At 37.2% G+C, this 57351-nt stretch overlaps 4 protein-coding genes and 1 pseudogene across 4 annotated transcripts; 3 read left to right on the top strand and 2 right to left on the bottom strand.

The window, feature by feature from the left end:
- Positions 1-9402: 9402 nt before the first annotated feature.
- Positions 9403-10470, top strand: LOC138312719 (uncharacterized). Its single transcript, XM_069253496.1, has one exon. The coding sequence runs from the start codon at positions 9403-9405 to the stop codon at positions 10468-10470; it is 1068 nt and encodes a 355-aa protein (XP_069109597.1).
- Positions 10471-10591: 121 nt separating this feature from the next.
- Positions 10592-13800, top strand: LOC138312718 (uncharacterized). Its single transcript, XM_069253495.1, has 2 exons — positions 10592-11167; positions 11230-13800. The coding sequence occupies exons 1-2, from the start codon at positions 10592-10594 to the stop codon at positions 13798-13800; spliced, it is 3147 nt and encodes a 1048-aa protein (XP_069109596.1).
- Positions 13801-16871: 3071 nt separating this feature from the next.
- On the bottom strand, positions 16872-29150 carry LOC138312717 (uncharacterized; annotated as a pseudogene).
- A 3394-nt stretch (positions 29151-32544) lies between these two features.
- Positions 32545-41623, top strand: LOC138312716 (mite allergen Eur m 3-like). The gene is made up of 5 exons (XM_069253494.1): positions 32545-32604; positions 33611-33759; positions 36167-36245; positions 37645-37816; positions 41505-41623. Exons 1-5 carry the CDS (start codon positions 32545-32547, stop codon positions 41621-41623), a joined length of 579 nt encoding a protein of 192 aa, XP_069109595.1.
- Positions 41624-50989: 9366 nt separating this feature from the next.
- Positions 50990-54966, bottom strand: LOC138312720 (cytochrome P450 3A16-like). Its single transcript, XM_069253497.1, has 5 exons — positions 54819-54966; positions 54356-54444; positions 53976-54113; positions 52251-52413; positions 50990-52029 (listed from the first exon to the last, which is right to left on the bottom strand). The coding sequence occupies exons 1-5, from the start codon at positions 54894-54896 to the stop codon at positions 51955-51957; spliced, it is 543 nt and encodes a 180-aa protein (XP_069109598.1). The 5' UTR covers positions 54897-54966; the 3' UTR covers positions 50990-51954.
- Positions 54967-57351: the final 2385 nt, after the last annotated feature.

The raw sequence follows: 57351 nt of genomic DNA, 5'->3' as shown, positions 1-57351 counted from the left end.
GAATCATGCCGCCAAAGACACCAAGCAACACACCCCACCTGGTCACATTATACTGACAACGAGCAAACCAGTCGTCCCACTCCATGTATGCTGAGCGCTAAGCAGGAGCAGAAACTACCACTTTTATAGACTTTGGTCTGTCTCGGTCAGGGGACAGAACCCAGAACCTTCCTCACAGGGGCGAACGCTCAACTCAAGGCCAAAAAAGAGGCGGTTCCAAGGGAGGCACTTGGAAAGAGATAAGATCCTTTTTACGATCATGCAATAGGGGCAGCATGTACAATTCTAACGCCCTACCTGCAAGGCAGCATTCTTATAGAAACAACACAATATTCTGCTACTGTAAAGTAGAGTAACTGCAAATGTATAGGCTTAGGTAGTCAAAAATTTGACAGTATTTCGTTGTTTGATAGCTGTGTGTGCCCCTCAAGTTTTTCTACCGCCTGTAGTTAGCCTAAACGTGAACGTGTATTTTTTCTATATGGACATATCATTCATATTAGGTTAATCAAAAAAATATCACCTGAAGCTCTTGTTCCTCGAGATCTTTTTGCATGTGAGTAAAGTCTGAAGTCGTGAGACACTGTGAAGTACCTTCGAGCGCCATATTTGATTTTTCTGTGTCACGAGAATGTTTGAATAGCTATTCTAATTTACAACAAGGAAATATAGTAGTCCGGAATAGCATTGAGTCAAAGACTCTTTGCACATGTGGTCAAACATAATTAATACAGTATTTACAGCATAGTTAATATACATAGAGTATTTATTTTTAAAAAAATGAAACAAAATATATTTTTGTAGTAAGTTATATACAAGAATAAGTTATCAAACCACAAAGTAAAATCATAATATCACAGGCTTTAAATTACTCTCAAGTTACAATAAGTGATAATGAAATAATAAAAACAAATGTGTCTTATATACATGTATATGCTAATAGGTATGAATTAAAAAAAATAAAAAATAATGATAATAAAATGACAAATTATATTGATATGTTCATCATGTAACATACATTAAACCAATTAAGAAATTATATTTTATTGTGATAATATGAAATGCTAAAACAAAGCAAGGACGATGATATCACAAATCCTTGAATAAAAAGGATTAAAAACACACATGTAAGATACAAATATTGAAATCAGTTGTAGTCCGGCCATACATAAAATCGTGGATTTATAAGTCTATGTATTTGATAAATTCAATGATTGCAGTTTTTTTTTAATTTTATTAGATTTAAAACAAAGTTCATTACAACTTGAACGTGTTCAGGGATTTTTCCTGTACAGGAAGGCTATTCCAATGTGATGAACCATTGAATCTAAAATATTTTTGAACGTGGCTGTTTAAATGTGTCGTAGTGGAGCAGTGCCTCCGAAAATCTTTCGGGCACAGTTTTCTATACTTTTTTGTAGGTTTCCAATTATTTTATACGTGTACATGCATTTACATATATTTTCTGTCCAAAACAAACATAACTAACATTCTTAATATCAACCGTAGCTCAAAAGACTTTTAGACAGAAAATGATGTCGTCTTTAGAGCTACAATTGGTGCCTATTACTGCTAATGGAGCAAAGTAATGATTATGCAAACCATTATAAAACGTCTGTTTGCATTATATCGTACTTGTTTGATATCGCTTACCTACTGGGCAATAAAACTGAACTACATAAAATATAAAATCCTCATCGAGGCATTTTTTTTTTTTTTACATAATACATATGAAGTTCTTTCTGAAGGGAATTTATACGGTAAGTCCACAAATTGTGAATTTGACGTCTTGTGAGCGGTACGGTAGATATTAAGAATGTTAGTTATGTTTGTTTTGGACAAAAAAAGTATAGAAAACTGTGCCCGAGTGATTTTCGGAGGCACTGCTCCACTACGACACATGGGGACCAATTCGTACCCGGCCGAAAGGTATAGTTGGCCGGGTACGTATATTCGTTCTAACCACTAACATGGTCTTAGTTTTTTTCAGTGTTTATTACCATTTTATTATCATTGCACCAGCTTTTAACATCATGTAAGTAATTTGTAGACATGCTTCAATGGTATTTAGATGTGTTTGCCTTTTGCATAGAATTATCGTCTTCATACATAAAAAAGCTGATATTGTTTAGAGCAGAGAGGGAGATCAAAACATTAATGGCCCTAGAATGGATCCCTCAGGAACTCCAGATTTGATTTCTATGATTAGTAAGATCATTATGTGGCACCCTGTCAGATGCGAGATATAACGGCACCCTCCTATGTGTAGCTCTAGTGTCCTCATATTTTAAGTCGTCTACGCTACCGCAGTTGTCCAAGTCCATGGTTCCGGTAGCGGAAAGACAGATTGAATCAACAATAGGTTGTTCAGATAGACAACAAATTGTTGCCACGGGCACCTTTTCCATTAGAATCTTAGTTGGTAACCGGGGGAGTACATCGGCTAGCACGTTAGCCTTCACGGGCAAATACTGGGCCGTTTTCGATTATGCGGTTTGACTGGTTGGACCTAGTTGTTCGTTTATAAATTAAAGACGGACCTGGTGATTTTATAGTGTGTTTTCAGACGAGCCTTGACGAAGCCCTCACAGGCCAGTATAAAAAATTGCAGGTCCGTAAGGTTTTATACTTGAAATAATGACTTTAACCAATGGTCGAACCGGTTGTTCCGAATAAACGAAAACGGCCCTGGTGTTGGAGTTAAAAGCTAGCCAACGGTGTCCGATGGTATCTAGCTTTTCACTGTTAGGACATACGTCAGAGCAGCGCCTCATGAGATTCATGGCTGTACAGTTAGTCCCGCTTCAGTGTCAGCAACTCCAATTTAAGGGCGGTGTAGTTCCTCTCTGATTTTGTTATCCCCCCTTCTGGCATACGTAATGATTCACTATTTATCATCCCGTTCTTGTGAAAACATCGCACAAATCCTCTATGGCTTGCATCAGTATGCAATTCAAATGGCCTGGTGTAGTCGGAATAAAGCGAGAACGGGTGGTGTCGACCAGTCAACCTAAGACAATCGAAGGCCTCTTGCTGCTCCGCTCCCCACTTCCATTGACCAAGTTATTGTTGCTTCTTGTTACCCATCTTCTTTTCTGGCAATACGAGATAAATTTTGTATAAACTTCCGGTAATAACCGGCGAAGCCTAAGAAACGGCGAACGTCATCAAGGCAGGTCGATGTTCCCCAATGCTTGATCTTCTCAATCTTCTCGTGATCAACTTCTATCCCTTCGGCAGACACCATAAATCCAAGGTAATTAACCTACTGCTGGACAAATGCGCATTTCATCGGATACAACTTTATCCCGCATTGTCGTATCCGGGTAAGCACTCTATCAAGCTTCTCAAGATGTTCACCGAAGGTATTGCTGAATATAATTTGAGGTCATCTAGGTGTATAGAACAATCCACCATGCGAAATTCTTCTAAGTACTGCTCAATCAAGCACTGATAGGTAGTAGGTGCATTGGCTAGTCCAAATGACATTCTGTTGAACTCGAAGAAACCAAGGGATCCGACGGTTATTAAAGCAGTCCGCTCCTTATGCTCCCCCGCTCTCTCCACTCTCCATATCCTGCACCAAAAGTACCGTGAGCCTGAAAGGGAGTCTAAGATATTCCTCGGTAATCCTCGGTAAGGCATATATATCCTTAACTGTCCTGCTGTTTATCTGGTGATAGTCGATGCACATGCGCAACTTGGCCATCTCGTTTCCTAACAAGGACTACCCCAGACGCCCATGGAGAGAGGGATATCTTGATGACTCCACATGACAACAGGTGTCGATTTCCCGAAACATAAATACAGACTTAAGTCAAAAATCAAGTTTTTCTCCGTCTTTAACTTATATGAAAAGTTATGACTAAGGATGTACACCTCTGAGAAGTCAAAATTTTCTTGTATTAAACTTTTTTCTCGTATAGATTTTTGAAAATAGGAGTTCATACCATAAAAGAAAATGGAACAAAAAAACATATGTCGGTGCGCTTGTTTTTGAGCTTTTGTCACTCAAAGATACCAAGTTGACAAAATCTTAGATTTTTTTGGATTTTTGCCGTTTTGACCATATACACAAGAGTTTAAAGCCATGGTATCCTAATGATGTGTTTGATATGTATGGAAGTTTGAAGAATTTATTTTCCTGTAGTCTTCTTTAAAAATATACAAGTTTTGATTAATAAGACTCATATTTTTTCTCAGAATAACAACATATGCTACCCCTACCCCTTAATTTTGAGCTACACAATACACCATTTTCAGCCATTTTTGCAAAATTTAACCCTTTATAGAAACAGTTGTGGTATTAAAATTTTGTTAATATTTTGCATATCAATAGGGAATGGGTTGTTATTTCTAAATTAGGCAGAAAAATGGGGGGTCAGTGTGCTTACTTTTTTGCCTAATTTGAATATGTGTTATTTTTCAGTATTTTAGAGTAAAAAATAAAAGTGCTCAAATTACCATTAAATGTAAAAATAAAGTGACAAAAGCGTATCACTTCAAGCAATAATGTTCAATATTTTGATAACCACGAACCTAGTAAAGATTAACAGCAAAAATTAGCTCGATACAGCTAATAATGCTGGTGCAGTGATGATTTAAGTAAAAACAATTTCAGTAAAAAATGGTTAAAACTATGGCTCTACTGAAAGAGGAAAAAGACACAATTTCAAAATGGCCGCCAAATGGGCCATTTCTTAAAATGCATGTATAAAAAATCTACTGAAAATAGAAATGTAATTTTTTGACAAAATTTGCATCTGGCAACTTGCTACAGATATTGATAAAATATATTTGAAAATCTCATAACTTCTTTGATCTTTGTCGAAACGAGACTTCAACGGGACTGAAACCTCAGAAGAATACATCCTTAAGTCAGTTGTTGACTAAGTTTTTTTCGAGAAATCGGAGCCAGGTGTTATAGGTGATAACGGACCTCTTGTATCATACCAGGTGGTATTCATCTACATCTCTTCTTGAACGGTCTCTCATCACCCAGCTCAATTCGATGTTTAAAGACTGTCTTATGACAAAGGATCTCTGGTTGAAAATATATCCTAAAACCGAGTTATGCATTTTTCCCTCTTATCAGAAGAATGATGGTGATTCTAGCCGACATTTGTGGATATTTGTTTCATTTCGCGAAGCTGATACAATCTTCTTTTTTTTTTCAAAACCTCTAGCGCTTTCATAGTCCAAGATAATCACATCGGAGTTTTTTTTAAACATTTTGTAGCTGACGATTTCAATCTGATATACTTAGTTCCTCAGCAAGTTCGTGTTTCCTCTGCTTACTACAAACTAACATGGTTTTAGGTTTTTTCAGTAATTAATTACTTTTTTATTATTATTACAACTGCTTTTGACATTGTGATTTTATAAACATTTTTCAATGATATTTTACTTGTCTACCTTTTGCATAAAAGTATCGTATACATCTATAACAAGTTGACATTATAGAGCAGAGGGGAGATCATTAATATACTATACTAAAACATTAACGGCCCTAGAATGGATCCTTGGGGAACTCCAGATTTATTTCTTCGGGATTACTAAGAACATTTCTAAAATATACCTTCTGAAAATGATGTGTTAAATGGGAAAAGAAGAAGTTGATTACATTTTCTCCCACACTTGACAGGGTTATCCCGCGGTTGCTAGGGAAAAGATAACTCTGTCTTTTACCGGGGTAGAGAAAAGACAACACCACACGCGCTAGACAGTGACGTAATCAATACATGCGGCGACCATTTTTCGCAGAGCGACATTCTTCACAATTTCTCGTTAAAGTATGGGAGAAAAAGAATCAAACATGGGCCTGTCAGGTGAACAGGGATATCTCAGCCCTCGTGAAAGATTTTGGTCATCAATCCTCGGTAAGCCTCGGGTTGACCAGCCAAAATCTTTCACTCGGGTTGAGATATCCCTATCCATCTGACAGGCTCATGTAAGCTTCTATTAGTTAGAACAGCCATAAAGTTTCATTTTCTGCAGTAACAGGTTGTGATCGACTACGCCAGAAGCCTTACGGCAATCAATATATAATACCTTTCACACTCCACTTATCCAGCTCTTCATACCATCGGTTTGTGAGAGCATTGAGGGCTGACACGAGTGCATTTTACAAAATCCTGAATAATTCTCAAGGAGAAAGTTATACTAGTTTAAAAACTCATAAAACGCAGGCAGGAAGATTAGATATTGGTAGATAATTTGCTGACTGCATATTTCTCACCCTTTTAAAACTGATTTACCTTTACAAGCTTAAATTGGTCAGGAAAAACGTTCATTGAAATACACATAGAAACATTTAAAATAATGTAGATTTGTTAAAGTTTAGAATATGAAATGAAAAATTATTCTAACCACCCATTTTAAATAGTATTTTCAAACTTATTAGCGGTAATAAAATCAATGTACTAGTATATCAGGACAGTACGTAGTATTTGGGTAGAGCCATAAACAGTCTATATTTCATCGTGTGGAGTGGAAACTTTGATATTTGTCCCGAATGCGAAGTACTCATCATAACATAATTAGAAAATTTTGTTAAAAACGTGATTGGTATAATAATTTCATATATGTTTAGCCTCATTAGATTAAGTAATTATTCGTTTATATTTTCTCACTCAGGTACAGTTTACGACAGGTTTTCAGAAGTTTATCCAATTTTATTTGACTATTTCGAAATTCGGTCTCAAAATTGGTCCGATATTCGGAATTGAGTGGGATCGGTATAGAGAAATTTTGATTAACAATAAAGATAAATAGAGGATATTCATTGTTTCTTGATGAGTACGTTTTAACAGTAATGTTTTGTCGAGTGGGGTTGAAAGGACGATTGAACAATATAAAAGTTCCCACCTCACAAGATGAAACAATATAACAGATATTCACCAAGAAACAATGAATACCTATTCTATTTATTGTACTTTTACGTCTTTGTCCTAGGTCTTTTATTCATAAATGAACAACTAGGTCCAACCACCCAAACCGTACAATTTGAATAGAAAGATGGAATCATGGAAAAGGGAGATTCTGTCCATCTATAGGTTTGAGCAATGTTTAAGTAAAATTCTTCCCTCAAAAATCCAAATACAACTTCTTTTAACACAGCCAATATACCAAGGTATCATTCAGGCGATCAAATTGAAATTCAGGAAACGCCAGGAAGCAATTGATATTATTTTCTATTAATGTTTTTGAAGAATGTAAACATTTAGTAGTGCATTTGTCCTGATGAAGCAATAGGTACCATTATAAAACCCTACAGGTAGGGCCTTCTGCCCCTATTGCATGATCGTAAAAGGCGATTAAATTTAGGATCTTATCTTTTCTCTCCTTCTTAACTTACTTCTTCCTAATGTCTCCATTGACACCGCCCCACTTTTGGCCTTCTGTTTAGCGCTCGAACTTGTGAGGTAGGCTCTGATTTCTGTCCCCTGGCTGAGACATACCAAAGTCTATAAAAGTGGTAGTTTCTGCTCCTGCTTAACGCTCAGCACAACGGAGTGGGACGACTGGTTCGCCCGTTGTCAGTATTATGTGACATCATCCGGATGGGATATATTGCTTGTTGTCCTCGGCGGCATGCTTCAGTGATATAGTACTATAAAAAGGGCAACAGTTCCACTATACAAGAAGATGCAACACGAATATACCACAGTCTCCCAAAACACGCACCTCGCACACGTACACGCAACACATCGCATACATGGTAGGCCGTCCTAACATGACCCTGGCTGTTTATAGGACGTTAATTAATCAAACAAACTAACAAGCAAACAAACCATTATAAATCTAAATGAATGTATTAAAAAGAACGTGTTTTTCAATATTTAATATTTATGAATCATATAAATAGTAATAGCTTTATAATTTTCATATTTTACAGATGGTTTATATGGTGAAGGAAGTTGATAAGTGTTCGACTATTTGTGGGTCAAACATCCGAAAAAAAAACCACTGTAAATGCCGATTTTGGTGAATAATATTTTTTCCGGATATATTGTCCGGCAGACGTCTCCTATTTTTTACACGCCTTTAGAGTTGCGCCCCTTGGGTTGTCTGCACCGGAAATGGAAAATCTGTCGGTATTATTTTGGATATCAGCAAACACATTTTGGTTAATCTATCACCACTACTGTTAGCAGCTACTGTGTAACTCAGCAAATCAAGATAGGAGACATTGGTATTCGGTAAGAAATGCATATTTTTGATGATACTGATGAATAAACGTGAATTTGAACTGTTTACAAAGTGTTGGGTGGTCGAATTGACTGATTTGAATTAACGCTGATAAAACGGATCCGACAACATTAACCAAAATTGTGAGTCAACATTACCGAAATGAACAATATGAGTCAAAATGTAGACGGTAATGTTGAAGACCTCTCCAAGGTCGAAGCAGACAAAAGGCAAACCGACGGTCAAGAACAAAAAAATATGATGGCCGAAACGTCAGATGCCCAAATAAATGATGAAAGTTCGTCTCTCGAACGTCATGATCAACGTGTCAGAACTTTTACACAAACAGGAAGAGACTATAGTCTTGATCAATTAAACAAACATTATCAAGTTTTAAAGAGACTTTCTGATTTATATTAGTGAAATGGTTTCGGACAATGTTTCAGTAAAAGTAATAAGCAAAAAGTAAACGTCATGGATGCAAAACTATGAACTCTTTCTCCAAATACATGAACATTATTTACAAAGAGAGACAGATAATGATCAAAGGGACCTCTATACCGGATCGTTTATTGCCCGCGATGAGTTTCTCCGAGACTTCAAAGCTAAGATAGAGGAGTATTTCGTTAAAGTATCTGTCAGCAAAAGTCAGCATGAACAAGAAGATGAAGATGATGAAGGTTCTCGTACTGGTAGTAGCAGGTCAACATCATCGAGCAAAATATCAGCAAAAAGACTGAAAGAAGAGCAATTAAAAATTGAATTATCAGCCAGAAAGCTGGCACTGCAGAAAAAAGCGTGAGATTGAAATAGCCAAGGTGTCCTTAAAACTTCAGGAGGAAGAACTTCAATTAAACACAGATTTAGCTGTAGCCAATGCAAAGAGTAAAATGCTCAGTGACTTAGAACAAACTGACGCTAGTGAATGTAAGACACAGGCATTTGTTCCCCAAACTTACTACGCCAAACCCAGCATTCCTACCCCCGAACGTTATGTCGCGAGTGATAATAGCCCATTATTGTTGAACTCTATAATAACCAGTGCGCCTTTGCTCGGACAGAACACAACAAATCCTAGCGTACCATTCTTGTCGAGCCCTATTAGAACCAGTGCGCCTTTGTTCGGACAGAAGACAACAAATCCTGACGTACAGTTCTTGTCAAGCTCAATTGGAACCAGTGCGCCTTTGTTCGGACAGAACACGACTAATTATGACGTACCGTTCTTGTCAAGCTCAGTTTAGAACCAGTGCGCCTTCGTTCGGACAAAACACAACAAATCCAAACCGCGCTCTCTTTTCGAACTCTGTCGGACCGGTCGCGCCTACTACCGAACGGAATGATGCTATTCACAACGAAACGCCTATTACAGATAACGCAACGCTTGTTAATTCAACAAAAGATGCTATAAACTCTGTTGTTCAACATCTGAGGAAACCGATGCCAGAGATTAAAAAGTTCACCGGTGATCCGCTCGAATATAGGAGGTTCCTTCGACAGTTTCAGGCAAAGATTGTCGCGAACACTGATAATGATGACGAGCGGATGAATTATTTAGAACAATTAACTTCTGGGGAAGCATACAAAGTGGTTTCAGGATTCGGACATCTGAGTGGAGATCGCGCTTATAACGCAGCTATGAGACAGTTAGAGGAGAGATATGGCGACAATGAGGTCACAGCGACTGCGTTCATTAAACGAGCTCTCGATTGGCCTACAATACGTGCTGGTGACTCCAAATCGCTGGACGAGTTCGCATTGTTTCTTGTTGAATGCGACAATGCGGCGGAAAGCATGAATTCTGGGAATGTTCTGGAATACGCCGAGAACATTAAGCGACTTATGTGCAAATTACCTTTCCACATGCATGATAAGTGGCGCAATATTGTTTTCCGTAACAAAGAGATGAAAGGTCGTGTGAGATTTAAAGACTTTGTTACATTCGTAAAAACAGAAGCAAAGAAGGCGAACGATCCCACGTACGGAACCGCAGCTGTTAACGGCTCACAAAGTAGCAAAGTTCAAGCGAAACGCACTTCTAATTCCCAACCATCGAGAAGTACAGCAGTCTCTAACGCAGCTAACGTTGAAGCAACGCCCAAACCTACTGGACCTAGTCAAGAACTCAAGTGCACATACTGTGATTCTAGCTCACATTCAGTCGGTGACTGTTCTGGTATCAAGGCACTTGGCCTTGAAGACAAATATAAACACTTACGTGAGAAAGGCCTATGTTTTGGATGTTTGAAGAAAGAAAGGACACTTATCGCGAACATGTAGAAATCGACTTAAGTGCGCGACATGCAACAGACAACATCCTACGATTTTGCATGACAAATCGAAAGTGAACTTAAAACCGAAATCTCAAAGCGACGAAACTAATGTGAAAGGCGTCGTAAATATGAATTATTCTGCCGAAGAAGGTCGAGTAGGGGCCGGAGACGTTTCATGTGCTATGGCGATCATCCCCGTTAAAGTTAAACTTAAGAATCGACCTCATACCGTAGAAACCTACGCGTTCTTTGACTCCGGAAGCAGCGTATCGTTCTGTACGGAGCACGTAATGAAACAACTGGGTGGAAGTGGTAAAAAAACTCAGGTTACTCTGAACACTATGGGTAATCCCTACAAAATGAACACTTACGCCTTGAATGGACTTCAAGTTTGTGACTTAGACATGGAAAACGTAGTCAGTCTGCCAAAGGTGTACACTAAAGAGGAGATGCCAGTCTCGCAGCACCATATACCGAAACATGAAGAAATATCGAAGTGGTCTCATCTGTCTGACATATCGATACCGAACATTGATGCGAACATTGGAATCATGTTGGGAAATAACGTCCCAGACGCTTACACCCCATTTGAGGTGCTTATCGGTCCGAGTGGCTCGCCTCACGCCACAAGAACGCGCTTGGGTTGGATCGTGTGGAATATCATACGAGATGATGCATCACAACTGGATGTGAATCGGGCAGAAGTAAAAGCGATATCACGTTAAATGAACTTGTTAGAAAATCATTCAACCATGATTTCCCGGAGCGTGTTATCGACGACAAACGTGAAAACTCTGTAGAAGACGAACATTTCCTCAGACAGGTAGAGGAATCTGTACATTTTGAGAACGGTCACTACTGTATAGCTCTTCCGTTTCGTGATCGCAACGTCAAACTTCCAAACAACAATGTGCAAGGCACGCAGAGACTCAAAGGCCTGAAAAATAAGTTGGTCAAAAACCATAAATTCAGATCGGACTACGTGAATTTTATGGACAATCTTTTGAGCAAAGGTTACGCAGAGCCAGTTCCTGATGATCAGCTTGAGAGAAACGACGGTCGCGTTTGGTATTTGCCTCATCACGGTGTATACCACCCCAAAAAGCCTGATAAAATCCGTGTCGTATTTGACTGCTCTGCATCGTACATGGGCGTATCTCTGAACAGTCAGCTCCTCCAAGGTCCGGATCTCGCGAATAAACTGCTAGGTGTTCTAATCCGGTTTCGCGAAGAAAAGGTGGCCGTCGTAGGTGACGTGGAGGCTATGTTTCATCAGGTGATCGTTCCACCAAGTGATAGAGACTGTTTGAGGTTCTTCTGGTGGCCTGATGGAAATCTCGACAAAGAACCCAAAATGTACAGAATGGTTAGTCATCTCTTTGGAGCAACCTCGTCTCCGAGCTGTTGTAACTTCGCGCTAAAATGTACAGCAGAAGAAAAAGGTCATCAGTTTGAACCGATTATCACGGAAACCATCAAGCGTAACATGTATGTCGATGACTGCTTGACTTCGACCGTATCCGACGAAAAGGCAAAGGCTTTGATCAACGATCTATCGGCTCTGTGTCAGGAAGGCGGCTTCCGTCTCACAAAATGGACAAGTAATAGTGCGGCTGTGCTAGAGGCAATCCCAGAGGAAAACCGCGCGACATCAAAACAGCGAAACCTTGAATCTGATTCACCAGTCGAACGTGCTTTGGGTGTACATTGGTTCACAGAAAAAGATACGCTGGGGTTTCAGATAAACGTGAAAGACCAACCCCCTACACGACGAGGAATCCTTTCGATGGTCAGCTCGGTCTATGACCCTCTTGGTATCGCGTCGCCATTCATCTTGACCGCCAAGTCGATCCTACAGAATTTGTGTAAACAAGGAATACGTTGGGATGACGACATTACTGACACCGATCTTCGCAAGTGGAACACATGGATCTCGCAACTACACGAACTAGAAAACGTTGAAGTTGAGAGGTGTTACAAACCCAGTGACTTCGGAAATGTGACGTCAGTTCAGCTTCATAGCTTCTCGGACGCGAGTGATACAGGCCTAGGAATGGTGTTTTACCTTCGGTTTATCGACGAAACCGGTCGCATTCATTGTTCTTTCCTACTAGGGAAATCACGAGTTGCGCCATTGAAAACTGTAACGGTACCAAGAATGGAGCTTACAGCGGCTTCATCGTCCGTCAAGCTGTGTAAAATGATAAAGGAAGAACTCGGATTCCCAATCAATGAAACGTTCTACTGGACAGACAGTACATCAGTGTTGCGATACATAGCCAATAAGAACGCTCGTTTCCACACTTTCGTCGCCAATCGTGTATCGGTCATTCACGAAGCCACAGAGGAAAATCAGTGGAGGTACGTCAATACGAAAGAGAACCCTGCTGATTGTGCTTCTCGTGGTCTGAGTATCGGCAAGTTTCGGCAGAATCCGCAATGGATCAACGGACCAGACTTCCTGTGGAAATCGGAATCGGAATGGCCAGAGTACCAACTGGACAAAACAATTGAAAACGATGACGCGGAAGTGAAACGTGTGGTGAACACCGCATCCTTGGACAAGACCAATTCATGTGAGGGAATGGACAGACTGTTAACGCGATTCTCGGATTACACGAAATTGAAAAGAATCACCGCATGGATGTTAACGGCAATCGGAAATCTGAAAGCAGCTGTTCAACGGACAAAAGACATAACTGACCGTATAAAGTCATCTGAATCCAACACGCGGAACCGTGAAAAAATGATGGAAACAGCGATACTTGCCGATAGACAAAGTAGGTTGGCAGAAGCGCCAAAACGAGTGAAATCTTTGTTTCTGACGAGTGATGCTTTGAACCGATCTGAGATGGCACTCGCGCGGTATGTACAGCGAACAGACTTTCAAGAGGAATTTGAATCACTTCAACGTTGTGGTAAAGTAAATAAGTCATCGAAGCTTCGCGATCTGGACCCTTACATAGACAACGGCCTTTTGCGTGTAGGAGGAAGACTTGAACGCGCAGATATGTCGTTTGACGCGAAACACCCCATAATTCTACCCAAGGAATCGAGAATGTCTCAACTTCTAATCGAAGACGTACATCGGTCTGTTGGACATCTCGGGAAAAACTCAATCTTGACTGTACTTCGTCAAAGGTATTGGATTATCAGAGCAAACGCGTCAATAAAGCGAGTGGTGTCGCGATGCGTTATATGCCGAAAGTATCAGGCTCCGTGTTCTAGGCAAAAGATGGCCAATCTACCCCGCGAACGTCTGGTTCCCGACGAACCACCCTTTACAAAAGTCGGAATGGACTTTTTCGGACCACTTGAGACTAAGCGTGGTTCGTAGCTGCGTGAAGAGATATGGAGTGATCTTTACCTGTTTAAGTACGCGAGCAGTTCATCTTGAGTTAGCGTTTTCTCTTGACACAGACTCGTGCATTGATGCGATTCGAAGATTCATCGCACGTCGAGGGAGACCGGAGTTCATCAGATCTGATAACGGAACTAACTTAGTTGGTGCAGAAAGAGAAATGCGAGAAGAGGTTCAGAGGCTTAATAGTGACAAGATTCGCGACAGCATGGCTGCAAAAGGAATTCATTGGAATTCAATCCTCCCTCGGCTTCACACTTCGGTGGTGTGTGGGAAAGGCTAATCAGATCTGTTCGAAAGGTGTTACATTCAGTCATGCGCGAGCAACCCGTCCGGCTAGACGATGAAAATCTCCAGACTCTGTTTTGTGAGGTCGAGTCCATCCTCAATGGTCGACCAATTTCCGAGTTATCGAACGACGCGAATGACGTGCGCGCACTCACACCGAATCACCTCCTTCTACTTCGACCAGTTGAATGGTTCCCTCCTGGAACTTTCAAGAAAACGGACAATTACGTTAAGAGGAGATGGCGCCAAGTTCAGTATCTGGCTGACATATTCTGGACCAGATGGATCAAGGGTATCTGCCCTTGCTTCAGAGCAGACAAAAATGGACTAAAACTGAGAAAAACTTGAAAGTCGGTGATCTCGTGCTAGTGATGGACAGTTCTCCTAGAAACGCTTGGAACATGGGACGAGTGCTCGAGGTTATCATGGACAACAAAGACACTGTAAGAATCGTAAAGGTTAAGACCGCCTCTTCGGTTCTGACGCGACCAATTCAGAAACTGTGCCTCGTTCTGGAATCTGATGTTTGTGACATGTGAGCACTCATGATTTAATGTGTAATATGTGAACTTTGAAGAAAAAATGACTCGTATAATTGAGAATAAAACTACTAATATGTGTAGGACATTGGAAAAGAGACTCAGAAAATTAAGATTCGAAGTCATACAGTTTTATGTGTTTTCGAAACATTTTATTTGCCACAATAAGTTGAATTTCAGTTAATTATCATATCTAGATACAAAATTGGTGCATTTACTTAGAATCTAGATAATTGTGTTCCTATGTAGAACAGCAATTAAGGGGCCGGTTTGTAAATGCCGATTTTGGGTGAATAATATTTTTTCCGGATATATTGTCCGGCAGACGTCTCCTATTTTTTACACGCCTTTAGAGTTGCGCCCCTTGGGTTGTCTGCACCGGAAATGGAAAATCTGTCGGTATTATTTTGGATATCAGCAAACACATTTTGGTTAATCTATCACCACTACTGTTAGCAGCTACTGTGTAACTCAGCAAATCAAGATAGGAGACATTGGTATTCGGTAAGAAATGCATATTTTTGATGATACTGATGAATAAACGTGAATTTGAACTGTTTACAAAGTGTTGGGTGGTCGAATTGACTGATTTGAATTAACGCTGATAAAACGGATCCGACAAACACCTTGATGCAATCTTGTGGTTAAGCAATCCAGGGAACGAGGTAGATATTCAAACAATTGTGAAGTGTTTCGCAAAGGCTGGGTATTAGATCAGGCCCCGATTTCTCGAAACACACTTAAGTCAAAAACTGACTTAATTCATAAATTTTTCATATAAGTTACATAAGGAGAAAAAATTAAGTTTTGACTTAAGTCTGCACTTTTGTTTCGAGAAATTGGGGCCTGATCTTCTGCGGAATCATGTGAAACTGACACAACGATGGTGATGATGACGATGATGTGCCACAGGCAAACATGAAACTATCGCGACTACACGTTTCTGGAACTTGTTCATATCGATAAAGAACTTTGCACATGTGACACAGAAATAACAGATTGGACAAAGTGTGCAGCGAAGTTTTCAATAATGATGGCCATAGATAGTGAATGTGAAAGTGACGATGAGGAACAAGGCTTGTGTGGAGATGAATCTATATCACTGGGGTATGCACTCAGCATAGTCCCAACAACGGACATATAACCATGCTTTTGAACTGGTTAAGATCGAAGAGTTGTCAACTTTAGAATCAGTGTCAAATAAATGTAAACAAGGTAAGATAAATTACTATTTTGGAAGTATTAAAATAGGGACCAAACTTAATGCAAAGTTTGACACTTTTACATCTGACAGTTACACAAGATCTGAACATTGATTCTGTATTATTGGTCCTGTAACTATTAGGGTATATATATTAAATGATATAACTAGTCAGCAAATTGTTTTTACTAACATTCAGTTGTATTTTTATTTGTTATGTAATTTGAAAAATTGCATCATTTGAATTTATCCGAATTTTAAATTACACAATTTTGATGAATAAAAATAATTATTACTGCCATTATTTCCAATAAAAGATTATTATAGAAATAATTGCATGCACTTGTTTTTTACTATTTTATAATGTTAACTTTTCTTATATTGTGTATGATTCTATAACAATATATATCAAAGAAAAGTCCAAATGTACATGATGTGTCTTTGCTTTTTTTTTTTTTTTTTTTTTTATTTTTGCTTTTTTATCGATGAGTGATGATTCAATTAAGAGACCCACTGTCATATAGATGTGACCTATTTTTGTAATATCCCTTGGAGGGTCTCTTTAAAAAATGACTGTAATCGAAAATGGTCTTAACCTACTGATACTAACACACACAATTTAGCCTACCTAGATACCAATAAATTGCCCGCCTTTGTGATAAACATGATAATTGGATATTCCCGCTTTATAAACAGGCACACTGAAAGCTAGACTGAAATCAGACGGACACTGAGACCTGACGAGACTTGAGAATAGACATCTGCACCGGATACTTCCACCTCAGATATTACTCTTCTGCCTAATACACCGTTTCCGCCTGGGCCATTGAATGTAGAGATAGAGAGCGAACTTTTGTCCATCTTCAGCTTGAAGAAAAACTTAAGCCGTCAACATGCTTCGTACCCTACTCATTGTCTTTGACTTCAACAAAATTTTCGATAGGACGACACTTAAGTACTGTTTTGCTAATAAAACAGACAAATATATCATTGATGATAAGTAAAATGAGTTTATTGCTTTAATGTATAAATATATATACTAAATTTTTGCTGTAGGCTGGTACAAACAATTCTGGAATACTCCGTCCGCGTCCACGTCACTGTATGCAATACCTCCAACGGTCCCGCTGTGTAGGTCAAAGGAAAATGTTCATCTGGTAGGTCCAGTCGGAGACGGATGTACTAGCAGGAGAAAACAGATAGGCTCGACTGTCATCATCACCAGATAACAGAATCATCGGCTTCCTGTGAAATAACAAACATACTCATAATACTAATGTAGAGCCGTAACAATCAACAGCATTTACTTTTGTACAGTTTACTAGAAAAATCAATTTAGAGAGCTGAAGTACACTAAAAAACATTGTTTTTTTAAGTAAATTATCCTGTCAAAGTAAAAATTGCTAAATTTTCGACCAAAGTTTTGGTCCCTTTCTTGGTGCCAAGTTTGCTGAATATCTTTTTGTTATGCGTAGTGAGAAGATATTCAATACAATTTGCAGTAATAATAGAACAAAAATACGGGTCGCAAATTCACTCTGCTATTTTACTTTGACAGGATAATTTACTTTGAGAAAGTAATGTGTTACCAGCATTTGAAACAAACAAATCATTGCATAGGGGAGACTGTCCTTATTGGGAACTACCAACTAAATGAAAACATACCCTGAAATGGCCCCTGAGCTCAGGGTTAAACTTTTTCCCAGGTATATGGTTGGCTGACTAATTTTGAATATCCGCAGGCAACAATGGAATACAGGAATGTCAAACATGGGTTCAAAATATCAATTTGATAATGAATACGTAAAATGATTATTTCATGATTTTCCAATGAAGAATATGGATCTATTTCCAAATTACTACCCAAGTAGGAGTGGGAGCTGAAGGTCCACAATCTCTCTGTTATTATGTTTTTGTTCGTTTGTTTTTTTTACGGTGCATCGACAGCTAAGGTCGTTGGGCCGTAAAACACTAACAACCAAATAATAATGAAAGATTCGGTGAAGTATATTTAAGTATGATTGACCCGAATTTTTGGTAAAGTTTATCGCTGTCCTGCTGAATTCTACATATTCACAAACATAATCAGAGTATAAGTACCGAGTGTTTGTGACAATAACACTACTTACCCAGTAGAAGTACTGGAGCTTTTGATTATCTGAGCTGAGCCAGGAGCGCCACCTCCCGGTAGTATATTGTGAGTATGGAAATCTGATTTCAGTACATGTCGTATAAAATTACCGGTCCTGTAATCAAGTTAACAATTTCATCACAAATATCACATTTTATACTTCTTACACAAATCTAATTCCTTTATTATGATATAAAATAAGATCCTCTCAAGCTTCAACACAAACTCAATTTTAAGATGTACATGAATGTGAATGCAATGACAAAAATAAACTTTATTTGATACTTCTTACACAAATTTGTTTCCTACATAATAATATAATAAAATTAATTTCTTTTTAAGCCTTAACACAAAAATCAATTTTAGCGTTGTACTTCAAGTAATGTAAAAAAAATCAGCACAAAAGGCGCTAAAACTAGAACACCGCTACAATTAGTACATATACAGCATTCTATATTCACAGAATTAGATTAAACCTGAAAAATGTAAGTTAAAAAGTATGCATTTGAGATTAAAATAATAATAATAAAGTACTTTGTCAAAATTAATTTCTGCAACAACCCTTTGTGTTTTCTAAGGAAGTATATTCGCCATTTTTGTTAAATCTGCTTGGATACGACACCTGCCGATATACCTATATCAAGCGCGTGAACCACACACACGCGCAATCAGTCGAACGATTGCTGTTCATGGTGTAACAACTATATAGGGGTCGGTGAGTGCGTTGGAATACTGGTAGAGAGGGAACATTTACAGAAAAAGGCTGACCTCGACACGACATGGGGACGTCTCATAAACGATTCTTGAAATACAAGTGTACTTATATTTTCAATCTCAATTGTATACTTTTTAACTTGCATTGTCAGCTTTAAGTAACTTACCTGAAATCAAGTAGGAATTTCGTAGATATAGAGACCAGTCTGTGAAACACCGTTAGCAGTGACTAGTAGATCCAGCTTGCCATCACCATTCAAAATCCGATACCTGTACGTCAAATACGTGTCCGATACCACTCTCAATGATCCGAGAATGTACCTGTCAAAGAACACGGAATATTTTTCTCAGTAATCTGGATATTCATTTAGGAGAATAGTCGGGCAAAAGGAAGTCTAAGGCCGTAAAAAATTCTCATGAAATAGAAAAATAAATCTCAAAAAATCGTCAAAATCATATATATGCGAAGAAATTGATTTATATCATAAGGATTTTAAAACGTCATCCCGGCTGGTTACGTTCATATGATTACATTTTCACACAGCCTCGCTTTCAAAGGTAGGCGAATTTAATTTTAGAAATGTGCTTACTGGGCCTTTCTATTATTAATATCTAAATGGTCAAAACTGAACAACACCAGCAGAACTTGACCGTCGTTTTGATATGTTAGGACATTTGGAATTCCAATAAACGCATTTAAACTGGTGTATTTTTCTGTCCGACTATTCACTTTAATAGAACACTACATAATATCATTGTTAAAATAACATTGTTAACTGGCATTACACAACAAAATAAATTATGGTTCGGGGGGCGGGGGGGGGGGGGGGGGGGGGGGAGGGGGGGGGGGGGGGGGGGGGGGGGGGGGGGTGAGAGACTTATAATTGTGAAAATCTGTTTAAGAACGATTCGTCGCAGAATCATTAATCAAAACTCAATACCTTAATATTAAATACATATTATGAGGTTAAAATTATTATTCTTACCGTGCTTAAATCATTCCAGGAACCATTTGGGTCTGTCGCTCCAGTAGATCTTGAGCTTGTTTGAAAAATATCCTGTTGTAATAATGCAGGGAAGCATGCCATCAGACGACGGAAGTGACGTAATATCAAAGGAATGTATCGGAGTACATCGCCGAGGTGAAATGAGCTGTCCAGGGGTATAAGAGGATTGTCACGATATACTGTTGGATGTTTCGTACCACACCAGTTCACCACTTGATCCGCCTTAAGAAAACACATGCTTGTTATAAGAAAAGCATTACTCGCAATTTTTTACAAAATGGTTTTGAAAAATAAAAGCTTACTTCAAGAGTCGTCGTCCAGAATACACCAGCTCAAAACGTTCGCCATGTGGGTTTTTTGCGTTAGAAACGACAACGCACGTACCACCTTATCTTCAGGATTTGCCATCAGCAGTTTGATTTTCTTTTTCCAAAGACTAATATTTAAACAGCCGAGGAATGCCTCGGGTTTTAACCCACTTTGTGACCTTCGGAAAGAATATCCCTCTCATTCATACTTTCAGTGTCGCGCCAATAAGATTTCTTCAATGTTGATTTTTCCCTATATATGTCATGTACTTTTTCCCTTTTTTTTATGAATTTTCCTTATCTCATATATTGGATTTTTACCAAATTTGGCATACTTGTAGAAAACTTTTTCGTTGCCATGTTGGTAAGAACAAAGAAGGAAATGACGTCATAAAAAATAAACGGTGCACCAAAATAATGATATTTTGAAAATGAAGCATCGGAATATTTTGAAAATATTTATGAGCTGAAAATGTAGATAATTCTCTATAAGTATGCCAAATTTGGTGAAAATCTATCAATCTATAGATAAGAAAAATTCAAATAAAAAACAAAAATACATAGAATATATAGCGAAAAAACAACCGTGACGAATACTTGTGTTACACAAATGTAGTCTAACCAATATCGACATACCAAAAATAGATTTCTTGCCGCGGCAGGTAACGGCATCTTTATACGCCGTCTCCGTTCATATCCAGCCACCTAACCCGATGATAAAACCACTCGTGATCCTCATTGCCTCCCAGTGATCTCGTATGGTCCCACTATACTTGTCCCGGTGGTGTTAAATAGAGTTTACCGTTCCTTTTGTTTTAAATGGCACCAGAAATCCACCGGCACTACCACCATTGAACTACCAAACACATCGTCCTGAAACAGGATTTAACGATAGGATCATGATGGGAGTGAAGTTTGGCTTTGGCAAAATTACATCTTACACATGTGATTTTAGTTTATCTCTAACATTGAAAAGGTAAGTGCAAAGCGCTGGTTCCACAGTGATAATCATATAATTAATAGATATGTTAACACGGAAATTACTGCAGATGATATAGAGTGTGAGGTCTTCAGAAAGAATCACCCATATTTGTTGTAATATACATCGATGTTGTGACCTGGTCATGAGAGCTGTTGGATACGTTTTTGACAGTGTTCTCCATTAAAATTGTAATTTGACATAAATAAGGGTTTCACTTATAAGAAAATCAGAGCACAATTTTCACACGAATAGCAGGGAGTAGTCCCTGGATGATCTAAAGCATTAAAGAAGCAAGCTAAACGTAAGGAAATCTAAAAAGAAATGGCAAAAGTTCCACTATGCAAGAAGAAACAACACGAATGGACTGCAGTTTCACAAAACACCCAGCGCGCACTTTGATACACTCTACACACCGCATACACGGCAGGCCGTTCTTACATGACCCTGGTTGTTAATAGGTGGTAAATTTAATCAAACAAAACAAACAAACAAAACAAACTGAAACATTAAAGCTTGTATAGTAACCTGGTACAGCGCTGGCTTCGTTAGGCCATGTAATTTTTGTTGATACCAAGTCTGGTCTGACGGTTGAGAGACTGCTGAGATGTGGACGCACGTCCGTGACACGATACACATGGTCAGTCGTTAAAGGGACGCCATTAAAACACGAAATAATAAGGTCATGACCTGTGCCGTTTCCTGACGGAATGACAGCTATGTATCCAGGTTGGTTAATATGGAAAGATCCGAGAAGACGCGGAACTACACTACTTCGCACAGTAGTAAATAAGAAACATAATGAAAATAGTGTTGACTGAAATGATCTACAAAAGGACATCTTTGTTCGTTGAAAAGTGTAATAGATAAAGATAAAGTAATATTGATTACGTAATAAACTGCACCCTCGAAAACCCAGTGTCTAAACTCCACTGCGCTCCGTTGGTGGGTAACCGACGATGAATACACTGGCACACTGGGCACAATGTGAAGTTATCTGAAGACCTAATGACAAGTTTTGGTGCGTGCGAGAGACAATGGTATGGTTTTACATTTGTCTTATATATAGGGCATGTGGATGTTAACTGCCCAGTGGTCAGATAAGGAAATTGATAATGGCGAATGTCACGTGTTACTAACAGATGTCTAAACTGAATGTTTGGTTAGATTCGTTTTACTTGTTTATAGTTTTAAATATTACGAATACATATTTGACTAAGAAGACAAAAAAACATGCCTTGCTAAAATTAAGATGTTAGCTTATCCGCTAACACTTTTCGAAGTTCATATTTTTTTTCTAGTTTCAGCAATTAGATGGATAACGATTCAGCACAATGGCTTTTTTGCGCGTAAACAGTATTAGTAATACTGCTACACTTTTAATTTCAGCGAAATGTTGTATGATAGGTATTTTAGGAATCATTGTTAAATGGATTGCAACATATTGGTTACCCCACAATTCCTAGTTCTATACGGCGTCTCAATCACGTGTGAATGGGTTCTCCTTACACGTGCACGTGACGGAAACTAATATGGGAATATTTTGTCCTCCCATTTAATATCACACCAAAGATATGTTTATTTAGATCTGATCAAGTAAAACTAATTAACGTGGATTGGGGACCGTCTCCGGTTTTATTACTAGAATTCCCATCAGGTTAGATATATTGTTTCATAACCACATTTTCTATTCCCGTCATCACGTGTAGTATCACACGAGCACCTTTATGTAATTTCCAATTATATAAATATTAATCATATTATTTTAGTTTGTAATATGAAATTTCATATTAAATTAAAAAACATTGATGCCATCTTTATGTCATTTCCCATTATATAAATATCGATAATGATATTTATAAGTAGTTCATAGTATGCATTTTACAGTAAAAATATAAACATTTATGCCACCTTCATGTAATTTACCCTTATATAAATATTGATAATGGTATTTAGTTTATAGTATGCATTTTCGAATAAAAGTACAAACATTGATGACATGTTATCAACAAAATAAACATTAGTCACGGTTTTAATTGTAATCAATTAAGCCATTTTGTATACTTACGATTTATCAAACATTTCGAAATCGAAATCCTGTGTTCTATTGTATATTTAAGCCTTCAATATCACGAAATAATTTCATTTTTGAGATTCAACAAAATTTTATCACGCTTAAACTAGTTGTTTCCTTTTTTGAAGTTTGGTTCCAATCTCTACCAGGGTTTATTGTGGTCCCCATATTCGCCAAATGTGGGAACCGCAATACATACATTCACACACACACAACACCAATTTACCACATCATCCCAAAACATACAGACATTACACACACACCACCACCAGTATACCGCAGCCTCCCAAAACACAGATCACCAGTATACCGCAGCCTCCCAAAACACAGACCACCAATATACCGCAGCCTCCCAAAACATACAGACATTCATACAAACACCACCAATATACCGCAGCCTCCCAAAACATACAGAAATTAACACGCACAACACCAATATACCGCAGCCTCCAAAACATACAGACATTCACAAACTCACCCCCAATATACCACAGTCTCCCAAAACATACAGATATTCATACACACACCACCAATATACCGCAGACTACCAGAACAAACAGACATTCACACACACCAAACCAATATACCGTGGCCTCCAAAATATAAAGAAATTCACAACTGCAACCTATTGCATACGGGAGAAGGTATCCTTAAACGATCTTAGGTGTTTAAAACAGGACGTTAATCCAAATGAAACCTACAGCCCCTGGGGAGGGGGATAAAGTCTCGAGTAGAAATTGTAACCAAAAACACTCACACCATACCAATTCCATCAACCAACCCAAACACCAAGGATCCTAGAAACCAATGAACCATAACATTACACCAAACGAAGCATGTCTTTGTCTTTCAGAACACTGATTGAAGTTTACGAAATTGCTTGAACATGCGAATTTGTTTTTTATTGCTCGAGGCATAAAAATTATCTTTTGATTGTTCGAGGAATATGATTATGTTTTTGTTTTCATATACGTCGATATGTTTCCGTGTAAATACACTTGATAAGATGCTCCACCGCCGACAGAGCATAAATGATGTTCATCATTTGTTAAATCGTGTATAAATATGCATTATTAACACAAAAAAAATAAAATAGAATAATTTATTTCGCCTGTGGTGCATGTGAAATTAGTACTTCATTTCATACAGAATATAATGCCACGGAATTTTTTCGGGATGCAATTAATTATTTTTCATATTTTTAACTTGAAGTAAAATTAGAGAGCTCAAGCTTTTCAATGATGGTAATAGTGTAAAAGTAAGTAACTTTTGTAACTGAAGAAAAATACTAAATCGTCTGCTCCTGTTTTTGATAGTGAAAAAAATACCATTTGTCAGCGGTGGAGCATCTTTAAATCAAGTATGGAAATTATAAGTTAATCCTAGCCAAATATTATTTACGCATAGAGCATCAGAAATAAGTTTGACCAATGTAACGAACAATTTCTGTCAAGTTGTGTTTTCAGGTAAATGTATTTGATTTTTTATGCTTTCAAACTGTTGAATTTATGAGTCAATCCTAGAAAAATTTGGACCTGCAGGTAGGACGTTAGAATTGTACCTGCTGCCCCTATTGCATGATCGTAAAAGGCGACTAAATTTAGGATCTTATCTTTTCTCTTCTTTCTAACTGACTTTATCTTTCCTGATGCCTCCCTTGGCACCGCCCTCACTTTTGGCCTTGAGTTGAGCGTTCGCCCCTGTGAGGAAGGCTCTGGGTTCTGTTCCCTGGCCGAGACACACCAAAGTCTATAAAAGTGGTAGTTTTCTGCTCCTGCTTGGCGCTCAGCATATCGATAGTGGAACGACTGGTTCGCCCGTTTGTCAGTATGATGTGACCGGGTGGTGTGTGTTGCTTGGTGTCTTCAGCGACATGCTTTAATGATATATACTATAAAAAGGGCAACAGTTCCACTATACAAGACACAACACGAACATACCACAGTCTCCCAAAACACGCACCTCACACAACATACACACGCATCACACCACAAACATGGAAGGCCGTCCTTACATGACCATAGCTGTTAATAGGACGTTAATGAATCAAACAAACAAACCTAGAACAATAGTATTTACACATAGATCATCAGAAATAAGTTTGACAAATGCAGTACACATTTCTATCAAGTTGACAATGAATGTTTGCGCACGCTCTCCCACAAAATAGAGGGTTTTTTCATATAACGAACACAGGAAGAGAATTAAGACACATGTGTTGTTTTATCATGGTAGGCATGACGACAACACCTGTGATTCTTTCACCCTACATAAAAGACAGCCTTGAATATATCCAACTGAGTTCAGGGATATTAATATATATTAAAGGTCCAATAGATAAATATGTACGTAACTTTTCAGTTTTTTTGGGTTTTTTTTTTTTTTTTTTTTTTTTTTGGAGGGGGGGGGGGGGGGCGGTAATTACAAACATCTACGATGATCGGACATTGTACAAATGGCCTAGAATAAATCATGGATCATATGAAGAAATGTGAAGTTTATTGACAACTTACAGAATGCATTGCCAATTCAATTTATTGATTTTCCTTTAAATTTAGTGTCATTGAAAGTCCAATATTAAGTCAGCAATAACATTTGCTTACGATTAGTATTTTTTCACAACATGATTCACTGTACCCAACCGGATGTGGGTAATTGTAGTTACGCTCTACAAAAATGGTGACGGTGATTTAGGTCAGATTTCGCATGCCTCAGTTTACATGTTTGTAGGGCAATGCTGACCGTGCTGTCAATTAAATGTGTTTGTTAGATGAAATACATAAATTTTAAAGCGTGGCGCTCAACTGTAAATCTCTATAAAAGAAGAACATAGCCATGCAAATACAATGTATGACCAGTTGGAAGGTAACTGAATGCATGTTATGATCTCATCAGTGGGTAACTGATTCATTCGATCTGGGTAACTGAAATGCAATGGAATAGTAAATACCACACAAGCATTAACTGACATGGATATTTAAGTGCAGATGTTGATTTTATAGTAAGCTTATATCACTGAGATAGCAAATATGAATGAAACTATGGTGATAACAAAATACAAAACAATCCGCATCCTTTGCTCTAACAAATTAATATTATATAAATGATTCAGTGAATAGTCGGGCAAAGAAAACCAGTCTAAATGCGTTCATTTTCCTTCCAAAAGCCCTTGCATATCAAAACGATAACCAAGTTCTGCTTACGTTGTCCAGTTTTAACCATTGAAAGTATGGAAAATTCGCCAAAATGTTTGAAAGCAACTTTACGTATCAACACGGAAATACCAAAATGTAGCAAGTCGGGAGGACGTTTTAGGATTCTTGAAAAATATAAATTAAAATGTTCGCATGCAGATCGATTTTGACGGCAAATTTCATTTTTCTGTTCCATAAAAAAATAAACTGGATATATTAACACTATTTTTTGCTGACTTTAGCCATCTATTGCCCAACTATTAACTTTGAATACACGGATCATAAAAAAAACTCTCTTTTTTAATCACTTGGTACAGCTATGCTCAACTTCGCTATGCAAGGTATTCAGTATGGTACCCTCTCTGTCAAATATCACAGGTACCGGGTTTAACCATTTTTGCATGTATTATAAACGATTTCTTAATTTCAATTAATTCATATCAGATTGGCCGGGTGTTAATATCGTTGACATATTTCTGTTTCTTGTGCACAGACGTCAATTCCGTCTTTGTATATTGCTGAGTTAGCTCCCATGCGGGTAGGTATCCATTGAGACGTCATTTTTTATTGGCGCGATTTACGTCATTTTCCCGAAAAGTAGGAAATTACGCTCGCAAAAACATGTAGTCACAATCAATATCTACCCACAAGGGCAGATAACTCTAAAATATGCAAATACAGAATAGACTTGTGCCGAAAATAAATGACACTCTCAAGCGACAGCGATTTTAAATCATGTGTATTCATAATCACCATTCATTTATCAAAAAGTTAATGTATACTATGAACTATGAAATGATGACCGAAGGGCTATGAAATATGCCATTTTAGCTTATACATGTACACCTCGTGTCGTCTTTGAAACTATGGAGGAAGGTAAATATTCAGAACACTGAATCATATAAAACGTAAACAATAAATATACATTAGATCAGTATTTTATTAAGACTGGTGAATTTGCTGCTTTTTTTATTCGCCCATGCGTTTCTCAGATGTATTCATCAAATGTAAAATCAACCCCAAATTCGGCGTCGAAAAGCACGCGAGGAAACTTGACTGAGTCCAGATACTAAATTGCGAGTCCAGTAACCTGTGTCAAAATCTCTCCATAGATGTGACGTCATAATCTCAAAAGCATAAAGGGACTTTCCTTCTTCAATGACATCAGGATAATTAAGCAATGATGTTACTTTTTCAACTTCATCGCGGTATGAAAAACATTCCGTTTATAATTAATTTTTGAGACTACTGGATAAATTAAAATACGTTTAAACGTACAATTCCATACCCAACGTCGTTGTATCTATTGTGACGTCACAATAACATCAGGGTTTCACGCCGGGATACAAGTTAAAACTTAGAAACGCGCTCCCCATTAAAATTTTCATCATATGTAATAGCTGTATATATCATATAATGGCTTTTTTGTTTTAAATTATACCATAATTATTTTCATTTAAGCGGAACAGATAAGAGTGAAGGAAGACGTAAATATATAAAGAAAGAGGCATAGTGGATATAACTAGCCTAACAATTTTTCTAGAGGTATGAAAAGAATAGGCCAATCCGAAATACCGATGTAGTATATGAAAGCAATGAAAACTAGAAATTGTAACTGGACAATTTGACGGGCTTTTCACCAATAAGGATTTTCTTTCAAGGAAATTCATATTAACAAACTTGGTAGCACTTTATCGCAACGTGTTACATGTCCAGTTTCAGGACTCTATGCCTTCCAGATCTTCAGAAAAAGTCGTTTGAAAATTTCAGGATTTTTGGCCCATATGACCTTGAATGCTCGAAAAAAATGCGTTTTTAAACTTTGACCCTTATTCCAACCGGAAGTTGACGTTTTACAGAAAAGTGTTACATTAGTTATTGCTCTATTTCTTATTTTACATAACATATTCAAAACAGAAAGAAATGCGTATAGCTATTAACGAGGTATTGACATTGGTTTAAAACCGAAAGTGAGGTCATATAGCGGCCATATTGAATGTCCGACCAGCTTAAAAATGCTGCTGTCACATCTTCAATGCATGCCCTACAATTTGGTAACATTTTCATGGGTATATCTCTTACCATTTCGGAGATCCTTTGTATCCAATTTTTGTGCAGAAGAATAATAAAAAGCAGAACAAAAACAACAGGTCTTTTCCCCATAGGTAAAAAAAACCTAAACATGCATGAAAAATGGAAACAAAAATAAGTGTCATAGGTTGGTCGATCCAAGCCTAATTCGTCAGTTACGCTCCATGTTTGTCAGTTACCCACCATTCACCTAAAAATCATAACTCAGTTACGCACATTTGAATTTCAGTTTCCGCTAAATGTCAATTTTGTGATGGCTTGTTTCGCTTATTCATAGTCATTTACGTATGCGTTACGCTTCAAATCTTTCTTTTATACAAAAAATGATTCGTGAGACACGAATAAAAACCTTTAAAATATCGCAAATTTCATAAACTGAGGCATGCGAAATCTGACCTAAATCACAGTCACCATTTTTGTAGGGCGTAACTACAGTTACCCACATCCGGTTGGGTACAGTGATTGTTGCAGCGACATTTTGATACTCGTAGCTAAATGACTGGGTATTGCAGTTTTACCTTCTGCTGTTTTCAAGCTAAAACAGAGACAGATAAATGAAGATATATTATGGAAATGACATATTCCCACAATATATCAGTATGATAGCAGCAAGATTTACATGACAAGGTGATTAATAGGATCTTTACCTATCTTGAGGGTAGGGCAGGAAAATCTCTACCCGGGGCGGAGATTTACGACAGTCACTGTCTAACCTGAGGCTTGCCGGGGGTTAGACCGTCGTGAACCTCCTCCGATGGTACATATTTCACTGTCCCACTCTCTAGGTAAGAAATAATCATTTTTTCGGCCCCTGTAATTTCCCGACAAAAATGTTAAAAAGTGCAAATACGCGACGTAAAAAGTGGAGACAAATATTTAATTACTAACTGCTTTAGATTTTGATTTTACTTTGTCAAAATTTTGTCATTGCACTTTAAACTTTAAACGTTCACAGCCGCCATCTTGAAAACACATTTCGAACTTCTTCTCAAGTTTCTACCGGTGCAATTTGGCTGAAACTTGCATGAAATGATCCTGACAAAGTGTTGTTATTTTTCGGGTCGATCCGAAATCCAAGATGGCCGCCACAGCCGCCATCTTGAAAACACATTTTGAACTTCTTCTCAAGTTCTACCGGTGCGATTTGGCTGGAACTTGCATGAAATGATCCTGACATGGTCCCAACAAAATGTCGTTATTTTTCGGGTCGATCCGAAATCGAAGATGGCTACCATGACACTATATCTAATTAATTTCCTACATGTTAAGGCCCTTGGGCCTCTTGTTTGAAATAAAATTTGTTGAAGGAAATTGAAAATGATCCTGACATGGTCCTGACAAAGTGACAGCATATACAATTAATTTTACTATTGCCAAGGTAGTCAGATGACCGTTAAGGCCCTTTGGGCCTCTTGTTGTTATATGTTGAAGAAAAAGACTGGTTTCATTGCCGACTTTTCATATGTTACAATCAACTGACAATAAGATAATTAAATTAATTAGGCTTTTAATGACAAGTCATTTAGAACGGAAATATATTGATTTTATAGCTACAAACATGTACTGTAAAGATAACACATTGACTTTACACGTTTATTCGTGTCAGCTATAATTTAATGATTGTAAAATGTGTGACGCTTAGTTAACAGTAGCCGTAAATACAACATAAAGAACATCGCCTCTGTTTATTCATGAATAGTGACTGAAGAAACGCTGGTGAGATGAGGATACTAGTGGTTTTCTGTTTGGTTGCCTGCGTGGGTAAGTGGATATGTTGCCCTATTTATTGCGATTTACTTTCACGAGTTTTGCGATATAACGAAATTTGCGAAAGTTTATCTTCGCCAACTGACATCTAAACGGGGATTCTGATAGGAATTACCAGCCATTTTTAAATTATTGAATGTTAATCTTCGGCAACTTGATTTGAAACAGAAACCGCGAAATTTAGGTCAACGAAAGAACTCTAGTGTTAGATAGGTCACAGGCACTTGACCATTCCATGATGTCACCATTACATGCAACATGACCGAAGCGTGCCTTTTCGACGACGTCAGAATTTGTGACGCCAGATGGCGTTCCTGACATGCTGCCGCAATGAAAATGCTTGAAACCGAACGATAGCCAACTTTCGTTTAAGCATGTGCAAGCCTCGTGTTTGTCAGTACACTAGGATTGCGATATCCCCATGGCAGATCATGAACATGACTACAGACCTTCGTGATGGTTTAGGATTATTCTCAATGTGTTTTGGGTTTATGAAGTCATAAAGACAAAAACAGAAGGGTATTCTTTCTTCATAGATGTGAAGCGTCTAGAAAAAGAATGTCCGTTCGTTTTTTGTAAATGACTTCATAAACACAAAATATATTGAGAATAACTTATGAAGGTACTAATTATGCATAAATATGCGTATTTTTATTAGGTTTGAAATAAAACAAATTGATTCGAGGCGCATTGATATCTTATCCAATAGTTCAGTTTGGCCAATGACTGTGCCGCATTCCTCGCGAAAACCTTCTTCGTGTATGAAGTCATAATACTTGTCGTACAATTCATTCGGTCTATTAAAAATGACCTCAAACTTCTAACCAATAGACCTCAAACATCTAACCAATAGAAATAAGTGGAGCATATGAAATTAAAGTATTAAAAATTATCCATTTTCTACTCCGTTAGAGAGACATCGGATAGACCTAAAAGATAAAAAATCAAACTTCCACTACAATGTCAAGATGTTGTTGTATCAGAAAGGAGTAGGTGCAATAAGGGCCATTTTTGGCCCCAACACAGATTCCTTTTATTTTCATTACTTATTCTCACCAATATATGAGATTTATAAAAAACACTATTTCAAAGCATTCTGACATGTTGTTGCCTAGCAACAGGCCTGGCAACCAGTATACTGTATTCATGCTAAAATAGACAGTTTTGTCACTTTAAGGATGTCCCAACTTCTATATTTAGTGGGAGAGTGTGCATTATGTATCATGCACACAAATTTTCTATTGTTATAAACAACAGATTTTATTTTTTGTCACCACCTAATGAATGATTTAATATTTTCCACACGTTTGTGAGGACTATCGGACGTCTTTGCTGATGAAGAAGAAGACGGTAAGATCTAATTATTTACATATGTATTATATACTGACCGCCGATGAAAAACGCAACACTTTTTAATTGAATATTTTTCAATTAAAGTTTTTGTTCATATCAAACAAATTAATAATGTAAAACTTTGAGCACCTTCCCTATGTATACAATAATGATTCGCATGACTGAACTTGCTCTCGGTAAGTGAAGCGGTCGATTGTTGAAAAAGTACTTATCTGCACGTGCACTCGGTATCAATGCGCGCGTGGTCTACCCATTACGCGTGTACAGTCCTTGTGGATAGGAAGACTGTTTTCCACATTCAGATTTTGAAAACGCTGTTTAGTTTGAAAAAAGATGCCACGACTTACGGATACCCAGCGTCACGAAGTTAGAGGTATGTTGGCAGGCGGACTTCCGCGGCGTGAAATTGCGCGTAGAATGGCATGTTCGCCTTTCTACTATTGTGAGACTTCATCAGCGGTACCAACTTCGCTAGCCAAGGGGATTAGTCCGATTCTCTTTCTACTACCCTTGGCATACCTCAATTCAGAACGGGAGGTCCCGCACTGCGCAACAAAATAAAAAGCTCGTATCATTGTTGTATGGTTGAATAAATGGCAGCGCCCTATGAAACACGCGTGTTGTTTGCGGCAGATTCAAATACCAAAGATGAACATGTGTGTGAGTCATTTGTTTATTAGTAAGCTCGGACACCAGTTTTTGTGTTTCATGCAGAAGTTCTGCAATGTCCAATTTTGTAACAAGATCGCAGTATATCTTTTAATTATTTAATTTGTGAAACATAAACCACACACGTACTTTCCAATCTGTTTGGAGAGCAACGTCTCCAAGACGTTCATTTAGCTGTTATAAAACATCTAATTGATTAAATAGATAGTAGTAATATAACTTCGCTAGGAGTTGATGTTGACATGCATGACATGCCTGATGCCTCATTATACAATTGTAGGTCACTATGCTATCGCTTCAGTTCAGTTTTTGTTGACATATCAAAGCTGCGTTTTCATTGGTCGCCTGAACCTAACTGCATCCTATCAGAATTTGAAAGCAAAAACACCTGTTCTGAAGTGCGATATGTCAAGGGTAGTAGGAAGAAAATCGGACTCTGTACCCTTGGCTAGCGAAATTGCAGCGGTACGTTCAAACGGGTTCTCTGAATGATAGACCGCGCCCTGGGAGGCAACGAGTGACGTCGGATCGAAAGGAACGTTGTATCCGGGTCACCCATCTCCGTGACCGCTTCCAAACTGCCTCCCAAACGACCAAGCTGTGTAACGACGTCAGCCACAATCGCAAAATGGACGTGAACTTGAAATTGCCCTTCAGGAGGAGTGGAGGAACATTCAGCCAGTTAGAATTCAGCGTCTGGATTGGTCCATGCCACGTAGTTGTCGTGCTTGTGTGAAGGCAAATGGTGGCCACATCAGATATTGAAAGTGTGAAAATGAATTTGGGGGTAGCGTTGAAACGTTTGTCTCGTACCCATTCACGGACAATCTTTGACTATTTCACTGGAAGGAAACGACTCTCGAAATGTATACCTTTGTAATGAAATAAAGATTTTTTTCTGTAAAATTTTTGTTACCATTAAATTTTGCATATTATAACAGTGTTGCGTTTTCATCGGTTTTTATATATGAACCGTCAGTATATTCACGATACATTTCACGGGGAAACTATATAGTATCTGTCATGATAATGCCATTTTTAAATTGCGAAACAGTATATTATGAGAGTACACTCATATTTTTGGGTTATATCTCCATAGCATGAAAAATATATTCAAATTAATCTTTATACTCCCATCAACTAAATCTATTAAAAATTCAAAATTCATTTTGGAACTCTTTTTTCTATGAAATCATCAAGTCATTTTATCAGCCAATCAGAAGCGGCATTACAAACGGCGACGCCATTTTTTCCTTAATGGGCTGATAAAGTAGATTTTTAAGCCAATGAAAATGCTTTTTACAGCCAAAATTGAATTATATATATATAAACATGGTTAAAACACCAATTATTCCTCAAATGATAAGAATCGTTTAAGCTCTGTCGGAAATTTTATTATATCCGTCTCATGTCTCCTTATAATGATAGTCTATAAACTATTCACGTTTTGGTCCCATTCTTGTCGTTCTAGTTAATAAAGAGAATCATAAATGGTAAAGCTGCAAACATTAAAGATTTCCCTTGGCAAGCGTCATTAAGGACGGCTATATCTTTTTGCGGCGCAGTCGTCATTTCATCAAAAACAGCTCTAACTGCAGCCCATTGTATCAAACCAAATGTGTAAGTATTTCAAACAAATCATAGATAAAATGTCTTCACCATATTTATACCAACTACAAGAAGTACTGTAAACCAAATTTATTTCGGAAGCAAATATGTAATATTTCCGCGAAACCACGTTTAACATATCGACATATACGCTATATGGGTTTGTAATGTAGTTGACATGAGTAGGACTACTCTTTAGTTATGTAGTAAGTCCAAAGGGTTCAGTTAATATTTCTGGTACCAGAAAACCATGTCGTTGTGTTTATTTGTTTTGACTATACAGAAACATACGGCCAGATCATTTTTACGGCGGTTGATTTTCTTCGAGTACTCCGGCTTTCCTCCACCAATAAACCTGGCATGTCCTTAAATGACCCTAGCTGTTAATAGGATGTTAAACTAACAAAGCCTTGCTATGGATTTTAGCGTTTGTACATTGCATGAGGCGAATGTGATATATTGGAATGTATTTCAATTATCAAAACTTTTCCTATTATATACTTCTAGGAACACTGAACATGAAACGAATACTAATTTTAAGAAAAATGTTCAGCCGTTGTTTTTGAGGCAATGCAAGCAAATTATTTATGCTATTATGTTTACTATTGTCTATAGCATGAACCATGAGCGCTGGTTTGAACGGATTCGACTTTACAAAACATACACAATGAATCTTTTTGATACTGTCATAAAAATGGCGGCTCTAAATTATAAAATGCAAATATAGCGTATATGGGGAATAACGTTGTAAAGAAGTTTAATTTTTTAAAAAGTGGTATTGCAATCTGACCTGAATAAAATAACTGAAATAAAGGAACTAATTTTTTGTGATGTCATGGAGAAAAGAGCGGGTTTAAACTGCAGTCCGAACGGCGCGATTTTTCTGAATGGCTGTTGAGCATGGATAAACATGACGGTCGTATAATTTTTACGGCAAATAACACACATAAATGATTGTGTCTGTCGTTCTGGTTGATTTCATTGTTCAAAGAAAAAGAAAATATTGCAAATATAAGGATTATTCTCTTACTTTCCTTATTTTATGAGATGATAAACTCAATGGAGCAGTCGGTAAATTTTACGTAAACGCTTGGCAATGTAATAGGTTAATTCTTGAGTAAAACATAATGGCGTGGTTATATGGTGACAGAAACATGAACCGAATCCTTACTAAACTGAAATGTACAATGTTTTTGCATATTTTGCCAAAATTTTCCTGTAGCAGGGCTTGTAAATAGTTTGAATATACGGTACCATGGTCCTGTGTCAGTTGTAAGAGGGCGCGTGTGTCTTGTCCACGTGTAGCTGTCGTGTATATTATGTCATTGTATGGAGCGCCTGTGTTGTGTTCCGTCTTTTTTAGATGGGTGGTCTGGATTAAGTTCCTGAGCCAAATATGTATGGTAGAGCTTAAGATTGGATTTGGAGGGGTTGACGGGGGATATTTTGTAAATAAATGTGTGATAGTCTCGTTGTTGTTGGGCCATATACATGTGTGTCTTTTGTAGTACATCGTTAAATATGTTCTTTGTATAGAGTTTTCATTCACCGATAAAAGTCAAGCGTAAACCCAAGAAACCTGGGTTGAAACACACACAAGTAGGGAGCCGGATTAAGTTTGTCGCTATATGCAAACTGGGCCCGCCTCGCTCCTGTCACATACCCAACAACACAACAATCTTCGAGTCAATAGTAATGCCTGATGCGTACACACGTTTTAGGCAACTAAATCATGTTCAAGTACATCTAAAAAGTTACATAAAGGTATACCAAATATCACTGATTTAAGCAGGGTCTTAAACTTTAATACGCCGATTCCGGGATACAAGGAACTCTTCTGGGTGGGAGGTAGAAAACGTTGATTTGGTCATGTGACCGCGAAAAATTTAGGGCACATTTTTTCCGTCATGGCGGTGACACTTATAGGCAGAGAATACCAATGTCCGGGTAAAGGTCATAGTCGGTAATACTTGCTCGATAACGGAACTAAGATAAACTGTTATGTTTTGTGTTTCTTATTTGTTATTGATTTTTGGGAAAATGCACCAAGGTAAGTTATGAAATATTTGTGAGTGAGACGTCAGATACCGCTGATTTCCAACTGCTATGCGACAGCTCCATTTGATGCTGTAATTTACATGTCATTTCCTTATGAAGTGTCTAAATTCAATTTTTGTGCATATTTAGATTAAATTTAATACAATATGTTCCGATAATTAATATTAATTGTTCTATCATGATATGTAATTTTCCACCCGTGTTCAATCATTACATATGCCGCCATTTTGTTTTCAAATGTGCCCTAAATTAAGTCACGTGGTGATGAAAGTCACATGACTAAACTGACTGAATGTTGTATCCCGGAATCGGCGTATTACATTATAATTTTAATAATTTGTAACTTACTTATTTACTTCAGCGTCCACGCCCTCAAAGTTGGATCGAGCTTTTATCACGGCGGTGGAGGAAAAACCTTCAAAGTGACTAGTATAATTACCGTAAGTATTTCGTCTTTGCATATTACAGAGTTATCTCTCTTGCGGGTAGTTATCGATCGTTACGTAAATATTTTGTGAGCGCAATTCACGTAGTTTTCTCAAAAAGTATGACGTTGCATTCGCAAACATATGACGTCTTAATCAATACCTTATCGCAAAGGGCAGATAACTCTGAAATATGCAAATACAGAATTAGTGTCACGTGAGGTTGGGTGATTTATTTCATTGGTTGGCTGATTATGTTATACGACTCGTTTGTAGTCGGAGGCTGTCTATGTATGACCCTAGCAGTTATAGGTCGTTAATACATAGATAGTTTGGGATTCGGGTGACTGCCTTCTTGGGGGATTTATGGTCCTATAATTCTCCCAGGATTGCAGACAAATTGAATAACGTGCGTTAGTAAGTGGTGGCGTCAATCGATGTTTGATGACGTTAACCACTTGTGACGTACATGTAACAATGAGAAAAATGTTGTTCGGGTCAGAATTTAAAATTTCGACCAATCAAAAGATCGGAAGGTGTTATTGAATATTAATACATTTATCCAACACCCAGCACAGTTATGGAATTGTCCGAGAGTGGAATAACACGACGTATTATGCAAGATATTCAACTATGAAATAATTAATTGTATATTGTCTTTTATGTTTGTAATGTCATGTTGTAATGAAAATCAATAACATGCAAATGCTAAAAAGAAACATTTTGAAAATTGCAATACTTAAAATTTGATAGGGACACTTAAGTGATTTTAATTCTGTTATATAACCATGAGGCAAAAATGGCATACATTCCTTATGAAAAACCATATTATTTTCTCACAAAAATAATTGACAAAATTTGTTTCATTGGTAAGTGTTTTGATTGATAGCGTTGAAATTCCAAATGATATAGCAATAAGATTAAGCATGTACAATATGTGCGCTGTACCCCACCCGAGCCAAAGTCACAAAAGCATTACATAACCATTGAGGAGTTGATGAAATTGGTTTTTAGACAGGAGCATGCACCTGTTGAGGTAAACACTCTACTGTAAACGTAATTTAGTAGTTGTGGGCAAAAGTTGCGTAACTCCACGAGCATGGGCCAGGGTTTTGCATACAAGACGTCCGACCACAAAGTGTAATGGCAAACACCGATGGATTTTGAACACTGCACACACATTTCACGACCATGGACTTTTTTGGCATATCACAGTATAACCAACTTATCTAATTTCATTAGAACTGGTTTATTTCCGTTATATGTGCAAATGTTAATATTCTCTTAGACTGAATTGTCCCTTTAAAACGACAAATACCTGCTCAAAATAATTTTTTGCATGAATTCCTTTGATATATTGGTTTTCCTTAAATTATGATGAATTGACTTGTGTCAACGTATTTCACTTTTACAGCATCCTGAGTACGACAGCCGCCCGACGCGTAATGATATTGCCATCTTAAAATTCAATGAACCCATCATAGGCAAGGCACTGGCTAAAGCTATTGCTATTCCGGAAGACGACTCTGATTTTAGTGGTCAGTCCTGTAATATTACCGGATGGGGTCAGATTAAAAAACATGGAGGTAAGGAAATATTTATCGCTATCAAATATTCCGTCCTTTTTATATTACAGTGTTATCTCCCTTGTGGATAGGTATTGATTGGTACGTCATTATTTTGTGAGCGCAATTTACATCGTTTTCTCCGATAATAATGAATTTTCGCTCGCACACACATGACGTCAAAATCAGTATCTACACGCAAGGGCAGATAACTCCGTAATATGCAAATACGGAAAACTGTATAGGTGTAATTTCCATGTGTGAAGTTTTTTGCTAGGAAGCTTTCAACGTGTTTGGGATCTGCTGACAGTGCAGTTATATCTTACATAAAAACGAACACTCCTGTAAGATTTTATTTTTGATATAATATATATATCTTTCTCTCATACTTCACCTCACATATCCATGGTTGATATGGAAAAGATCACTCTATCTTACATAGGAAGGAGGCGGCGGGTGGAGGTTGGGTTGTTAGGTAGCTCATACACAATTATTTTGATATCAATTAATGTGGCGTAAGCGCGACGTGCATGGTTGATGACGTCATCAATTTTGATGCATAACGACGCTCCTGTGATAATGGCGAGATAAACAAAGCACTATTAGGCATATTTGGTTCAAAATTCAATGTAGCAACCAGAATTTATTTTATATGACACATGAATACATATGATGAAAAAGTACCTGCACCAAACTTGTGTATGACATCATAGTTTTACGTGATGACGTCTTCAAAATGGGGGTTCTGCCTTTTTACTCTAAAATTATGACAAAATGTGTGATTTTGCACTGGTTTTCATTGAAAATAAATATGATCACATGTATATGCCATCATGAAACTTTTCGCAGAATGTGTTGATCACCATTGCACACATTTGCCCAAAATATTATGATGGCACATGCATGCGCTCATACTTTCCATGAATCAAATTAACATAAATGGCGGGAAGTTGGAATTCATATTGCAAAAAACAATGTCCAGAATGTCCCAAAAGTATACTTTAACAATAGTTAAGATTTTATTATTTCATTCTAAAATGATGTTATCTAAGTATGGATAACTTAAATTTATTGAATTTCGAAACCAAAAAGGTCCAAAAGTTCATATAGTCCTTTCATATTTGTTTCTTCTAAGTCTTGGAGAAAAATAATGATACTTGGATCTGTTCAGTGGACAAGTATATCTCAACCCTCGTCAAAGATTTTGAATGTCACCCCGGCAATCCTCTGGTTGACAAACTCGTGATGAGATATCCCTGTCCACATAGCACACCCATGTACTATTCTATTAATTTTCATTAATAGCAGATTAAGACTTTGAAGTACTCTACAAACAAAGTATCAAAATAAAGCTTACCACTGATACTTCCAAGACAAACTACCAAAAAAGTGAATTTTTACCTAGTACGAACAAACTCTGAAACGCTAATATGTACATTTTAAAATAGATCATCAGTATTACCCCGCATTACTCAGGTTTACGAAGGACAAATCAATCTTTGTTGATCTAGAAGTTGCAGCCCACCAATCAACTTCAGATGGCGTCAACAGTTGTATTGTCTCATGAAGATTGTAAGAAAAGATGGCGGAAAGTCTCCACAAAAGAAGTTTGTGTGTATACGAGACGTAACGGAGCCTGTTTTGTAAGTAAATCATCTACTTCCATTTCCGGCTGGTATTAATGAGGGAGTTTTATCTATATTATTTCCTTTTTGTTTTTTTGTTAAATGTATTAAGATATCTTAACAGACTATGTATTGTTAACAAACATGTGGATGTGCGAACATCAATTTTGGAATTAATGGTCAACAACTTAGTAATATATAAATAATATTGTTCTGATGAACATTGGCCAACTATTGAGTTCAAAGCTTTTAAAAGAGAAAAAAGACTTGGCAATTTTGGTGGTGATAGCAATACGATGTTTTGTATTCGTAGACTGAACTACATACATAATGATATTTAAAATGATCCATACAAACTGGAAGAAGTATTTCGTCTTTGCATATTACAGAGTTAGTTCACTTGCGGATAGGTATCGATTGTTATCGATCGTAAACATATGGCGTCACGGAAAGCTGAAGTTGGTTGCGAGTTCCTAGTTCCTAGTTCCGTTTAATAAACGGAACTAGGAACCAGACCCGAGTTCCGTTTAACTTAAACGGAACTAGGAACCAGACCCGAGTTCCGTTTAACTTAAACGGAACTAAGAACCAGACCCGAGTTCCGTTTAACAAAAATACTGGTCAACGAGCCGAGTTCCGTTTATTAGGATTTCTACCTCTAATTGCATGTTCAATTACATATTATATACGGGAATCGACCTTAAAGCTTACATTCATAATACAGAACAGAATTAATATCTATAACACAGATTTTCTTAAACGGATCTGACACCTAGACCTCAGTTCCGTTTAACTTAAACGGAACTAGGAACCAGACCCGAGTTCCGTTTAAGCTATACGGAACTAGGAACCAGACCCGAGTTCCGTTTAACAAAAATACTGGCAACGAGCCGAGTTCCGTTTATTAGGATTTCTACCTCTAATTGAATGTTCAATTACATATTATATATCGGAATCGAACTCTGAGCTTTCAGCAGCGATACGACACAGAATTAATCTCTATAACACAGATTTTCTTAAACGGATCTGACACCTAGACCTCAGTTCCGTTTAACTTAAACGGAACCAGGAACCAGACCCGAGTTCCGTTTAAGCTTAAACGGAACTAGGAACCAGACCCGAGTTCCGTTTAACAAAAGTACTGGACAACGAGCCGAGTTCCGTTTATTAGGATTTCTACCTCTAATTGCATGTTCAATTACATATTATATACGGGAATCGACCTTAAAGCTTACATTCATAATACAGAACAGAATTAATCTATAACACAGATTTCCTTAAACGGATCTGATATCTAGACCTCAGTTCCGTTTAACTTAAACGGAACTAGGAACCAGACCCGGTTACTAGGAACCAGGACCCCGAGTTCCGTTTAACAAAAATACTGGTCAACGAGCCGAGTTCCGTTTATTAGGATTTCTACCTCTAATTGCATGTTCAATTACATATTATATACGGGAATCGACCTTAAAGCTTACATTCATAATACAGAACAGAATTAATATCTATAACACAGATTTCCTTAAACGGATCTGATATCTAGACCTCAGTTCCGTTTAACTTAAACGGAACTTCCGTTTAAGCTTATACGGAACTAGGAACCAGACCCGAGTTCCGTTTAACAAAATACTGGCCAACGAGCCGAGTTCCGTTTATTAGGATTCCTATCTCTAACTGCATGTTCAATTACCTATTATATACAGGAATCGAACTTAAAGCTTCCATGAATAATACAGCACAGAATTAATCTCCTTAACACAAATTTCCTTAAACGATCTGACACCTAGACTCCAGTTCCGTTTAACTTAAACGGAACTAGGAACCAGACCCGAGTTCCGTTTAAGCAAATACGGAACTAGGAACCAGACCCGAGTTCCGTTTAAGCTTTAACGGAACTAAGAACCAGACCTGAGTTTCGTATAACCCCACGCTTGTATAAACATTTGTAAAGCTCATCTGACCTGAAGGGCCTGATATCGAATATATAATATATAAGTTATCTTATATAATTCGATTAAATTCTGGATGGACCTTGCTCCTTCAATAAATTTTAACTGGCTTGCCATATCATTTACTCATTTTAGCTCAACTTGTCCAAAGGACCGAGTTAAGTTATGCGATAGCGCGACGTGCGGCGTTTATGAATGAGACCGGAATTCCTTTGAAATTAATGGGAAATTCTAGGCACAGACAGACCGTTTAAGCCCAGTACATATAATTTTTACAGATATCTTTATCTAATCACCATGGTAAAAGGATTTTATTTTAAATTTTAAATCTAACAATGTTTACTCGAAATATTAAGATTTCCAGATTATTTTTCTCCATTTATTTTTATTTTTATGTGAAGGAGTATTTCAATTTTTTTTTTCTGATATTTTAATATTCTATTAAATTTGATGTGCATTTTTTTCTTGAAAATCTCCGTGAGTCAACAAAATAGATAACGAAGAATCACCTGTTTTATGAAGTAATTGTCACAAAAAACTCTTACAGTTGGAAATAGCAAAACAGGCTCCACGATTTGCTTAATTTAAATCTACATCATATAATGATGCTTTCAATATCATATGATTATGAGTGCAAATCAATAGTGGTAGAGAGTCAGTCCCAGCATTTTTACAATTTTGAATTCCTTTAAGGATGCTACCATCGCAATATGAGTACTATCCCATACTTAATTTCAGAGAAAAAGTCGTTTATATGGAAATAAACAAATTGACCCCTTTTGGCCCCGCCCCTCAGGCCCAAGGGGATAAGCCACACCCTTTTTATAATTTTGTATCCTCGCCCCATACAGATACTACCTTTGCAATATGAGTTGTTATATATCGTGCTTAGTTTTAGAGAAGAAGTCTTTTATAAGGAAATTAGAGTTTTTTCAATGTTAAGCCACTTTCATGATATAATACTTACTATAACTTTATAATTCAAATTCACTACATACACCAATTTTTATAGCCCTGAAAACATTATATTTGAGAATCCCGTCTCCCTACCGTACCCTATTTCGTACTCGACGAGAGTATATAGAATGATGTCCCTTCCTTAACACCTCTATGTAGCCACGAGGCCAAATGACTGAGGATGAAAGGGAGGGAGGACAGAAGAGTGGAACCCCATAAAGTCATTGTTAGTTTTACATCATGTAAATTGTTTTTACATTGAAAAACCTCAATTTCTTTACAGTAATACGCTACTATAACTTTAGTATGCGAATTTGTCTTTCTTACCGTAATGGCGAGTCCGAAGCCAGGCAGCCCAGTCAAATGGTAAATGTAGGGGACAGGCCCCAGGCAGAGAATATAAAACAGGGTTGAATGAACAAAGGTAAAAACGGATATACCTCTCCGTGGAAAGAGGTGCACCATTGTGAAACATGCTCGCATAAGTTTAAAGACCATACATGCATTTAATGTATACTGAGAGGAGGAACAGTGTCACAGACAGAAAACAGTCCATCAGAGTGGAAGGACAGAGACCGGAGGTGAAAGTAGACTGACCACGCCAAACGGCAGAAGACATTGATGTCCTGGTACAAGGACCTATTGCGGAGAGCCAGAGAAGTCGCAAGGGCTCTAACCTCATGAGCCCTCACCTTGCATTCCGCATGAGAATTGATCATTAGACGGCTCATAAGCAATCTTGATCACCTGACATATCAATGTGGAGATGGACTGGAAGGAGATATCCTGCTGACCCTGTTTAAAGGTCCCGACAGGAACAAAGCATCTGATAATTCTCCCCAGACTCAATAGAGACTGACAGGAAAGGGATTCTAATGGAATGGGGCGAAAAACCTGGTTCCCAATTCTTTGCCCAAATTTCAGGATCAGTGAGAAGGGTAACGGCAGAGCTAGCTCTTGCCCATGAAATACGCGAAGAGCGAAAAGACAATGTCCAGTTAAACATCTTATTACACGTGGGAATCATAATAAACGAACTCATTGGTCAGTAAAAGCACGTGAACTGAATATGGAATTTGATTGCGTTGGGTTAAAAGGAACTCGGGTCTAATTCCTAGATTCGTATGATCTTAAACGGAACTCGGGCATGGTTTTTCGACTCTGTTTCTACGCTATATTGAGTTTTTCTGTGATTATAAGTTCCTAAAGGTTCCGAAGACGATTACTGTTAAATACTAGAACATTGACACGTCAAAATAGGCCCCGCTCAAGGTGCTTTGCGATTAGGAAAAGTAATATCTTGACCATGAAATGTACAATTGAAGCTCTGATTTCGAAATGATTGATGACAGTATATATCACAAGATATCTTAGAGGATTCTTGGCGCGTACCAAAGAATGATGTATGTCTGAAGAAAGAGGAATATTTTCTCTGCTTTTTAAACAATAAATATTAAAATCCAAGATGACTGCCTCTTGGCCATCTTGTTGATAGATCGGTTCAAAAATGCCTTATACGCAACTAGGAACCTAGGGGAAACCAACCTCTGAAATTTCAGACAGATCCCTTTGGTGCTTAATAGAGATAAATATCTTCAACTACCAAAATCAAAATTGTTTCTCTGTCGGCCATCATATTGACCGATTGGCCCAAAAATGTAATATGCAGAACAAGGGCACTAAGGTAACCTACATCTGCAATTTAAGACTTCTTGGTAACAAAAAAAAAACTAAAAAAGGACAGGCGGACGGACGGACGGACGGACGTACAGACGGACGGACAGATAGACCGACAACCTGATTACTATAAGGCACCCGTATTGCGATACGGGACACTATTAAGCATCAGGATATTCATTAAAGTCTTTTTAAAGGCAATGTATAGGCCAACATCGGCTTGAACAGAACAGGTCTCGTTGTCGACTTCGTGTAAAGAAATCTACACTGAAATGATTTTTACTTTGATTACATGGTCCTGAAATTTCAAAGACAATTCCTGTAAAAATATATCTAAAAAAGTCACATCTATGCAAGTGTCGGGTCTAAACTGACCTCGAGTCTGGTTCCTAGTTCCGATCAAATAAACGGAACTCGAATATGGTTCCTAGTTCTGTTTGAGCTTAAACAGAACCCGGGTCTGGGTCCTAGTTCCGTTTAAATTAAACGGAACCAGGGTCTAGGTGTCAAACCCGTTGAAGAAATTCTATGTTGTATTATTCATGGAAGCTTTAAGTTCGCTTCCTGTATTACAATGGTAATTAAACATCTTATTAGAGGTAGAAATTCTAATAAATGGAACTCGGCTGGTTGACCAGTATTTGTGTTAAACGGAACTCGGGTCTGGTTCCTAGTTCCGATTTAGTTAAACGGAACTGGGGTCTAGGTGTCAAACCCGCTGAAGAAATTCTGTTATATAGAATAATTAAGTGTTGTATTATTCATGGAAGCTTTACGTTCGATCTCAGAATTATAATGGTAATTAAACATCTTATTACAGGTAGAAATTTTAATAAACGGAATCCGGCTGGTTGACCAGTATTTGTGTTAAACGGAGCTAGGGTCTGGTTCCTAGTTCCGTTTAAGCAAAACGGAACTGGGGTCTAGGTGTCAGATCCGTTTAAATAAAATCTGTGTTACAGAGATTAATTCTCTGTTGTATCATTCCTGAAAGCTCAGAGCTAGATTCCTTTATATCATTTGAATTTAATATCTTATACGATGCAGAAATCCTAATAAACGGAACTCGACTCATTGACCAGTATATTTGTGTTAAACGGAACTCAGGTCTGGTTTCTAGTTCCGTTTAAGTTAAACGGAACTAGGGCCTGGTTCCATTTTCCGTTTAAGTTAAACGGAACTCGGGTCTGGTTCCTAGTTCCGTTTAAGTTAAACGGAACTCGGGTCTGGTTCCTAGTTCCGTATAAGCTTAAACGGAACTCGGGTCTGGTTCGATTCCTGTATATAACATACGGAAACTTCCGCACGTTTTGTCAAATTAAAATGATGACGTAAGAATCCTTGAAGTTGAACTTTGGAATTTAATGATGATAACTTTGACTTGACGGATGGCTATTCTGGAGTGTCCAGAATATAGCCGTTGTGTTCCGTACAAAGTCGGAGACCTAACTGCTTTACAAATAAAATATTTCATGCTTAAATAATGTACATACAATAAAATTACAGAATTATGATTGACAGATATCGCTCATTGGCAGATTAATCAGCCATGGTCAGTGTCCTTTAGGCAATTAGGATGGCCGTGACATTAATCCGGTTACGTAATAGAACTTAATTGCCAGAGGATATACACAGTTATCACACATAAGGATTTTATCTCAAATGTCACAAACGTAAATATGATCAAGAATATAACCTTAGGAATGTCAAATTACACACAATAGTATTAACTGATAATTGATGTTAAAATTTAGCAACTATTAACGCAAAGTTCAAAGCACTTTAAAATTTATCACAAAATTCTTTGTGATATATATAATAGGTAATTGAACATGCAGTTAGAGATAGGAATCCTAATAAATGGAACTCCGCTCGTTGGCCAGCATGTATGTTAAACGGAACTCGGGTCTGGTTCCTAGTTCCGTTTAATGTTAAACGGAACTCGGGTCTGGTTCCTAGTTCCGTTTAAGTTAAACGGAACTGGAGTCTAGGTGTCAGATCCGTTTAAGGAAACTTGTGTTAAGGAGATTAATTCTGTGCTGTATTATTCATGGAAGCTCTAAGTTCGATTCCTGTATATAATAGGTAATTGAACATGCAGTTAGAGATAGAAATCCTAATAAACGGAACTCCGCTCGTTGGCCAGTATGTATGTTAAACGGAACTCGGGTCTGGTTCCTAGTTCCGTATAAGCTTAAACGGAACTCGGGTCTGGTTCCTAGTTCCGTTTAAGTTAAACGGAACTGGAGTCTAGGTGTCAGATCCGTTTAAGGAAACTTGTGTTAAGGAGATTAATTCTGTGCTGTATTATTCATGGAAGCTCTAAGTTCGATTCCTGTATATAATAGGTAATTGAACATGCAGTTAGAGATAGGAATCCTAATAAATGGAACTCCGCTCGTTGGCCAGCATGTATGTTAAACGGAACTCGGGTCTGGTTCCTAGTTCCGTTTAAGTTAAACGGAACTGGAGTCTAGGTGTCAGATCCGTTTAAGGAAACTTGTGTTAAGGAGATTAATTCTGTGCTGTATTATTCATGGAAGCTCTAAGTTCGATTCCTGTATATAATAGGTAATTGAACATGCAGTTAGAGATAGAAATCCTAATAAACGGAACTCCGCTCGTTGGCCAGTATGTATGTTAAACGGAACTCGGGTCTGGTTCCTAGTTCCGTTTAAGTTAAACGGAACTCGGGTCTAGTTCCTAGTTCCGTTTAAGTTAAACGGAACTCGGATCTGGTTCCTAGTTCCGTATAAGCTTAAACGGAACTCGGGTCTGGTTCCTAGTTCCATTTAAGTTAAACGGAACTGGAGTCTAGGTGTCAGATACGTTTAAGGAAACTTGTGTTAAGGAGATTAATTCTGTGCTGTATTATTCATGGAAGCTCTAAGTTCGATTCCTGTATATAATAGGTAATTGAACATGCAGTTAGAGATAGGAATCCTAATAAATGGAACTCCGCTCGTTGGCCAGCATGTATGTTAAACGGAACTCGGGTCTGGTTCCTAGTTCCGTTTAGGTTAAACGGAACTGGAGTCTAGGTGTCAGATCCGTTTAAGGAAACTTGTGTTAAGGAGATTAATTCTGTGCTGTATTATTCATGGAAGCTCTAAGTTCGATTCCTGTATATAATAGGTAATTGAACATGCAGTTAGAGATAGAAATCCTAATAAACGGAACTCCGCTCGTTGGCCAGTATGTTTGTTAAACGGAACTCGGGTCTGGTTCCTAGTTCCGTTTAAGTTAAACGGAACTCGGGTCTGGTTCCTAGTTCCGTTTAAGTTAAACGGAACTCGGGTCTGGTTCCTAGTTCCGTTTATTAAACGGAACTAGGAACTAGGAACTCGCAACCAACTTCAGCCCTCCGATTTGGATAGGGACTACATATTAAGTGGTGTAAAAATGGATTCGATTTATTCGACAATGAGCTAGACATGAACAATATTATTGATGTTGAAAATGACAATTATTCATCATGTGTTAAATACCATGACTTGGTTGAAAAACAAGTTCACACTGAGATTATCCATGGTAACTATGTTGTTTGTAGTGAAAAACCGCGAAATATCAGTGCTTTGGGCGCGATTCCAAAATCGGATAACAAAATACGTCTGATTCATGATGCGAGCAGGCCATCAGGTCTTTCTCTAAATGATCATATCACGACAGACTATTCCTGTTCATATATGGACCTCCGTGAAGTAGATAAACACATAACTCGGGGTTGCTACCTAGCCAAAGTTGACCTTAGTGCTGCATACAGGTCTGTACCTATTCATCCGTCAAACTATTCCGCCACAGGATTAAAATAAACATTTACAGGTGACTCATCTCCGACCTACCTTTACGATTCTCGGCTCCCTTTTGGGGTTGCTAAGAGCCCGCATATTTTTCAACGACTCAGCAGTGCAGTATGTCGGATTTTAAAGGCTAAATATGGTATTACTGTTATTGCGTACTTGGACGATTTCCTAATCTTTGGGAAGACTTTCTCGGCGTGTTCAAAAGCCCTCTATAGCCTGATCACTGTTTTACGCAGATTAGGTTTTTCCATAAACTACTCCAAAGTAGCAGGTCCAAATACTAGGATTTGTTTTCTTGGTATCATCATCGACAGCATCCAAATGACATTTGAATTACCACCAAACAAACTTGCAGAGTTCTCAACTCTTTTATTGTCGTATCAAAGAAAGCGCCGTGCTAGTAAAGCCCAACTCGAAACACTGTGTGGGAAGCTTAATTGGGCTGCTCAAGTAATTTGTGGTGGTCGCACATTTTTATGACGTATCACATCAGCATGAAAGATTCCATCAAACACCGTCACCACAAAGTGCTGCTATCCTCCGAGTTTTATCAGGACATATTCTGGTGGTCTACCTTCATTAGCCAGTTCAATGGTACATGCAAAATTCTAGACACAAAACCTGTAACTTCATTACAAACTGATGCCTGTGATCATGGTGCGGGAGGTTATTTTTGTGGAGACTATTATTATACTAATTGGAATCTTGATTTACCACCACTTAAATCAGAACACATTAATGTGAAGGAGCTAGTCGCTATTTACCTAGCAATTTGTCGCTGGTGTTCTCAATTAAAAGACAAAAAAGTACTTATCTACACAGACAATAGGTCCGCAGCAGCATGGATTAATAAAGGATCTTGTCGAAGCCACACAGGCATGTTTCTACTGCGAATTCTCTTCTGGTTTTGTGCCTTTTACAATTTCACTTTGAAGTGTGTGTACTTCCCCGGTGTATATAATGTGATTGCAGACACATGTTCTAGGTTACATGAGCCACAAAAACTGACACACCTGTACAATTTGATACCATCCCTCCAATTTGAACCATTCACAGTAGAGGAACTTACTCACCATATGTCTTTGTCGTTTGTGAATTACAGGTGGTTCAACAGCAGAGTCCCTCCATGGAGTGGCCGAAGACCTGAAAAGAAGGGCGTAGGCTAATTCTACGGCGGCGACGTATACTACACATCTGAGGTGCTATGTGGAATTCTGTGCGCAGTTTCGTCTAACACCTGTTCCAGCTGTGTCTACAACCTTACAGATGTATATCGCCTATCTGGTATCGGTAAAGCACTTTCGTTTTAGTACAGCTAGACAATACCTCAACATAATTACTCACTTTCACAAGTGTTCAAATTTATCTGATCCCCTAAAGGGAGATTACCACCTGCAAACGGAGTAATCCGGAGTTAAACGTGTGTTGGGTGTCGCGCAAAAGCCTGTTGATGTTATTACACCTCAAATTCTACAAGCAATACATTCAATTCTAAGTATGGACAACCTACAAGACATATCCTTTTGGTGTGCATGCTTAGTAGCTTTTTTTGGCCTACTACGACCAGGTAATGTGGTAGTTCGCCAAGCCTTCAACAAGGATAGAGATCTACGGAGAGTGGATGTTTTAGCCTATGAATGGGGGTTCATCATTTTTCTCCGTTGGACAAAGACAATTCAATATAGGGAGAAGGTAGTGGAAGTGTACCTCCCCAAATTAGAAAAATCTAGTGTATTATGTCTAGCAAGTGCTATTCTAGTATTATTACAGTTCTCCAAGTCTGCAGACCCTATGGGCCCTTTGTTTCTTCAGAACGATGGGTCGGCCCTGTGTTATAGAACGTTTCTCAGTTTGCTTCATGGCTGCTTGACAAAGGCCGGCATTCCATCCTCGAATATCAAAGGACATTCTTTCCGTAGAGGTGGAGCCACGTGGCTCAACAAACTAGGTGTTCCTGTGGACGTTATCAAGCATATTGGTCTTTGGTTCAGTGAAGCTGTCTCTAGATATATATAGAACATGACAATGATGTAAAATTGCGTACTATGCAAGAATTTACAAAATCAGTTGCGTTGAATTGATGTTTTGTGCAGAAGGTAACCACGCCTGGCTGCCTCCATATTTTTCCATTTGTACATATACTATAACCCCCCCCCCCTTTTTTTTTCTCCATAACCAATTACTTCATTAATCAACCAATTTTCACTGGGCTTGGGGTTTAAGTTTTTTTTTAGACATTTCAACTTTTCAATTTTTCTCTATATGAACAATTAATTTATTTTATTTTTACTGTCAATGGATATTGACTTGTAATAATTTTATGTGTAAATGTTTATTAAATTTGCCCAGTCTTTATGTTGGTTGGTTGCTGTTGTCATTTAGATAGCTTTACACTTAACATTTATATCGTACAAAACGTTAGGTAAACGTGTATGATAAATTTATATGCAAATGGCCTGTACCACTGCCATACATTACATTTGTTTTGTATAAGATGAAACACATATGATGTTAATCGGTTGGATTATCGGGTAAAATACAAGTAAGCCAATTTCATCTCGCTATCCTATAACAGTACGGGGAACACTGCTTTGATTAGCATTGCTCTGTTACTGTGCAAATTTAAAAGGATGTTTGAAGCTGTTTTCTGGCAGTAATAATAACAAAAAAAAATACTGTTGCATCAAAAAGTACTGGTACAATAATATCCTTACAACACTACACTGTAAAAAAATCAAAAAATCAAAAAATGTTATCAAAAAATGTTTTTGTGTTTTAGTAATTAATACTAAATTGTAATCATTTTTTCTGATATGGTAGCGACAGTTTGAACAGAAAAATATCCGTGATCACCCGTTAAACTGCATATTGAGAGAAAGCAATCAATAAATAAAGGAATGCATGAAATAGATAAATAGATAAAACAAAACTCACACAATCAGAAGTTACGAGTAACCTCCCTTCCAAAAACCCCAGGTTAACTTTAATTGATGATACCTTGTATGCCAATGAATTTTACTTATACATATTACATACTTATCACTTATGTAAGCTCAGCTATATGTAGATAATAGTATTATGGCAAAACAGCACTATATTGATTTTATCGGTTTCTATGATAAAAGACAACACAAAACTGAGTTCAAATATTTTTCTCTATTTCAACTAAGAACAAAAATATGCTAACATGTTAATCAAAGTTTAATTGTAAAGTACTTCGTAAAAATGAATTACAATAACAATGAATTGTATAACTTCAAGAATGCTAACAGAAAAAATATACAATTGATAATATGCGATAAATATACCGAATCTTAAAAACAACAGAAAACTGAGTTCAAATACTTCTTTCTATTTCAACTGAGAACAAAAATATGCTAAGATGTTCATCACAGTTTATTGTAAAGTACTTCGTAAAAATGAGTCACAATATGAATAAATTGTATAACTTGTAGAATGCTTAAAGAAACAATATACAATGGATAGTATGCGATAAATGTACCGAATCTTAATTCAGGTAGAAGTAAAAGAGTTTGTTTGTAAAACATGAAACAATGCAATATACTTTTGAAACAATCTACTCCGAATGGTTTTCTACTACTTCCTAGGCATATGTGCTTACAAATCCTATGAATCCAGTCACTAATGCAACTTAACTTTTACAATTATGAAATATTTTGATATTATTTAATACACTATCGTTTACATTTTAACATATGGAATAGCGACAAAGAATTAAAAAATAAATCAAATAAAAATGTATGTTTTGTTCTTCAATATTTTCTAATCTAATTTCGTAATTAATTCCAGAAGTGGACGACTTGTGGAATTATGTCGGGACATTTAACCACTCGGCCGCTAAATATACATTCTGTAATTATGCTCATATTATTGCAAAATTTATCAATTAATTATGCATAGAAACGGTGATTTATACCGTTAGATATCAACAAAAGCAATATCGTAATATCACATGAATTAAAAAAAAGTTTCTTAGAAGTATATGAAGCTGACTTAAGCTGTAGTAGCGATAGTGCATTTAAATAATCGTCTTAAGAAACAATGTCTAAATATCTAAATTGTTTCGATGATTGACATGCACAACTTTTTCCATCGAACGATCCGACATAAATTAGGAATGTTCAAGCTCATTTTATTTCTTCCAACTTAAGCCACAGACACGTAGGTTTCAAGATTTCCTCATCCTCCATTTTTGGTGGTATCTAAAACAGAGACAACCATAAAATGTTATTGCTTTAGAAGGTAATTATTTTTAAATCTTCATACTATTTCTGTTAAACATAATAAGAGATATATGATTATCTGTTTATCTGTTAGACAATAACCTGTTTATCGATAATATTAATTGTATGAATAAATTAGAAGTAAAATTAATTACATCGCTGAAAAACATTATTAATTAAGTGAATGAAAAATGACATACGTCAGTTTTACTGCCAACACTTATCCGGAAGTTGCGCACAAAGTCAGCAAGTGCCATCTTTGCCTCCAGTAAAGCCAGCCTCATACCAATACAATTCCGTGGACCGTGTCCAAATGGCATGTAATCCATGGGATCATATTTCGCCTTCTCAGTAGGTGCGAACCTTAAAGTGATAATAATAAAAATACATATCAAACAGACAGGTCTATATCTATGTTGTCAATATTAAATATTGTAAGAGTTAATATCTAAATGAAGACTATCGGCCGTATACGAGTTGAGTAAAGAAGACTACAATAACAGTTTAGAAATTGAGGCGAGTAGGGTAAACAAAAATCCCCGTCCTATGCGATTATGCAAATTTTCTAATGAGATTGAGGATGAAACCCACTTCATTTTTAAATGATCCATAAACAGTACAGCGAAAACAATTTTCTTTAGTAGTCATAAAGATGTAATTAACCACCATCTAACAGATTTTGAAAAATTCTTACAACTCTTGTCTTCGAATGATATAAAACTTCTACAGGATTTAGGCCTCTTTGTTAAAAAGTCATTTGAACTGAGGAAAGCTGGCTTGATGAATGTTTAAGTTGTTGTTTCGATCTACAGTGTGTTATGTACCTGTATGTTTTGTTATCGATCCCTTGTGTGTGGATGTAAGGAAGCAATAAGGTTTAATTGAATATTATACTTACAAAATGAGAACAAAACAATAAAAACAAATTATAGCAAAACGAAAATATCACAAAACTCCTCCATATTCCGTATAAATGAAATTGATTCAATTTATCCAAGTTAATCTACTGCTACATTATTGCAATATCTATACCTACATATACAAAACTAAAACATATTTAGTATTAATAAGATATATTTCAAGTTTCACTTTTACCGTCTACAGATATGCTTTTGACATGAACATAAATGGAAAAGTCAATGACAAAAATTTGCATGCTAAAATTGTGTCTTAAGATATGCTAACATTTATTTTTAACAGTTCTCTTGTGTATACCATAGTGTTTAAATACGACATAGTTAATTCATCAGAAATAATAAATACAGCTTGTAAAACTATACATATCATTAATGGACCTTGGCTGAGGTACATATGGTGTTATAACGTCCTAGGAGTGACGTCACAATACGAATTTCGACTCGGTGTTTGAAACAATGGAAACACCGAGTCAATATCTTAAATATCGCCCTCCACGTGAGAGTGTAATTAGCCAATGAGAATGATAGAAAATTGTAGGATGTCTAATACGCATGTATATATATGTAAAACATAAATCCTTTTACCCCTATAAAATATGCATGGCATCAACATCAAATAAAAGAAATAAATCAAAATAAATTAAATCTTCTATTGTTTTAGCAACTATAATAATGCACTGATGTCAATTTTTTAATGTCATCGGGATGTGAAAAAAGAGTCACACCAATGCTTTTAACTATTTTAAGACTATTTAGTAAACGAAATAAGCTTAATATACGATTCATTTGACTTTTCCGGGGAGTAGTGTTTCGCTTTTGTGATGTTACGATACCGTCGGTTTTCGCGCTTTTCTCGGACAAATTAATTATGAAGGATTACTAGTTCATGAACATCAACCTCTCTTCTAACTCCATATGACGTTACAATTTTCCAAGAAAATTTTTCATCAAACACGTGGCCTGAAACGATAGCATTTGGACTATGTGCTAATCTTAAATAATATATACCTCTCTGGATTGAAGACGTCAGGCTTTTCCCAAACTTCTGGATCATGCTGCATTGCGTATACTGGCACAGAGACACTCATTCCGACTGGAATCGTAATGTCCTTTACCTTGGTGGTCTTAACGCACACTCTCTCAAATCTACAAATAATGTGTTATCTATATATTTTTCTGCAAAATCGTTCCGAATTTTATAATGTAAGATTTATTATCAATTACATTAATGCAATCTTAATTGAAAGCTCTAATCAAAATATGAATATGTTCATACAGACATGTTGCGACAAATACACGTTATGATTTTATAGATTATCTCTTATATAAAATCGTATTCAAAATTAATTTCAAGGTGAAAAAAATTACACATAAAGTCGGGCACCCACCTCATTGCTGGCGGGTACATCCTTAGAGTCTCATTTATACACATATCCAGGTACTGTAGCTTCTGAGCGTTCTCGTAATCGATATTTTCCTTTAAAAGAAAATACATAATCAGCGTATATTCACACGATCAAAATTTATTATTTTTATTAATGAAAAATAAAGAAACTGTAGTGTATCCTATTCAAACACATGTAGACCATTTGGTTAATTATTTTTCAAAACTTTGTTTTTAGAATTTACGAGACTGTTTTATTCTTAATGACTTCTAAACTATGATTGCCGCTTCTTATTTGGCCTTTTAGAAAATGATGTAATCCAAAGTGCAACTAGCGATACGGAATTGGCCCTATGTATTTTTTATAACTTCAGACTAAGATGTATATAGCTAGCGTTACAATGGTGCCTTCTGTTTTCAAAAGCGGTTACATCAGTTGAACATATGCAATTATCACAGCTGTTTACCGCTCCGAGTTCCTTTTCGAGTTCCCGACGCAGTTTGTCCTGACAATCTGGATTGGTGGCGAGGTTGTACACAGTCATTGTAAGGGTGATGGACGTAGTTTCGTAACCGGCAGCGAAGAATAGTTCAGCATTCCCCAGGATTGATTCGAATGTTTATTCCTAACATCAATAAATCAAATATGAACATACATTGTAAAAAAGTGGGAGAAGACGGTATGTAAATATTTTGAACGTAACGACATGGATGTTATGATGTTGATGAAGAAACACACTTTTTTTCTTACTCATGTGACTTTATCACAACAAGTATGTAGATAACCTATCTCGGGTGATAGGGTAAACGATATATTGTAGAATGTAATGTAATATAATATTATTTATCGCACCTCGGACAGAAATGTGCCCAAATGACTGGCGGAGAGCCGCCATGGTGTGACCTTCTAACCACTTTATAGGGTCAGTAAATTTTATTATGGATGCAATATGGCTGGCTGTCGCCTTCGCTTCAAAATTTTAACACATTCTCTTCCAGTAAATACATCATATTATTACCGTAAAAATCATCTAATACTTGGAGGGATTCGTACAAGTGAATCCTCACTCTACAATCAATTCATCGGCATGACTTTTGAGTGATTGTCTCAGCGAGAATGCAAAGATGATCAAGGAGATTGCTCTTTAAATGTTTGATGGATGTTTGTGTCACTTTTGTTTGTGATGCGTCGATGGTTTGTATCATTCGCCAGCATGATTCAAGTTTGATGTCAGATTATTGACAAAACAAAAAGGAAACACAGACCAAATGAAAAAAAAAATTATGGTCCTCGATGCGATAATTACGTTATATAGTCAGTTACTCACCCCCTATAAAGGCATAGAGAGTCATAAAGAAGTATAAGAGGCTCGAGTTACGCCCTTGCTCTCTATAAATCTCACTGACCCTATTTGCCTTTATAGACTATATAACTAATAATATACTGACATTTATAATTCTTATATTAGATACAATAATTATTATAAAATGTTTGCTTCGTGCTGTAAGTAATATAGAAATACATGGAAAATGGCTCGACTACTTCTTCCCGAAGAGATCGACGTCGGGGTGTTTTTACGTCACAATAGAAATATCGCCCGGTAGTGACATCACAAAAATAATGTTGACCCGGTAATTATAAAAATAGTAACATTCATCGAGTCAATATGCTTTCTAAAGATGGAAACATCGAGTCAAAATGTCGAATATCGACCTCCACAAAAGAGTATATTAACCAATGAAAATAGTGGAAAATTGGAGCTATCTAATATATGTGATATATATTATAAACATAAAGTAATTAAATCATATCAAGTGGACCCGATGGCAGCCTCTACATCTGGGTCTCGAGTTGGGAACCTATGAGAGGTAGTTGACACATGTCGGTGTTTTTTTTCTCTTGACTTCCTTTACCTCTTAAATCCTTAAATCCTTAAAAAAATACTGACTGGTTAATGAAAAAGTGACGATATAAGCTACAGATAAATATGTCTATAAAGATCATCCAATGGACCAGACAAAAAGAGTGTTTATAGCAAACTGATCTTTCTTCACAGCCCAAATTTTGTTGGAATTTACCTCTTGCAGACCTTGACAATGAAAGTGGACTTGTTATATAGATGGTCTTTATAAAGAGGTGACCACCAAGGAAGGTGTGGATGTACATCAATGTATTAGATATGCTCCAATTTTCAGACACTTTCATTGGCTGATACACTGTCACGTGGAGGGCGATATTTAGCATATCAACTTGATGTTTCCATTTTTAGAAAGCATACTGACTCGATGTTTCCGTTTTTTGGAAACACCGAATCAATATTTCCTATTGTGACATCACAACCGAGTCGATATTCCTATTAAATGTGTATCAAATATATATCAATTATGGACCTTTGTTGATGTCAATGTGGTGTTATATTGCCCTTGTAGAATTTCGATCTTGGGCTTCCCCCTCGGTCATTATTTATTCTACTCGGGTAATATAACACCACATTGACCTCAACAAGGGTCCATAATTGAAATATATTTGATACACATTCATCGTAATCATCGTAAATAGAATAAGATAATGTTTTGAGACGTATGGCACTAATAGAAATCACCTTTCTGTTTAGAATCCCAGTGATTGGCAGTGTCATTGGTATCCTCTGATTTATTTCCATCCTCCTTGGAGTCTATCATCAATTGGAGGAAATCCGAACGACTTGTCTGTAACGTTAGCAACAATTGATTGTTCAGAGTAAATTGGATATTAGTAAACAATCATTACCATATGAATAGGCCAAGACACGATGTGGAATCAGATTTTTGTTATCCCTAGTCATACAGAAACAAGTTAACAATATCATAAAAAAATAAACTCAGCATGTATCTATGGTATTAATCTTTCAAGCTTTATATATGGAATGGGTAACATAAGAGGGTGATTTGGTATCCTGCAAACAACATTCAGGATGTATGATCATGCATCATCCATCATTGTAACACACAGAATCTATT

Source organism: Argopecten irradians, unplaced genomic scaffold (genome assembly GCF_041381155.1).
Source record: "Argopecten irradians isolate NY unplaced genomic scaffold, Ai_NY scaffold_0436, whole genome shotgun sequence".
In the NCBI taxonomy this organism is placed as follows: Eukaryota; Metazoa; Mollusca; class Bivalvia; order Pectinida; family Pectinidae; genus Argopecten; species Argopecten irradians.
Note: the sequence above shows the minus strand (reverse complement) of the source record. Positions and strands in the feature narration are given on the sequence as shown.

Excerpts from the sequence above, each read along its gene's own strand:
- LOC138312719 (XM_069253496.1), top strand. The coding sequence starts at position 9,403 with ATGACGTACCGTTCTTGTCAAGCTCAGTTTAGAACCAGTGCGCCTTCG.
- LOC138312718 (XM_069253495.1), top strand. The coding sequence starts at position 10,592 with ATGAATTATTCTGCCGAAGAAGGTCGAGTAGGGGCCGGAGACGTTTCA. Across the intron at positions 11,168-11,229 it reads TGGATGTGAATCGGGCAGAA|CGTGTTATCGACGACAAACG; the intron begins GTAAAAGCGATA and ends GATTTCCCGGAG.
- LOC138312716 (XM_069253494.1), top strand. The coding sequence starts at position 32,545 with ATGTCAAGGGTAGTAGGAAGAAAATCGGACTCTGTACCCTTGGCTAGC. Across the intron at positions 32,605-33,610 it reads TGGCTAGCGAAATTGCAGCG|TTAATAAAGAGAATCATAAA; the intron begins GTACGTTCAAAC and ends TTGTCGTTCTAG. Across the intron at positions 33,760-36,166 it reads CATTGTATCAAACCAAATGT|CGTCCACGCCCTCAAAGTTG; the intron begins GTAAGTATTTCA and ends TATTTACTTCAG.
- LOC138312720 (XM_069253497.1), bottom strand. The coding sequence starts at position 54,896 with ATGACTGTGTACAACCTCGCCACCAATCCAGATTGTCAGGACAAACTG. Across the intron at positions 54,445-54,818 it reads TCGAAAAGGAACTCGGAGCG|GAAAATATCGATTACGAGAA; the intron begins GTAAACAGCTGT and ends TTTCTTTTAAAG. Across the intron at positions 52,414-53,975 it reads GACGTCTTCAATCCAGAGAG|GTTCGCACCTACTGAGAAGG; the intron begins GTATATATTATT and ends TATCACTTTAAG.